Source organism: Hemiscyllium ocellatum, chromosome 13, assembly GCF_020745735.1.
Source record: "Hemiscyllium ocellatum isolate sHemOce1 chromosome 13, sHemOce1.pat.X.cur, whole genome shotgun sequence".
NCBI classification, from domain to species: domain Eukaryota; kingdom Metazoa; phylum Chordata; class Chondrichthyes; order Orectolobiformes; family Hemiscylliidae; genus Hemiscyllium; species Hemiscyllium ocellatum.
This window is the reverse complement of record NC_083413.1, coordinates 52,266,602-52,338,690: the sequence shown is the minus strand read 5'-3', so window position 1 is coordinate 52,338,690 and position 72,089 is coordinate 52,266,602.

Sequence of the window (72,089 nt, the reverse complement as noted above, 5' to 3'; positions counted from 1 at the left end):
CAAAGAAGAAATAGCCACAATTTTTTAGAAGTTAGAATAATTCCATCTGTGACCTATTTAAAAATATATTGATGATGGCATGAATGTCATTTGGGACTATTACGCATTTAGCATAGGATTCCAGTGATGGAAAATAAATATAAAGCCAGAAGAGATCTGTTGTCATTTAAAGTTACTGTTTATGTTGCTGAGCCAACAACAGCATATAACAAATTATTTAAAATATTGCTAAAACTATCTACTGCAAATTGAAAAAAAGAGTCTCCTCACTAATGTGAAAGAAGTAAAATTGCCCCATGATATATTTCTGCAGGTAAATGTTTTCAAAGTCAAAAATTCCAACTTCTCTGTTGCTTTTAGTATTCTACTAAATATTAATAGTATCATGTGTCATGGGAACAATGGAATAGAAATGAAAGCTAATCAAGAATGAGATATTGATTCTGAACACAGAAGGTAGACCAGTAGCTGTAGATCAATTATCATTGTATTCTACGTGGAAAAAGTGAGGAGAGCAGATGCTAAAGATCAGTGTCAAAAAGTGTGGTGCTGGAAAAGCACAGCCGGTCAGGCAGCATCCAAGGAGCAGGAGAGTCGATGTTTTGAGCATAAGCTCTTCATCAAGACAGCATTCCTGATAAAGAGCTTATGTTCAAAACATTGACTGTCCTACTCCTCAGATGCTGCCTGACCGGCTGTGTTTTTTCAGTACCAAAGTTTTTGACTCATTATATTCTATACCTCTATTAAAGCCAATAAAATGTAAAAATAGATGCAATTTGTAAAATTTTGCAAAGGTAACAAAGTAAAATTTATCCCAACCATTAATAAGTATGATGATTTTAGCAATAACCCCAGTTGAGTCAACAAGCTTTGTGATTTTCCTGGGATTTATCAGTGACCTATCTAACCAGAAGCATTCAGTATCACAATTGCATGTGCTTTTTTGAAGGCAAATCTGTGTATATTCATGGTAATCAAATGGGTGAAAGATTATCCAAGTAAGTGGGAATGTGTCTTTGGGGTTGATATCAGGTCCATGATGATCTTACGAAATGCAGAGCAAGCTTGACGAATGAATGGCTGGTCAACACATTCCACTTGTTCATATCTTAAAACATGGAGGTTTCATTCCTTTGCAACTCTCTGTAATGTTACATATGTGTATGAAGGCTTCAAGTGGAAAAACTGCACAATAGAATTTTCAATACTCTGCTGGTAGATGAGTGATGTGACAGGTTTGTAATTTCCCAGAATTTACATCATGCAGGCTTCATTAGAATATTCTAGATTGTTTCCCCACCTGATTCAGGAAATGGAATCTTGTTGTGATGCCAGTAGACTCACCTGATATCGAATCAGCTAAACATCCAGACTGCCTTTTCTCGGGAAGGTTGATTAAACAACATTGCAATGAGGAAGTGGCAAGGCCATGAGAGGGCCTTGGCTGTAAGGCCTGCCAACCAAGACCTGCTGGCCAATTAAAGAGTGCCATTCTTGCACTCAGTAAGCTGTGACTAGTGCCGGAAGCACACACCCACCTGGAGTCCCTAGATCATGGAGAAATAAAACCACGAGTGTATAATATTTTGGAATTGGGGGTAAATGGCTGCAGGATAAGTAGTGGCAGAGAGAGGGAAAAAGCAGGGCAAATCAAGAGATGAGATATTGGCTTCCAATGAGTCCCTGTGTTCATAATGTTCAGTACCCAGGGGACATCCCATTGAGGTGAAGAGATCTTCTCCACAGTTTGACTTGTTGTTCATGTCACATGGCCACAGACATGCTTGTAGCTGGATTAATCCCAGCAGTGGTGGTGATAGAAAGAGCTCCTGAAGTATTGACAATGGAACTTCCTACCCAGTGCTTAGCTCTGGTAGAGATGAGAAGGCATGGGGCTTCAGGGATAAACACCATTCCTCCAAATTAATTATTGTTCCTGCCTTCAAGGTCTCCAGTAGTGATGCTGCCCACTGATAGGATGGGAAATTCCCCCAATTTTACAGCTTCAAATGGCAGCAGAAAATATCCAGCAAGTGAAGATCAGAATAGTTTGGGATAGTCTACTGAAGCCCATTTGTTCAAGTCCCATGGGTTTGTTTCCAGGACATACGCTGTAAAGTGACAATGTCTTGCCTTTTGTGAGATTCTGTTGTTGAAGTGGTGAGGAAGAAATTAATTTGGTGCATGGCACAAGTCCTCAGCATCACTGATGTTTTTGTGGTGTTTTAGATGGAAGAGATAGTCCACTCTCCCACACATCAATGCAAGTAGTAAGTGCCAACTCATGCAAATTACTGTAGTCAAATGAGCCATCAGCCTTTCTAACAATTTCAGAGCATCCTGCTCTCTTATCATACCTCAAGCAATGCCAACTATGATGCCAGAAAGTTAGCTAAGTCAGACTGCAGCAGCAGTAGCCAAATTGCTGGTTCCACAGCCAGACCCTTGAGGCTCAAACTCAATGTAAATGTTAAATTTCCAACACACATTAAATGCTGACACAATGAAATTCCACAATTTTCAATGCCAGAACATTTTTCTGGCTTTTTTTTCAGAAGTTATCATGTCATTACTAAAGATAAATAGGCAGAATGGATCAGGCCTAACTTCCCATGGAGGGTTTAGTTGTCTTTACTGCCAGTACAGGAACTTCATGCCATTTAAAGCATTTGAATAAGAATTTAGATAATCCAACTGCATCCAAATTAGAGCAGACCATGCTTCTCACATATTACCTTCTGGATTTTCATGATTAACTACACATTTCCCCTTAACTTAGATAGTTGTCTGATTAGTGCATAAATAACACCAAATGCCTCATACCTCACTATTTTGTAATAAATTTTGGTCCTTTTTAAAAGACATATTTTAGCTATGGAATGAAACAAATGTTATGTTTAATTTGAAACAGAAACTTGAAAGGTTAGCAAACACATTTTCGGTTTTCAGGTCAATGATGAAGAAAATTCTTAGTGTCAAATTCACAGCCTTCACAGCCTGACATAGTCACCGATTCTGATAATGTTAATGATGGTCATCAACATTTAGAAGATGTTTTTAATTGTTTATTATTTCATTCCTGGGACATGGGCATCTCTGGTTGGCCACCATTTATTGCTCACCCGTGATTGCCCTTGAGAAGGTGATGATGAGTTGCCTTCTTGAATTGCTGTAGACTGTGTGTTGTATGTTGACCCACAATGCCATTAGGAGGGAATTTCAGGATTTTGACCCAGCAATAGTGAACGAATGGTGATTTTATTTCCAAGTTAGGATTGTGAGTTGCTTGGACAAGAGCTTGCAGGTGGTTATGCTACCATATGTCTGCTGCCCTTGTCCTTCTAGATAGGAGTGGGTTGTGGGTTTAAAGGTGCTGTTAAAAGTTTTTCGGTATATATCTGCGGTGTACCTTGTGGATGATGCATAAAGCTGCTACTGACTGTCAGAGTTGGAGAGAGTTGGTGCTTGTGGATGTTGTGCCTGGGCATGCCAAGCTCTTTGAGTGTTGGTGGAGCTGCACCCATCCAATAAAGTGGGAAATATTCCATCACACTCTTGACATGTGCCTAAATAGATTGGGCTTTGGGGAGTCAGGAGATGAGTTACTCACCACAGAATTCTGAGCCTCTGACTGCTCTTCTCACCACTCTTTGTATGTGGTGAATCCAATTGAATTTCTCGTCAATGGTAATATAGTGATTGTAACAAGGTCAGCCAGGTGAATCTTACAGAAGATGAGCTCCCTGACTGGGACTGTTGATCAGGTCCAGCCATAGAACCCAGAGTAGCAGATATAAACAGGGGTATCAAACATCCTGATCACTCTGAGAACTGGCTCTGAAGGAGCTGGATCAGTGTCAAGGACTTTCCATGTGTAAACAAAGGGTGATTTGGTGACCGGATACTGGCCCCTGTGGATTTATTTCAGGTAACCCCGAAGATATTGACAGTGAGGGATTCAGTGATGGCAACACCATTGAATGACAAGGGTCAGTGCTCATTTTGTATTTTATTGGTGATGGTCATTGCCTGGCATTTGTGTGATGTGGATATTACTTGCCACTTTTCAGCCCAAGTCTGATATTGTCAGGGTTTTGTTGCATTTGATCATGCGCTGCTTTAGTATTTGAAGAGTGCTGAATATTTTGCAATTATTGGTGAACAGCCCCACTTCTGACCTTATGATGGAGGGAAAGTCATTGATGAAGCAGTTGAAGGTGGTTGGGCCTATCATGCTAGCCTGGGGAACTCCTATTGAACTGAAATGACTGACTATTAACATCCACAACCATCTTCCTATGTGCCAGCTATGACTCCAGCCAGCAGAGAGTTTGTACCTTCATATTGATTAATTCCAGTTTTTTTAGGCTCCTTGGTGCCACACCTGGTTGAATGTGGCTTTGATGTCAGGGGTCATCACTTTCACCTCATCTCTGTAATTCAACTCTTTAAAACAAAATAACAGCAAAATGCAAGTGAAACATTGAAATAAATATCTAGTATCCTTTCCAGAATAATACAAACTAAACTGAAGGCAGGTATAGAGCACCAGTCCCCACTGGAGGCATATTCTCATTGCTGTGATAACATATTTAACAAGTTGTTGTGGTTCTGTTCGCCGAGCTGGGAATTTGTGTTGCAGTGCATGGGAGCCTCCTGTGAAGCGCTTCTGTGTTGTTTCCTCCGGCATTTATAATGGTTTGTCTCTGCCACTTCCGGTTGTCAGTTCCAGAATCACAACAACATTCTAATCTTCTCATTTTGGTCATTCTTCAGTCACAAGGTTGGTTTGTTTGCTTTCATTACAGTCAATGGTTTTTGTGATGGTTAAGAAACCCAGTAGGTGATCTGCAGATTCTGCCACATGTAGGGCAGTAGGCACTAAAGGTCTTGGTTGGATGGGTTTGGAGATCGGTTTACTCTCTGAGGTCTCTTGGTCCCTTGGTGTCTTCAATGTCTTCTCAAAATTTCCAAACAGTTAAAAGCCAGAATCTCTACATGCATCTGTTGAGGATGAAGGTGTTAAATATTCAATATAGGTATAATAGAATGTGTGTTTTGCTATCACTTAATTGACTTAAGAAAATGTATGCTGTTGCTGTTATGATGGCTGACATGTCTAAATTACACTTTCTTATTCAAAATGTACAGTTTGTGCAGTGATCCAGGAATTCTGCACCTCAGGCCAAAATTGTGGACTGATACAGCTGGTAAAGTAATCTCCTGATGCAGCTGAGTGCTCAAAATAAAATGCCACACTGGAATAGTCAAGTGTTTAATGATATCTATGGATTCAAAATCATTTGGCTCTTTCAATAACACAGATGAACATCAACAGTAATGAAATTTAAATCTGAAATCCTTTCAAAGAACACTGAATGATTCCTTCTCTTTGGCGTTATTTCCTGTTTTGGTTATGTAATAGCATTTGTATTTGTGTTTAGAAAGGAAAATGTACCTTTATTCCCATCAGTAACATACCAAGCAGATGTTTCTGTGTTTCCCAGTGGTTATGTTGACTTGCAGATTAGTACTTTCTAGTTTTGACTTTACAAGTATACATATTTTATAAGCCTTGCTCTGTAATCTCCTCTAGTCCCAAAACTCAGAGAATCTGAGTTCATTTACTTCTAAAATTTTTCAAGTATTGTATTTTAATCTTTTCTCCATTGTTTGCGAAGCTGTCAATTGCCATGATCCTCATCTCTAGAATTCCCTCAGTACATCTTTCCAACACTCTGCCTCACCTTTTTCATTAAGATACTCCTCAAAGTCAAGCTCTTTCTCCAAAGTTTTGCTGACTTGGTCTATTTCCCCTTTTGTGTCTTGGTGACACGCTTTATTTTATAATTCTCATGTGAAGACACTTAGGACCATTTCTTGGGCTAAGGTGTTAAATAATGATGTTGTTGTTCCATAATATAAAAAAGGGCATAGAGGAACTGGAGAAGATGCTAAAAGAGATTTACTACAATTATTTCAGAATAATAATATTTTGCATTCACTTAAACTTTATTGTAAGCCCTAAGTCAATGACAATTAAAGACTGCGTTTGAGAGAGCTGAGCTAAAAAAAAACACTTATCCTGTTTAGTTACAAGTGCCATTCCAGGTACAAATGTATTTTCCAAGTCTTGTTACAATAAATTTAATAGGTTTTCACAAGTCCGTAAGAAATGATGCTCAACAAAAGCAGCTCTACTTCAGGGCACCAGCTTGTGACACTTGCTAGCTGACTGTGCAAACAGCTCTGGTTCTTCTCTATTGATTGAGGTTCTCCTTCTGTCTTCAGTCTTCTCCTCTTCGGAATACAACATCTGAAAAGGGCACTTATTAAGCCTTCTGCCTGACTGCTCCAATGCATAATCAGAGATAGCCTGGTGTTGGAAAAGGTTTGTTGACACATGAACAGCATATGAGTAAAAAATGAGGTCTGCAGATGCTGGAGATCACAGCTGCAAATGTGTTGCTGGTCAAAGCACAGCAGGCCAGGCAGCATCTCAGGAATAGAGAATTCGACGTTTCGAGCATAAGCCCTTCATCAGGAATAAGAGAGAGAGAGCCAAGCAGGCTAAGATAAAAGGTAGGGAGGAGGGACTAGGGGGAGGGGCTATGGAGGTGGGATAGGTGGAAGGAGGTCAAGGTGAGGGTGATAGGCCGGAGTGGGGTGGGGGCGGAGAGGTCAGGAAGAGGATTGCAGGTTAGGAGGGCGGTGCTGAGTTGAGAGAACCGACTGAGACTGGCACTCCTCTTCCAGCCGTCGTGTAGTTGTGTTCTGCCGGTGGAGGAGTCCAAGGACCTGCATGTCCTCGGTGGAGTGGGAGGGGGAGTTAAAGTGTTGAGCCACGGGGTGATTGGGTTGGTTGGTTCGGGCGGCCCGGAGGTGTTCTCTGAAGCGTTCCGCAAGTAAGCGGCCTGTCTTTCTCTGAAGCGTTCCGCAAGTAAGCGGCCTGTCTCTGAAGCATTCCGCAAGTAAGCGGCCTGTCTCTGAAGCGTTCCGCAAGTAAGCGGCCTGCACCGCGGGAAATGTAAAACTTGCGCCCACACCTCCACACTCACTTCCCTCCAAGGCCCCAAGGGATCCTTCCATATCCGCCACAAGTTCACCTGTACCTCCACACACATCATCTATTGCATCCGCTGCACCCGATGTGGCCTCCTCTATATTGGTGAGACAGGCCGCTTACTTGTGGAATGCTTCAGAGAACACCTCCAGGCCGCCCGAACCAACCAACCCAATCACCCCGTGGCTCAACACTTTAACTCCCCCTCCCACTCCACCGAGGACATGCAGGTCCTTGGACTCCTCCACCGGCAGAACACAACTACACGACGGCTGGAGGAGGAGCGCCTCATCTTCCGCCTGGGAACCCTCCAACCACAAGGTATGAATTCAGATTTCTCCAGTTTCCTCATTTCCCCTCCCCCCACCTTGTCTCAGTCGGTTCCCTCAACTCAGCACCGCCCTCCTAACCTGCAATCCTCTTCCTGACCTCTCCGCCCCCACCCCACTCCGGCCTATCACCCTCACCTTGACCTCCTTCCACCTATCCCACCTCCATCGCCCCTCCCCCTAGTCCCTCCTCCCTACCTTTTATCTTAGCCTGCTTGGCTCTCTCTCTCTTATTCCTGATGAAGGGCTTATGCTCGAAACGTCGAATTCTCTATTCCTGAGATGCTGCCTGGCCTGCTGTGCTTTGACCAGCAACACATTTGCAGCCATGAACAGCATATGGCCAATCTCAGATTGGCAAAGCGATGTGCACCCAATTCATAACTAGGTTTTTAAAATATAATAATAATCTTAATGAAATCACTTGCTACTAAGTCCTAAATCATTCTTTGACAAAAAAGCAATCACTTTTTGAGTTCACCACTTTTGTTACAGCTTGACGGTATTGACCTGAAATCTTATTGATAGTATGGCACTATTAGAATAATTTGTGCATATACTTTGAGTATGTGGTGTCAACCCTGGTGATTAATATCATCCCAAGTGTCTCAACTGATGCATCAAATTATTCGCCAAAACCAATCAAGATCCTTCAATTATAAGAACCGTTGGTGACTCCACAATAATAGTTGCTGCCCAAAATAATTGAAAACTCAAAATAATCATTAAGAAAAGCAAATTGACCTGTTCCATGTAACTTCAAAAATTAATTATTTTAAAGTATGAAGAACTGTCTCCTCAATAAGTATCTTTTACTTGTAAGCATTTTCACTTTTGTTAACATAAATTTAAATTAGCTTAAGGCATGACCATTCTTTTGACCTAGGCTACATGTCAATTCTTCTTTACAGAAAGTGTTGACAACCAATCACAATAAAATAGAACACAATTTAATTCCTCACTTGCTTAATCAATTCATACAGATTACTTTTTGAAAAGGAACTCAAACCTATCAAACTACATATAATTTAAAGAACTATATCTTTTTTATGTTTCTTTATTTTGGACCAACATAAGAAGAAGATATTGCTTTAAATCAAGGACTATGGAAGGAGTTGCTGCACTTGTAAAAAAAATAGTGGAGCTTCTCATGATCTGTGTTTACATTGTTGTTTTGTTCAAGCAATGGATGAAGAAGTCTAAGAATCTACTGCACCATGGCATGTTGAGTGACCTTCATCCAGAAACAAATCGCTGATTGATTTGTGTAATCATGAACAGTTGAGGCTCCCCAATTTGACTCCTGGACAGATGGGGAGAGAGTGTGCGAATAATACAGGAGCAGAAACTTCCTGACTGCAACTAAAGGAAAGTCTCTTTCTGTTTCTCTCTCTGCTACACAGTAACATAAACTTGAAAGAGAGCTGGGATATTCTCTTCCACTATTTGTTATAAGTTGTAACCAGTGATTGAATGACTCAATAAATAGCACAACAATTGCCCCGTGTCTGCAAAGAACAGAAAAAAATTGGAAAGAATATGAAGCTTGGAAATCAGAAATATTTAGGAATACTGTGGACTAATACTATTGCCTTCAGTTTCTTGGGTATTTCTCTCTCAACAGATTTGTTTGTCCACGTCTTGTGTAGTGTTTAGGAAGGGGCTAAGAGTTTCAGCAGTTAGAGTTGCATGTTGATAAGTCATAGTTTTGTTCGTCTGTGGTCAGATTAATTTTTTTTTCATAATAATTAGTTTGCTGCTCAGTACAGAAATCTGGTCAATGTTTTCTATTAACCTCAAGTCCATCAGGCAGGTAAATTGAAGACTTTGAATGATTTGATTAAATCATTCACTTGTGCAATGCTTCTCAGTGTAGAATAGCGTATGTATCTGTGCATTTCTTTGTTTGAAGAATGTTGTGATGAGGTTGGGGCCTTATACAGGATAATATTGAATCAGAGATGAAGATTTGGATTTGACATTAGCAAATGATAAATGATTAAAGGAAAAAGTGAAAACTAAGATAGTAATGGGAAAGTTATCTCAGCTTTTATTTTTCACATTCTGACCAATCAACGAAGGTTCTAATTTATGTTTAAAGTTTTCTAGATCTCAGTAGCAGTTCGATAATAAAACAATTGAAGACAATTGTACATCATTTAAAAACACAGCTTTGGAGAGATGCCTTCAAACTCTCAAAACCATGATGAAGAAATTTGATCATAAATACATTCTGGATTGGGGCAAAGGATTAGATTTCTTATTATTTTCAAACAGATTTCCCAAATGGATCTATTGTATTTAGTCCATTTGAATTGATCTAATGCCATGAGATATGATGTCCATTAAAATCAATTGGGGAAAATCCTTAAGTCAAAAAGAATAATTCTCAATTTATGTCCATGTTTATAGAGATGTACAGTATGGAAACAGATTCTTTGGTTCAATCCCCCCATGCCAACCCGATATCCCAACCCAATCTAGTCCCACCTGCCAGCACCCGACCCATATCCCTCCAAACCCTTCCTATTCATATACCCATCCTTTTAAATGTTGCAATTGTACCAGCCTCCTTAGGTTTCTTTTAAATCTTTCCCCTCTCACCGTACACCTTTACCCTCTAGTTCTGGACTCCCCCACCCCAGGGAAAAGACCTTGTCTATTTACCCTATCCATGTTACTCATGATTTGATGAACCTCTATAAGGTCATCCTTCAGTCTTTGACACTTCAGAGAAAACAGCCTCAGCATTTTCAGCCTCTCCCTATAACTCAAACTCTCCAACCCTGGCAACATCCTTGTAAATATTTTCTGAATCTTTTCAAGTTTCACAATATCCTTCTTATAGGTGGGACACCAAAACTGCACACAATATTCCAAAAGTGATCTAATTAATGTGCTGTACAGCCACAACATGACCTCCCAGCTCCGGTACTCTATGCTCTGACCAATAATGGAAAGCCAAATGTCGTATCTGCTAACCAATCTACCTGCAACTCCACTTTCAAGGAATTATGTACCTGCACTCCAAGGTCTCTTTGTTCAGCAACATTCCCCAGGACCTTAAACATTTTTGCTGTCCACCACACCTCCAATTTTGGAGTCATCTGCAAATTTACTGATTATACCTGCTTTGTTCACATTCAAATCCCTTATATAAATGACAAAAAGTAGTGGACCGGCAAACCCACAGACAACCTCACAATGCTACACTTCTCCAGCTTCCACCCAAAACATATTAAAACAGCTATTCCCTATGGACAAGCCCTACACAAACACTGGATTTGCTCAGATGAGGAGGAACGTGACAGACACCTGGAAGTACTCAAGGATGCCCTCACAAGAACGGGGTACGATGCTCAACTCATCGACCGCCAGTTCCGACATGCCACACAAGGAACCGTAATGACCTCTTCAGGAGACAGACACGTGCTACAACTGACAGGGTACCCTTCGTTGTTCAGTACTTGCCAGGGGCTGAAAAATTATGCCATGTTCTTCTTGACCTTATCAATGGGGATGAGCACCTCACCAAGACCTTCCCCACACCTCAAACAACTGCCAAACCTCAAACAGATCATTGTTCATAGCAAACTGCCCGGCTCTCAGGACAACTCCATACATCCCTGTCACAGTGGACGTTGTAAGACGTGTCAGATTGTGGACATAGATACCACTATTATGCGTGGGAACACCTCCCACCTTGTACATGGCAGGTACTCATGTGACTCAGCCAATATTGTCTATCTTATACATTGCAGGCAGGGATGCCTGGAGACATGGTACATTGGGGAAACCGAGCAAAGGCTACGACAACGGATGAATGGGCACCGCACAACAATCAACAGACAGGAGGGTTCCCTCCCAGTTGGGGAACACTTCAGTGGTCCAGGACATTCAGCCTCGGACCTTCGGGTGACCATCCTCCAAGGTGGACTTCGGGACAGGCAGCAGAGGAAAGTGGCCAAGCAGAGGCTGATAGGTAAGTTCGGTACCCATAGGGAGGGCCTCAACAGGGACCTTGGGTTCATGTCACATTACAGGTGATCACCATTGCACTACACACACACTGTCACATATACAAGGACTCAGGTACACGCAGATGCGCACACAGACACCCACATACACCCTTATGGACACACACACTCCCACATTCACACATGCACCCCTCTCAGACTTAAGACACTCTGCACTCACTACACACACACACACACACACTTTCTCACACTCACAACCCCCACCCCAGACAGACACACATGCAAACAAAGACCCACATGCACACATATATTTTGTGTGGTGAATTTGTACTTGCAGAGTTACATTGCACTTTGCTCAAAAACCGCATACATTCATGTAGAATTCTGAGCTCAAAAACTGCATGAATTTATGTAAAACTCTGTTATCTCACTTTTTAGATGAGAATCAATCTAAACATCAGCTCATAGACAGAGAACACAGGAGGCTAACACCTTCAACATATTGTCTAGCTATCACCATTGTAAACAGCTAACCCAAGAATGCAACTTTTAAAAAAAAGGTTTTGTGATTTACACATGAAAGAAGTGAAACTATCACTGTATTCTAACAGATGAAAGGCTTAACAGACAATCAATTTTTCAATGTATAATTTCAGTTACATCACACTGAAAATTTTTGCTATAAATTCTGTGTTACGATCGAGCCCTCCACAATCACCTGATGAAGGAGCGTCGCTCCAAAAGCTAGTGTGCTTCCAATTAAACCTGTTGGACTAAAACCTGCTGTTGAGTGATTTTTAACTAGGTAAAAGGAAATCTATATAGATATCACAGGATGTCTTGTGTATTGACATAGAAGTGCCACAGTGATAAAACAGCATCCTTATCGTTTGAGCCCAGGAAAACAAGCTCAGGTAAAATAAAGCTTCAGTACGTACTGGAATGTTATTTGATTGAAAATAAAACCAAAAATGCTGGAGTTCACTGGTGCTGTTTGTTTCTAAACCAAATACCTCAACTCGATGGAATCTCAAAAAGAAATGTACACAATGCCTTCTTTTAGAGTATTGTTTTGACTGAGTTAACAGTGCCTCATTTCTAAGGATCAATTGAAAAGTTACTGACATTAGTATCAAGGGCTAAAGAGGCATCCATCTTGGTTGGACTAAAAGATTCATACTAATGTCGAGTCATACTATTTGGGTTAAAACACTGACCTGTCCATAATACAAAGACTTAGATACTTCAGCTATGACTTAATTCATAAATCTGTAGTTTAGTTAGATGGTAGTATACTCTGCAGTAACAGTTAGGAAGAGCACGTAAGGCAATTAGAAGATCTGTTTTAATCATTGTAGTTTGCTGGTTTAGCAATAAGTCTGTCAAAAAATGAATTGACAAAAGCAAGGGTAACATATTTTGGACACATTGTTGGACCAAGGGCAAGTGTTGCTGAGAATAGTGAAAATTAAGTGTCAAATACAAAGAGAAAAACATGAGATTTTTAGGAATATATGGATTTTACCAGAAACTTAAGTGTAACTTCAGCAGAATATACCTTTAATTAATTTGTTAAGGAAACAAGAAAAAGTGTTCTGGTCAGCAGAATGCCAAACAGCTTTTGAGAAGCTGCAAGCTATCCAAATAAGTGAACCAGTGTTTGCTACCCCTAATTTTTCCCAAAATTAAAAATTAGTCATTGGGGTTAGGTGCAAATTTGCTACAAAATGACAGGTTGGAATTATAGATACCAGTGAGGTAATTCTCTAAGAAACAAAATGAGTACCAGAGGAAGTTTTCTACAATTAAAAAGAAGACTATGATTATTGTTGACTTTTCAACACTTTGAAGTTGATGTCTGAAATGATAGCCAAAAAAAGTATGAATCTATACTGACCATAATCATTGGTAGTAATTGAAGAGTTTAAAACTCAAAATGCGACAATATTTAGAGAGAAAGATTATTCACATTGCAAATTAAGGTAACGGTGGCATGTGATAAACATTTCAGAAATGCTGAAAGATTGCATAAGATTATATGTGAGATAAACATTTGTATGTCTCTTTGTTTGTATCTAAACCAGAAATCAAAAGATTGAGCAAATAATGTGTTAGTTGCCTCATGTCTGCAGTAAATAACTGACGGAACCTGGAAAGAATAAGAAGCTCAGAGATCAGAAGGAAGTAAGGGATAGCTCATCAAATCCTGTGGACTGCTGCTACTGAATTGCGTTTCCCCAGTTCTTTTTTCTGTCATCCACAACACATTTTTGTTTTGTTTTGTTTATGTCTTTCTGTTATGTGTGTTTGTGTAGGGGTTTAAGAAGAATATGAAGCTAGTATACTTTAGTAATTCAACGTTCTGTTTGGCTGTGGTTGAATGGAGTTCTATGTAATTATTAGTAGTTTCTTGTTAAATAAGAAATGCTATCAGTGTTTTCTATTAACCTGAGAGTCCATCAGACAGGTAAATTGAGAACTTTGACTGGTTTGATTAATTCTTTAACTTTTGCCATGATTGCACAAGTATCAAAACATTTTCCCAGGAGACTCTTGACTTTGCTCAGGAAGATTGAAAAAGCTGGAACATTTCTCTCCAGAGAGAAATGGTTGAGGATAGTCCTGATGGGCAAACTCAAGGTAATGAAATGATTTGATAAGGTAGGGAACATAATTTTACTTGTAGGGTTAAAGTTAAGAGAATACACATAACGGTCATTAATAAATCCAATGAGGAATTGAGCAGAATTCATTTTTCTCAGACAATAGTCAGAATGTGGTACTTAATCCCCAACACAAGCTGGAGTAGAGGCAAATGATATTCTTGCATTTAACTGAACTTAGATACATGCATGAGGGAGAAGGGGACTGGATGTGTTGATAGGGTTATAAAAGAATGGGTGGGAGGGTATTAAGTAATGTGCCATGACCCTGGGAGGTAGAATGGCTGGTTTCTGTCCTGTAAATACTTCTAACACTTTGAAAGAAAATTACAAAATTCCTGAAATTCCTCAGTTGATCAAAAGATGACTTATAAATTACTAAAACAATTTCTATCAGACGTGAAACCTACTGCTTATGTTAAACTAAATGGATTATTCCTCGCCACTCAATCTACCCTCAAATCATAATAGGAGCCAATAATGTGGTGCTGAAAATTTGAATATTTGTTATTGTGCAGCTCCATTCTTACCTTGGGAAGTACATGTATTCTGCTGCACCCAAGTAGTATCACTCTAAAATTTGGAATTTTGTTTGCTTGAGTTGCAATAAGACTAACTATTAATATTCAATTTTAAATCTGAAGAAGTGAAAAGGATGGATAAAAACAGGACTTTTAATTTCTGCCAGAGTAAAACTTTCCTGGTCAGACAATTGTGGGCATCTTGAAGTAAATGTAACTAAGCAAAATTTATGAAAAACCACATCAGGTTGTCATGACATCTTCAATTTCAATGTTTTTCCATCCCTCACCCTTGCTAAATTGCTTCTCTCTAAATTTGGAGACAAATTGCTAATTGGCTGTATTATGACATAGATTCCAGATCAGATGGGCTTGTATATTTTAACAGTTTCATAATATCACAACATGTGATATTCTGGTATAAAGATGAACGTTTCACCTTCAATAATGCTATTTGTGTAATGGAGTCAATATAGTCAGCCTATGTTTATGTAATGTACAGTAAAGTTAGACAGCATAGACCCTAAACTAATATTTGTATACCTATATGATATATACCTGTGTTATTGTATCCTTACAAGTAATTAGTGCTGTAAATCAAGGTCATATGTTGAGGGGATATGTTACATGGGTCGAGAATGGGGTGCGGGAAAAATACAGCAGGTCAGCCAGTATCTGAAGAGCAGGAGAATCAACATTTTGGGCATAAGCCCTTCTCCTGCTCCTTGGATGCTGCCTGACTTGCTGTGCTTTACCAGCATCCCACTCTCGACTCTGATCTCCAGCATCTGCAGTCCTCACTTTCTCCCCGGATATGTTATATACCAACATATAATAATAAACCATGAATGACATCTTAGTTGCAGTGTGTGGGTACTTGTTAATGACACTAAGTGTACCCAAAAGGCCAGTGGCACTAAAAGCTAGGTAGAGGTCATGTGCAGGTGCTGAGTGCTGAAAAGGTAACAGAAGCATATCAGTTGTGAAAAGTTCTAATAGTCACCGTCAAGTTTATATTAAAAGCAAGGTGTGTACATTACCTTTCTCACTAAGAAAGCAAATAAACAAGCATTCAAGGCTGTTGATTGGATTTTAAAAAGAAAAAGGTTCTTAAATAATCCTGAAGGGATAGATTCAAAGCACTCCTAGAAGAAATTATGGCCTAAAAACAGAAAAGCAAAGCTGTTTCCTACATCTATAAAGGCTTACCTGTGTCCAGACATTAATTGGTTCTGACATCCAGTTGGGGCAAAAATAACTGTACCATTCCATTTTTAATACAAATACTACCCTTTGGCAAAAGCAAACCCAAATAGTTCAAGCCTGCAACTTTCAAATAGTTAGTACTTTATAATAGAAACAGAGCAGATATGTCCACAAAAACTCAGAACAATATCACAGTGCAATACAGATTCATTCACTGGCATTTTAGAGTCCACAAAATCACAGAATAAAGGTGGAAAGTAAACATTTAACCTTGGATTGACAAACCTTTAACATTCTGTAAAAATTTCAATTATTTAAAGAAAAAAATACATCTTTACAGATGAGCAGATACCTGACAGACAAACAAATTTCTCACCTTGGACATTGAATTGCTGAGATAATTAACAACTTCATTTGATATTTCTGATCATGACTGTAAAGATCCTGGTAAGATTTTTTGGATTTTAGAAAATCAACTTAAAACTTGAATCAATTTAAGGCTAGGAAAGGTGCAGCAGGTCAGGCAACATCCAAGGAACAGGAGATTCGACGTTTCAGGCATAAGCCCTTCTTCAGGAAGCCTGAAGAAGGGCTTATGCCCGAAATGTCGAATCTCCTGCTCCTTGGATGCTGCCTGATCTGCTGCGCTTTTCCAGCAACACATTTTCAGCTCTGATCTCCAGCATCTGCAGACCTCACTTTCTCCTCAATTTAAGGCTATACAGGTTTTAGTCCATTTCATTCCACCAACAGCCAGGCAACAATCAACCAGTTTAGGGAATAGAGGGATACAGATCCTGTAAGACAGTTTCAGTAGGGAAGGGCAAAATGTGTCAGCGCAGGCTTGGGGGGCTGAAGGGACTGTTCCTGTTCTGTATTGTTCTTTGTTATTTGTTCAATTTGTGATTAGTTATTAGTGCAAAGGTCCAGAATATGATTTTGGAGTTTAATGGACTTTATTCTGGAAATACTGTAAGAATTAAAACTATTCAGAGTTGTCCTACTTTATCTTAATGAATCATTGAAATAATTTTTATAGCATCTTATAATGTCCTTTTGGTCTCTGGGAGGAGGGCATGGCATGAGATAGAGGAGCAAACATACTGCATTAGAGAGGGAGGAAGGTGAGATGGATAGTTTTTCTGCTGCACATCTTTCTCTCTTTTGACTTTCTCATCAGTGTTTCCATGAGTCTGTTTGAGTCTGTGCACCCTTACACAGGTCTTGAGCCATCCTAAAATCTGTTAGCATGTATCAACCGATATTCTACACTTGGGATGGGGATTTAAGGCAGACATTTGAGGAGCAAGAGTGGAAGCTTAGATCTAGAGGCGAGGAATAGGGGGATAGAGGAGTTGGCTACAGGGATGGTGCAAGAGGGAGAGCTTTGAATACCTGGATAATTGAAGCTAATTCTGGAATAGGTGGGACCTCTACAGATAGGATGGTCTTCACCTTAACCAGAGGGGTACCAATTTACTTGGCGGAGAATTTGCTAATAGTCTTCGGAAGGGTTTAAACTAATTCAGCAGCAGGATGGGAATGTTAAATTGTAGTTCCAGTGTCCAGGAGGTTGAGAGTAGTGAGGTCAGAAATAACGTTTCAAGGTCACAAGAGTGCATTGGCAAGCAGGAAGGTGGTTTGAAATGTATCCACTTCAATGCCAGGAGCATATGGAATAAGGTGGGTGAACTTGCAGCATGGGTTGATACCTGGGACTTTGATGTTGTGGCCATTTCAGAGATATGAATAGGGCAGGTACAGGAATGGTTGTTGCAGGTTCTGGTATTTAAATATTTCAGTAAAAACAGGCAAAATGATAAAATAGGGGGAGGTGTGGCATTGTTAATCAAGTTTTTTGAGGACTCGTCTACTGAGGTAGTATGGGCTGAGGTTTGAAACAGGAAAAGTGAGGCCACCCTGTTGGTAATTTTCTATAGCCCTCTGAATAGTTCCAGAGATGTAGAGGAGAGAATTGCAAAGATGATTCTGGATAGGAGCAAGAGTAACAGGGTAGTTGTTATGGGGTCTTTAACTTTCCAAATATTGACTGGAAATACTATAGTTCGAGTGCTTTAGATGGATCAGTTTTTGTCCAATGGGTGCAGGAGGTTTTCCTGACACAGTATGTAGATAGACCAACAAGGGACGAGGCTACATTGGATTTGATACTGGATAATGAACCTGGCCAGGTGTTAGATTTGGAGTTAGGTAAGCACTCTGGTAATAGTGATCACAGTTTGGTTATGTTTACTTTAATGATGGAAAGGGATAGGTATATACTGCAGGGCGACAGTTATAGCTGGGGGAAAGGCAATTATGATGTGATTAGGTAAGATCTATGATGCATGGGATGGGTAAGGAAGCTGCAGGGGATGGGCAGAACGGAAATGTGGAGCTTATTCAAGGAATAACTTCTGTGGGTCTTTCATAAGTATGTACCTGTCAGGCAGGGAAGAAGTGGTCAGGCGAGGGAGCCATTGTTTAATAAAAATGTTGAATCTCTTGTCAAAAGGAAGAAGAAGGCTTATGTTAGGATGAGACGTGAAGGCTCAGTTAGGGCTCTTGTGAATTATAAGTTAGCCAGGAAAGACTGAAAGACAGAGCTAAGAAGAGCCAGGAGGGGACATGAGAAGTCGTTGGCAGATAGGATCAAGGAAAACACTAAAGCTTTCTATTGGTATATGAATGATTGGCCCTAACCTTACTCTAATCAAGGATAATAGTGGGAAGCTATATTTGGAGTCCAAGGACATAGGAAAACAAATATTTTTCATCAGTATTCACACTGGAAAAAAGAAAATTTGGTTGAGAAGAATACTGAGATATTGGCTACTAGACTAGGTAGGATTGAGGTTCACAAGGACGAGGTTTTAGCAATTCTGCCAAATGTGAGAATAGGTAAGTCCCCTGAGCCAGATGGGATTTATCCTCGGATTCTCTGGAAAGCCAGGGAGGAGATTGCAGACCCTTTGGCTTTGATCTTTATGTCATCATTGTCTACAGGAATAATGCCAGAAGATTGCAGGAGAGCAGATGTTGTTCCCTTGTTCAAGAAGGGGAGTAGAGACAACCCTGGTAATTATAGACCAGTGTGCCTTACTTCAGTTGTGGGTAAATTGTTGGAAAAGGTTATAAGAGATAGGATTTATAATCATCTAGAAAAGAATAAGTTGATTTGGGATAGTCAACACAGTTTTATGAAGGGTAAGTCGTGCCTGACAAACCTTATTGAATTCTTTGAGAAGGTGACTAAACAGGTGGATGATGGTAAAGCAGTTGATGTGGTGTATATCAATTTCAGTAAGACATTTGATAAGGTTCCCCATGATAAGCTATTGCTCAAAATACAGAGACATGGGATTGAGGGTGATTTAGCGGTTTGGATCAGAAATTGGCTAGCTGAAAGAAGACAGAGGGTGGGGGTTAATGGGAAATGTTCATCCGGGAATTCAGTTACTAGTTGTGTACCGAAGGATCTGTTTTGGGACTACTGCTGTTTGTTGTTTTTAGAAATGAACTGGATGAGGGCATTGAAGGATGGGTTAGTAAGTTTGTGGATGACACTAAGGTCAGTGAAATTGTGGAAAGTGCCGAAGGATGTTGCAAGTTACAGAGGGACATAGATAAGCTGCAGAGCTGAGCTGAGAGGTGCAAATTGAGTTTAATGTGGAAAAGAGGTAATTCATTTTGGAAGGAGCAACAGGAATAAAGTGTATTGGGCTAATGGTATGATTCCTAGTAGTGCAGATGAGCAGAGAGATCTTGGTGTCCATGTGCATAGATCCCTGAAAGTTGCCATCTAGGTTGACAGGGTTGGGAAGAATGCAGATGGTGTATTGATAGAAGGATTGAGTTTCAGAGCATTGAGATCATGTTGCAGCTGTACAAAACACTGGTGTGCCTGCACTTGGAGTATTGCGTACAGTTCTGGTCACTGCATTATAGGAAGGATGTGGAAGCTTTGGAAAGGGTTCAGAGGAGATTTACTGGGATGTTGCCTAGTATGGAGGGAAGATCTTTTGAGGAAAAGCTGAGGGATTTGAGGTTGTTTTCATGAGAGAGAAGATGGTTGAGAGGTGACTTAATTAAGACATACAAGATAATCAGAGTTAGATAGGGTGGACAATAAGAATCTTTTTCCTCAGATACTGATGGCTAGCATGAGGGGACATAGCTTTCAACTGAGGGGTGATAGATATAGGACAGATGTCAGAGATAGTTTCTTTACACAGAGTATGGCCGGGGCGTGGAACGCCCTGCCCACGACAGTAATAATGCCAATTTTAAGGGCATTTTCATGATCATTGGATCAACATATGGATGAAAATGGAATAATGTTGGATAGATGGACTTCAGATTGGTTTCACAGACTGGCACAACATCAAGGGCTGAAGTGTTTTATGTTCTATAGTCTAGAAATAGAGTCATGGACTTCAGTAAGGCGTTCGACAAGATTCCCCATCGGAGACTGATTAGCAAGGTTAGATCTCACGGAATACAGGGAGAACTAACCATTTTGATACAGAACTGGCGCAAAGGTAGAAGACAGACGGTGGTGGTGGAAGGTTGTTTTTCAGACTGGAGTCTGTGACTCGTGGAGTGCCACAAGAATTGATGCTGGGCCCTCTACATTTTGTCATTTACATAAATGATTTGGATTGGAGCGTAAGAGGTACAGTTAGTAAGTTTGCAGATGACACCAAAATTGGAGGTGTAGTGAACAGTGAAGAGGGTTACCTCAGATTACAACAGGATCTGGACCAGATGGGCCAATGGGCTGAGAAGTGACAGATGGAGTTTAATTCAGATAAATGTGAGGTGCTACATTTTGGGAAAGCCAATCTTGGCAGGACTTATTCACTTAATGGTCAGGTCCTAGGGAGTGTTGCTGAACAAAGAGACCTTGGAGTGCAGGTTCATAGCTCCTTAAAAGTGGAGTCACAGGTAGATAGGATAGTGAAGAAGGTGTTTGGTATGCTTTCCTTTATTGGTCAGAGTATTGAGTACAGGAGTTAGGAGGTCATGTTGCGGCTGTACAGGACATTGGTTAGGCCACTGTTGGAATATTGCGTGCAATTCTAGTCTCCTTCCTATCAGAAAGATGTTGTGAAATTTGAAAGGTTTCAGAAAAGATTTACAAGGATGTTGCCAGGGTTGGAGGATGTGAGCTACAGGGAGCATCTGAACAGGTTGGGGCTGTTTTCCCTGTAGCATCGGAGGCTGAGGGGTGACCTTATCAAGGTTTACAAAATTATGAGGGGCATGGATAGGATAAATAGACAAAGTCTTTTCCATGGGGTCAGGGAGTCCAGAACTAGAGGGCACAGGTTTAGGGTGAGAGGAGAAAGGTACAAAAGAGACCTAAGGGACAACTTTTTCACGCAGAGGGTAGTACGTGTATGGAATGAGCTGCCAGAGGATGTGATGGAGGCTGGTACAATTGCAACATTTAAGAGGCATTTGGATGGGTGTATGAATTGGAAGGGTTTGGAGGGATATGGGCTGGATGCTGGCAGGTGGGACTAGATTGGGTTGGGATATCTGGTCGGTATAGATGGGTCAGACCGAAGGGTCTGTTTCCATGCTGTACATCTCTATGACTCTACACAGACTTTACATCAAATCCCACCTTTGATACTAAATCTGTCAGTGATTGTTAAAATTTGATTTAGGATTTGAATGTAAATCGAATTAGCAAATTTTATCAAAAGTACTTCCCAAATTCAAACTTTTAAATAGACACGTGCTAGTTGGAAAATCTCCATCGAGTTCCTGTCTTCAAACTGTATTTATTCAATCCTGATTTTCTCCGCAGATGCTACGTGACCGTAGTATTTCTGGCATTTGTATTATTGAGTTACAATATTCAGGTCAGGTAAACTTGATTGCTCAACTGAATTTGAAAAATGTTTTGATAAACGTATGCATAAATGTTTATTCAATTGCAAACTAAAGTGAGATAACCAGTGTATCATGATCCTCATCACTTAATTCTTATCATGAACTAAACTGGTCCAAGAGGAAGACTTCTCAAGTTATCTGCACATTGACAATAAACAACATTAACCTATAAATAAATTCAAAGAATAGGATGAGGCATTGCTAAAGAGAAGTGTTTGAGAAAGCCAGAACCATTAAAATCACAATGAAGAGGCGCTGGTGTTGGACTGGGGTGGACAAAGTTAAAAATCTCACCACACCAGGTTATAGTTCAACAGGCTTATTTGGAAGTACTAGCTTTCAGAGCGCTGCTCCTTCATCAGGTAGATAGTGGGGCAGGATCACAAGAACAGAATTTTTAACAGAAGATCATAGTGTCATGCAATTAAAATGATATATTGAACAAACCAAGATTGCTGTTGTGTCTTTCATCTTTTAGAATGGGGTTGCAGGTATTGATTCCTTAATATGTAATTCCCAGAACTTTTTTCAAGTCACATTCCTGAAATAACTTAAGGTTTCATGAAGAAAAGTTGACATCTTAGCTGCATTTAAAGTGTGACGTTAGAGTCTATCTGTATTCCAGTTTTGAATCAGACTGGTTCTGTTTCCAAAGTAGGAATTTATAAAATGTTACATGGATTAACTGCCTGTAGATCAAAATAGAATGTGTGTGCAAATACAATTCTGCAACTTCACCCCATAGATTTATAGTGTATGTGTGTGCAGGTGAGGGGAGGGAGAGAGAGAGAGAGAAAGTGCATATTACATATTAATGAATCAAAACCTGCGACCCATTCTAAAAGATGCAAGACTTAACAGCAATATAGGTTTGTTCGATATATCATATCAGACACTGATCTTGTGTCCTGATCCTGCCCCTCTAGCTACCTGATGAAGGAACAATGCTCCAAAATCTAGTACTTCCAAATAAACCTGTTGGACATTAAAATCACAATAGAAAAGATGACAGCACATGGTGATGATGCTTTTTTTCATCATATTTTGTTGAATTAAGATACTTGCGCCATTGGTAGAAGGCTATAATACATAAGATTGGCCCATGTACTGGCCAACTAAAAGACTTGATGTGAAGTTGTCAGTGTTGGACTGGAGTGGGCAAGGTTAGAAGTCACACAGCACCAGGTTATAGTCCAACAGGTTTATTTGAAATCACAAGCTTTCTGAGCGCTACCTTTTCATCAGGTGAAGACTTTACCCGACAAAAGGATGGAGCTCCGAAAGCTTATGATTTCAAATAGACCTGTGTGACCTGGTGTCATGTGACTTCTGAATGAAAAAAACAGATCTCTACAGTGAGTCACTACTTTAAGTTCGCATCTATTTATAATATATTACCTAACAGTAATAATTAAAGGTATGAAAATACTTCATTTACAATTTTCCAGTCTTTTCAGTGGGTTTCCCATTTTCTTCTCAAACCTGACCTGATGTCAATGATCTTTCAGTGACACCATTGTGGGAATAAAGTGTGCAAATAGGAAAAAATCCAATTTTTGTACACATTTACAATTGTGAACAATACTCCGGTTGGTGTGGGTGCGTAGTTTCCACACTAGGCATTCCTGACCAAAAAAAAAAGCCAGCACAAAATGCAGTGGACTAAAAGATGTTGAATAAAATTGGATTTCTTCAAAGGACAAATAGACATGGTCACTCATGTACAAAGAGTTTTTTTCCCCAGAAAGAAAATTTAGGTTCTGCCATATCATTCCCTATTTTTAGACTTGTAACATTTATGAACAAAAAATACATTCAAACCAACAAAAACAATGGAGATATGTCATTCATCAATAGAGTTGAAGCATTCATTCAACTAATATTAAATAGTATTTTCAAAAAAAAATCCAGTTTGAAAATGCCAACACAAATGGAAAGTGTTAATTAACTACACTTCGCATTAAATTGACTGATGAAACTAAATTTAACATTGTACCAGGGTGATGTGCCACAGAAGTTCATTTATCTGAAAAGTACTTTAATTAAGCTTATTAAGTTCAGTCCATCTTGTGTGTATAAGAGTTGTTGACTGACATGTTCAACCAACTAGTTAATTCAGGTGGAAAGAAGTACAATCAAAGATTCCAGTCAATCAATAGTAACATGTGAAGCTATTAGGATGGTAACAATTAGTATTATGTGCCATGAATTTGTATGCTCTATAGTATAAAGTTCAAAGAATGGATGCAACATATCTTGCAAAAACATGTTGTTTATTAACATGATTTTATTGGTCCAAGCATGCATGATCTCATTGTAATGCTAAATTACATCATAAAAAATATGGTATTTAATAGAAAATTAAGAATAAACTGTTACTTTGTTAAAGCTAAACCTTCATTAGTCCATTATGAGCTAAATCTTGACGTGCCACTAAGCACTCAAGTTTAATTTAAAAGTAAAACTGCTAAATTAAATCAGCATGCTGATACAAACTTTTCATTTCATTTAGAGAGCTGTAATCCCATATATTCACATGTTGTGTCAGCAGAAAACCGTACTGAGAAAGTGGCACTATGCTTACAATTTTAAAAGCATTAGGTATCTCTTATCAAACTATGCAACCCATAGAACTAAAGATAAAATGAAATATTGGGCGAGGTATTAAGGTCTGCCATTAGATGTGCTTTTAATTGGTGGCAGTCACATCAAATCATCAATTCACTACCTCCATTGCACCTCACTGCTTCAACCTGTAATATGGAGGGTGTATGGATGTTTATTGATAGATCAATTTACCCTGATAATATGCTGCCCATGACAAAATACAACTGGTGTGGACAGTCTAATAATGGCAGGCTGGATTTAAATGCCCATAAGGACAAAGGGAGGGGACAATTTATTTGAAGGGAGGTGGGGAGGGGTGCGGTGTTTGCATTAAGAGAGTCCCAAAAATGTCACCCTATCCTTTCATTTATTCAACAGGATAAACCTCTGCCCCTCGCTAACCTCTAGGTTCCTTTTGCAGTATGAAACAGAACAACCTGCCTTCTTGTGGCAGCTATCCTCCTCTTTGGCTTCTTCCTACAGGACATGCAGTGTTGAATACTGAGCTCTGGTGCTGCTAGGAGTGCTGGAGCTGCTCACCAATCAGTTTGTTGGCAGCTCCTGAGAGCGAGAGCTCCTTGCCTGCAAAGGGACGGATGCCCCACCATTAGTCAATTTGAATTACTCATAGCATGATATGGCTGTGGAACATGCTAACAAAGTCAGTTTAGTTTTGGTACAGAAGTAAGTGAGGTTAAAACGTTTCCATCCTACTGCTATTTAGCACATATTTTAAACAATATGGGGGCTACCACATAGTTTGTTTTGGTCTGAATTTTAAATATTTTTGTTTCAGATCTTACATTCAAGATATGCAGTCATGCCTTCATGAAGCAATTATAGAATTGGGATGCAGTTTCTTTGACATCCCAATCTTTGGAGCACAATTCACAGAATGTCTTAATTTCCTTCATCAAATCACCCTGACAAGATTAATGAATGTAATGGTTTTGTTCTCAACACTTTTGTTTGATCTATTCAATAACATAGACACATCAGATGTTCTTTTGGAAGATCTAAAATAACACTGTTTCCAGAAGGATTTTCTTAGTTACAGGAAGTAAGTGATTGAGGAGAAAGTATGTCATGATTTTTAGTGCTGTGGAAGTGAAGGATATACTTTGATAGTTTCCACAGCATAATTATTTCCCTTCTTGAAAAATATTTACAGTCATCATGTTCCTGAATTTATGGGGAGACAGGAGAGTCTTTATGTGATTAAACATCTGCCACCTTTTTAGACCTAAGTTAAAATATCATCTTGCCACTGGCCTTGTTGTTTTTCATCTATTTGAATGTTTGTTGCACCTCTCCTTTTGTTGGTGGTTCTCTCAAGTTTCTACGGGACGGTTCTGGGAGATAACCTGGTAAATATCAGCTGTAACAGTGGATTCATGGCTAAGGAGATGCTGAAGATATTGTTTCTAATGGAGTTGGATGAAATAGTCATCCTAAAGAAGAAAAAAAAATCCTATGAGTGATATTTAGCTTATTTGATAATGGTCTGAGGATTTAATGCAATAGTGGTCAGCATACTGTTAGATCTTCCAATTGTATAAAATCTTGTTTTCAAATTACTAAGTATATTTTTTTTAACCAAGCTTTGAGTATGTTGAAAAGAAGAATGTAATATGAATGATTGATGATTTGTCTTCTACAGTTTTGGATCTTTTTTTTCTTGCAATGATGCTGCTCTTTTAATAAGGCTATGCTCTCTTTGGTTTTAGCTTCAAAGCAATTGTAAAAGTAACGATTCCAAAAAGTCTAGGTTTGAATGGTTTTAAGGCGAATTTAATTATAGCTAACAGATATTGCCTCAATCAAAAAGCTTTCACCTTTTAAAAAAAAACTTGTACAATGAAAGAGGAGTGACCAGTTCTCCCAGCTCAGCTTTTCTTTGGTTTGGTTTGATTTGATTTAGCTTTTAGCTGTCTGGCTGTTCACTGAAAGCAGTCACTTAGTTTGAGGCTGCTGGTCCAAGAAACAGCTACATGGAAGAAGCTGTTCCAAGCTGAATCCATCTGCTATCTCTCTCTCTCTCTCTCTCTCTCTCTCTCTCTCTCTCTCTCTCTCTACCTCCTGTACAACCCTGCGTTTGATTTAACCTTTTTTGCCAAGGGGTGCTTATGGGGATTATTGCAGGAATTTGAAACAGCATCATTAAGTTGAGATAATCTGTTGGGTTTTCGAATAGGTTAAATTATTCTCTATTCTGTCCTCTTTTGTTTGTGTTTCATTCTGTATTCTTGTAAATAAATTCTGTTTTGTTGAAAACTAAGTGATTGGGCCAGCGTCATCCCTCTTGGAATATCCACTCTACACCTGCTTAAACCACCTAGTAAAGTTAGGGTCCAGGTGACACTCTTGAAATGTTTTGAGGGGATCTGGCCTGGTCCATAACAATCTTTTATTGCTAAACGAATGTCATCCACTGACTGAACAAATTTATGATCTGTCCAGCAAGCAGTTTCCTTCAAGGACCAAGTGATATATACATCACTTTGAACTTTGACATGAACAATTACATAATTCAATGATTTTATCTTTAGTGCCTCCATGTACCTTGTATTTTTCCATTCAGGAAGAGAGTGTTTCTTATGATTAAACTATTACTAAACAATGCGAGGTGAACATCATCTGCATTGACTTTTCCCATTCTTTTATTTTTCCAAATCGTTTCGCTCCAGATATTGGAGTCAAAACAAACCCTGGCACTGAAGTCATCCAAAAGGTTTATTGTATCCTTTTTCAAATGGCACTGAGATTTTTATCAACATAAGAATAAATTGTTTCCTGAATATCTTGATCAGAGTTGAGGTTCAGGATATAATCACTGATGATGATGATGACATTTTAGTTGTGGTTGCATTTTCAGTGAAAAGATACGAGGTTTTGATTTGTACAGATTAGCTGGTTCAGCACTGCATTCAGAATTATATTCTAGGTGGCAAAAACTAACTCTGTGGACATGGAAATCACAGTCAGCAGTTGCTTACCAGTAGCTGTGTCTCTGCTCACTCCTTCAGCCATCCCTCGGAAGACAGGTCTCATTGAGAATCATAGAATCCCCACAGTGTGAAAACAGACCCTTCAGCCCAACGAGTCCACACTGGCCCTCCACCGAGTATCCCACCTAAAACCATTCCTCTACATTTTGCCCCTCACTAGTGAACCTAACCTAACCTGAACACTATGGGCAATTTAGCATGGCCAATTCACCTATCCTACACATCTTTGGATTTGGGGAGGAAATCCACACAGACACGGGGAGAACGTGCAAACTCTACACAGACAGTCATCCAAGGCTGGGCTTGAACGTGGGTCCCTGGGGCTGTGAGGCATCACTGCTAACCACTGAGCTACCATGCTGCTCCAGTGTTGTCAGTGTCAATATGGAGCCTTGACAGCACACATAGCTTCTCTGTATTTGAATGGTATATAATAGTATAAGGAACGTTTTCAGTTTTGCCACATTTTAGATTTAATAAATACAACATAGCCTTAATGTATTTTCAATTATAGTAACAACCAACCATTAATTAACATATGTTAACAGATATTTGATAAATATAGCATTAATATAGTAATGACTAAAATCAACACTTCTATGCCTGTGACATGATTCCTTTGTAATTCCTCTTTAGTGTTTTCTTCATCTTCCTAATATAATTCATATTCAAGACATCAACAAATACCTAGCATTTCTAGACATATAACTACAACCAACTTATTTATGAAATTCATTTAAAATGAATGAGTCTTAAATATTATCTAAGTGATTTAACAAACAAGAAAAGTAGCAGACTCAATTTAAAGAAATCATTACATATTGGGGAAGAAAAATAAAACTCCCAGTGATATCAGCTCATCAAAAACCTGCTGCTTGTACTTTATCCCTCAAAAAAGCCTATTCATATCTTCTTCCCTTATTGATTAACATTGTTCAAATTCCCCTTGGTGCCCACCTCCTAATTATCTCCAAGCCTAAAACTTCACAACTTTGCACTGGCCTCTTATGCATCTCTCTCCCTAACACTATCATTGGTGGCTGTGGATTCGGCGATTTAGAGTCATATTCTTTCAAACACTTCCTATTCATATATCCATCAAGGTGCCTTTTGAACGTTGCAATTATACTAGTCTCCACCACTTCCTCTGGTAGCTCATTCCATACATGTACCACCCTCTGCATGCAAAAGTTGCCCCTTAGATCTCTTTTATATGTTTCCCTTCTCACCCTAAATCTATGCCCTCTAGTTCTGGACTCCCCCACCCAAGGGAAAAGACTTTGTCTATTTATCCCATCTATGCCTCCCATGGTTTTATAGACCTCTATAAGGTCACCCCTCAGCCTCCGATGCTCCAGGGAAAGTAGCCTTAGCACATTCAACGTCTCCTGAAAGCTCAAATCCTCCAACCCTGGCAACATCCTTATTAATCTTTTCTGAACCCTTTCAAGTTTCACATCTTTCCAATAAGAAGGAGACCAGAGTTGCACGCAATATTGCAACAATGGCCTAACCAACGTCCTGTACAGCCGCAACATGACCTCCCAAGTCCTGTACTCAATATCCTGACCAATAAAGGAAAGCATACCAAATGCCTTCTTTACTATCCTATCTACCTGTGACCCTCCTTTCAAGGAGCTATCAACCTGCACTCCAACGTCTTTTTGTTCAGCAACACTCCCCAGGACCTTATCATGAAGTGTGTAAGTCCTGTGCTTTCCCAAAATGCAGCACTAAATTATCTAAGTTAAACTCTATCTGCCACTTCGCAGCCCATTGGCCCATCTGATCAAGATCCCATTGTAATCTGAGGTAACCCTCTTCGCTGTCCACTATCCCTCCAATTTTGGTGTTATCTGCAAACTTACTAACTGTATCTCTTATGCTCATATCCAAATCATTTATATAAATGACAAAAAAGTAGAGGACCCAGCACCAATCCTTGTGGCATTCCACTGGTCACAGGCCTCCTGTCTGATAAACAACCCTCCGCCACCACACTCAGTCTTCCACATTTGAGTCAGTTCTGTATCCAAATGGCTAGTTCTCCCTATATTCCATGAGATGTAACCTTGCTAACCAATCTCCCATGGGAACCTTGTCAAATGCCTTACTGAAGTCCATATAGATCACATCTACTGCTCTGTCCTCATCAATCTTCTTTGTTACTTCTTCAGAAAACTCAATCAAGTTTGTGAGGCATGATTTCCCATGCACAAAGCCATGTTGACTATTCCTAACTAGTCCTTGCCTTTCCAAATAAATGATCCTCAGGATTCCTTCCAACAACTTGCCAACCACCGATGTCAGGCTCACAGGTCTATAGTTCCCTGGCTTGTCCTTACCACCTTTCATCAACAGTGGCATCATGTTAGCCAACCTCCAGTCTTCAGGCACCTCACCTTTGACTATCAATGATACAAATATCACAGCAAGAGGCTCAGCAATCACTTCCCTAGCTTACCACATAGTTCTAGGTCATACCTGATCAGGTGCTGGGGATTTATCCATTTTTATGCATTTTAAGACATACAGCACGTTTCAAGATGTCACTATCTATTTCCTGAGATTCTATATCTTCCAGATCCTTTTACAAAGTAAACACTGATGTAAAATGCCCATTTAATATCTCCCCATCACCTGCAGCTCCACACAAAGGTCACCTTGCTAATCTTTGAGGGGCCCTATTCTCTCCCTAGTTACCCTTCTGTCTTTAATGTATTTATAAAAAGCCTTTGGATTCTCCATAATTCTATTTGCCAAAGCTATTTCATGCCTCCTTTTTGTCCTCCTGACTTCCCTCTTACTTATACTCCTACTGCATTTATACTCTTCTAAGAATTCACTCGATCTATCCTGTCTATACCGGACATATGCTTCCTTCTTTTTCTTAACCAAACCCTCAGTTTCTTTAGTTATCCAGCATTTCCTGTACCTACCGGCCTTTCTTTTCACCCTGTCAGGAATATACTTTCTCTAGATTCTTGTTATTTCATTTCTGAAGGCTCCCCATTTCTAGCCATCCCTTTACCTGCGAACATCTGCCCCCAATCAGCTTTTGAAATTTCTTGCCTCATACAAAATTAGACTTTCTTCAATTTAGAACTTCAACTTTTAGATCTGGTCTATCCTTTTCCAATACTATTTTAAAATTAGTAGAATTTTGGTCGCTGGCCTCAAAGTGCTCCCCCATTTAGTCACCTGCCCTGCCTTATTTCCCAAGAGTAAGTCAAGATTTGCACCTTCTCTAGTGGATACATCCACATAAAATGTTCTTCTACGCACAAATTCCTCTCCATCTGAACCCTTAACACTGTGGCAGTCCCAGTCTATATTTGGAAAGTTAAAATCCCTTACCATAACCACCTTTTTCTTCTTACAGGTAACTGAGATTCCTTACAAATGTGTTTCTCAATTTCCCTCTGACAATTGGGGGGGGTCTATAATACAATCAGGTCCAAACCAAAGGAGTAGCTATGGGCACTCGCATGGGCCCCAGCTAATGCCTGCCTCTTCGTCAGATATGTGGAACAGTCCATCTTCCGCAGCTACACTGGCACCACCCCCCACCTTTTCCTCCGCTAAATCGATGACTTTATCGGCGCTACCTCATGCTCCCACGAGGAGGTTGAACAGTTCATCCACTTTACTAACACCTTCCATCCCGACCTCAAATTTACCTGGACCATCTCAGACTCCTCCCTCCCTTCCTAGACCTCTCCATTTCTATCTCAGGTGACCGACTCTACACGGACATTTACTATAAACTGACTCCCACAGCTACCTAGATTACACCTCCTCCCACCCTGCCCCCTTTGCGCGACTCCCTGGTCAGGTCCACACCCCCACCAACCCAACCTCCACTCCCGGCACCTTCCCTTGCAACTGCAAGAAATGCAAAACTTGCGCCCACACCTCCCCCCTCACTTCCCTCTAAGGCCCCAAGGGATCCTTCCATATACATCACAAATTCACCTGCACCTCCACACACATCATTTACTGCATCCGCTGCACCCAATATGGCCTCCTCTACATTGGGGAAACAGACCGCCTACTTGCAGAACATTTCAGAGAACACCTCTGGGACACCCGCACCAACCAACCCAACCGCACCGTGGCTGAACACTTTAACTCCCCCTCCCACTCCGCCAAGGGCATGCAGGTCCTTGGCCTCCTCCATCACCAGACCATGGCAACAAAATGCCTGGAGGAAGAGTGCCTCATCTTCCGCCAAGGAACCCTCCAACCACAAGGGATGAATGCAGATTTCTCCAGCTTCCTCATTTCCCCTCCCCCCACCTTATCTCAGTCCCAACCCTCGGACTCAGCACCGCCTTCTTGACCTGCAATCTTCTTCCTGACCTCTCCGGCCCCACCCCTCTCCGGCCTATCACCCTCACCTTAACCTCCTTCCACCTATCGAATTCTCAATTCCCCTCCCCCAAGTCCCTTCTCCCTACTTTTATCTTAGCCTGCTTGGCACATCTTCCTCATTCCTTAAGAAGGGCTTATGCCTGAAACGTCGATTCTCCTGCTCCTTGGATGCTGCCTGACCTGCTGCGCTTTTCCAGCAACACATTTTTCAGCTCTATAATACAATCCCACAATCCCAATAAGGTGATCATTCTTTTCTTATTTCTCAGTTCCACCCAAATAACTTTGCTGATGTATGTCTGGGAATATCCTCCCTCACATATAGCTGTAATGCTGTCCCTTATCAAAAACACCATTCGCCCTCCTCTCTTTGCCTCCCTTTTTGTCCCTCCTGTAGTATTTATATCCTGGAACATTAAGCTGTCCATCCCTGAGCCATATTTCTGTAATTGCAATGAAACTCCAATCTCATGTTCCTAACCATGCCTTGAGTTCATCTGTCTTCCCTGTTAGGCCCCTTGCATTGAAATAAATGTAGTTTGATTTATCTGTGCTACCTTGTTCTCTGCTTTGTCCCTGCTTGCCCTGACTGTTTGACTTGCTTCTTTCTCAACTGTATCAGTCTCAGATTGATTTCTTTCCTCATTATCTCCCTAGGCATACCCCCCTCCCCCCACCCCACCCCACCTTACTTGTTTAAATCCTCCCAAGCAGCTCTACCAAATCTCCCTGCCACTATATTAGTCCCCCTCTAATTTAGGTGGAATCTGTCCTTCTTGTACTGGTCACTTCACCCCCAAAAGAGATTCCAATGATCGAAAAAGTAAATCCTTCTCCCACACACCAGCTCCTCAGCCATGCATTAATTGCTCTATTCTTCTATTCCTGCCCTCACTAGCTCGTAGCACTGGGACTAATCCAGATATTACTACACCTTTTTAAATTCCTGCCTAACTCTCTGCAATCTCCCTTCAGAATCTCAACCTTTTCCCTTCCTAAGTTCTTAGTTACAAAGTGTACATGACCTCCTGCTGGCCCCTCTCACCCTTGAGAACATTTTACATCCTCTTGATCCTGGCACCAGGTAAGCAACACACCATTCTGATTTTTCGCTGTTGGCCACAGAAACGTCTGTCTGTACCTCCGACTAGAGAGTCCCCTAACTCAATCGATCTCTTGGAACCCAACGTACCACTCATTACATTAGAGCCAATCTCAATACCAGAAACTTGGCTGATCGTGCTAAAATTCCCCTGAGAATCCGTCACCCCCTACATTTTCCAAAACAGCATACTTGTTTGATATGGGTTATTCTCAACATTTAGAATTTCTTCCTTGAAGTTCTTCCATCTCCACATCTTTTGTCACCTTTTAATCTTTGAGCAAGCTTTTGGTCATCCCTCCCATACCCCACTCCTAAATTCTCATGTTATAGCTCAATGTCCAATTTTGTTTCATAATATTTCTACACAATATCTGAGAATGCTTCCCATATGAAAAAAGTAATTATTTTGTGTTATCATGTTTCAACCATAATTATTAAAAAGTGAAAATGCACAACCTATTGCTTTTTAAAATTGAATCAGGGCAACTTCTACTGTGACACCCAGCCCTTTGAAATTATTTATTTTAATAATCTATCTTTCATCTTATGTTTATTTTATACTATTAGAAATATGAAACAACAATTAATTTTATGTGATAATTTTGAATTCTTGTGTACTTAAGCAAACCGATGAATCTATATTGCAGATATACATTTAACACAGAGTGTAAGGGAATATTTAAAATTAGTTTTGGAATTTATGTCAGGGGCAACTGCCCTCTACATACTATAATTTTGCATTATAGTCCATCTGCTGCCATGGCAGCCACTTATTTGAAAATGATACTGTGTTAGCACAAAGGTATAAATTTACTAAATAGGTTGTATTGAACTCGATAACATTTTGTGGTTTAATTCCTTCCAAGTCAAAAATTCATTTTTTAAAATCAATGAAATATATGCAACTGTTAGAATGCTACTAACTCATTGCATGCAATCCAGTCACTTGTAAACATTGCAAGATTTTTACAATTTGCTGTTCAGTTTATTTGAGAATAAATAATTTGATTTACTAACTGATCATACTCCATGAATTGCTTTCATATTCTGGAATATTTTTCTTTGCTTCATAAGCATTTCTAAGGATAAAATGTGAATGAATTAGCATCTGAATTGTTGTTATTCTTAATTTAGGATGAATTGATAAAGAATTACAAATACTTGGATTTGTCAAGGACAGCCAAATAGATTTGGTAAATGCAAGTAGAGAAAACAACCTGAATAGAGATTTTCACAAATGTTTAATTCTATAAAGAACAGAAATGAGAGGATTTGGGGATTCTTTTCCTTGATGATGCAATGTGATCAGAGGGGCAAGCAGTATATGGTGGCAAGCAGGAAACCTTGAACATAATTTTTGCGAACGAGTTGGGAATCGTGAATCAGGGAAGCTTGTGTTATCACAGACTCGTCTCCATTAAGAAGAGAAAAACTTGCCATATTTTTTTCCCCAGTAGAAAGGGAAGTAATGGGTTTGGACGAGCCAAATCCAGAGACAGCACCAAAGCAGCAACAGATGTAGATGAATAAATATTTTGATAGATTCATCTCTATTCACTAGCCCATCAGCTGAATTGGAATCATGACTGTCAAGCCCTCACCCGTACCTCCTCACTTTCCTTGGCCCCCTTCTTTTCCATAGTGCCTCATTGCTCCCATGTCTCATCATATTCCCCATGACCTCCGTGTTCAGGAGTAGTTTGGGATATCTATGGAAGCAGGAATGATCACAGACTTTGGTGTTATGTTCCCTAGAATGCCTGTGGCCAAACTGCCTGGCACTTACCTCTCAGCCACTGTCAAGCTCTGCCTCCTCAAGACGAGTCATTTCACGAGAATGTGTTCTTCATTTCCCCAGTCAGATCTTGCTAAAATCAGCTGTGTAGCATTGTGTCTGGAGAAAAGTAGCAGTGATTGACGATGAAAGCATTGGTAGGTATGTTTACCCATGATTGCATATACTGCAGAAAAGCTTTAAGATATGTCTGAAATGTGTTTACTACCTGTGAAAGATTCATCAGTGGTTTTACGAGAGTAATGGTTTATCATTAGATGGTGGTTGCAGTGTATAATGATGTGATTTAAATTATATTTTGTTTCTGTCATGTTTTAATTGTAATGCTCTTGTGAAATGTCTTGAGATGTCTCTTTGCATTGAAACTGCTATATAAATATAGTTGTAGATTTTGAGAAATATGTTTGTGACGGAGGATAATACATTAATTGCTTGAATCAAATAATATAACATGTTGCAGCACTGGAATAATGACCTGGAGCAATGCTTCTGGCTGTGATTTCCTTGACGATCTCCCACATCAGTCACAATATTTGCCTCTGTGACCTCCATTCTTCTTGCAGGTACAGCACATCTCTTCTCTGCTGTTCTTTCTTCACCAGGATCCCCAGAGTTACTTCCAAGGAACTATGAAAGGTTCCTTTCAGATCCTGAACCATTCTGCACATTCTTCCATCTTCCTGTCAACACAATGCAAGCCATCAGTCAAAGTGCATGTATGGAGATTACAAATACGCCCACAAGAATTGCTCCTAATTGTGCTCAAGTGTTAACTGGCATGCCTTTGTTTTTGTGCCTCTGGGCATCTCTGAGTCGTGACAATGAACAGCTCATCGCAAAATTGTGTACTAAAAGGAGGATTTTAAACTAGCTATATTATTAGCGCAGCGCCCACTTAGCACCTGTTTTCACCCTATTCCCAAAGTAAGTTATAAGTTATTTTTGAAATAACTCAGACATTTTTAAAAATTAACATGTATACTTTTCTTACTTGTTATAAAGTAAATGCTCTGCTTTCAAACAATTTTTACAAATCGAATACTATTAGTATTGTCCTGGCACTTTTAAAACTATTTTGTGCTTTAGAACATCAGAGAGCAGGAATTCAGACAACGGATATTCTGGGAGAAAGTGAGGACTGCAGATGCTAGAGATCAAAGTCGAGAGCGGGTTCTGGAAAAGCACAGCAGGTCAGGCAGTATCCGAGAAGCAGGCGAATCGATGTTTCGGGCAAGAGCCCTTCATCAGGAATGCTGGGATCCAGATCCAATTGGTGTCCAATATGTGAACAAAGTCAGTGGAGCAATCCTTGGTGTAACCAGTATAAGGATCAAACTAAATTCTCTTTGAGTACTTAATTAAACACTGGAAGTGTCAAATAGCTACCCCCACTACATCATTCTGGACGGGTTCTGAGATTTGCTAACTGTCATATGTAACCAGTAAATAGTTTGGCTTTGGAGACAAGGAAAGGTGATATCAAGGGATACTTGACCATTTCGAGGTTGGGTAGAATATTTTTTTGTGCAACTCACAATTGTTGCACATTTTACATGCCTCAGTGTCATGCAGAGTTAATATCAATTTCCATGTCTTTAACAGGTTTTATTCACGTTGCTTTGAAATTCTACTCAATGCCTCCAGCTTTAGCTTCTAGCAACCTGAGCAGTTCATTCACATTTCTCTGAGACCATGCCAAGGTTTATTCAATCAAACCTGGTCAATGTCAATAGTAAATGAATCAGCATATCAAAACTGCACAATTCAATACAAAGATGTGTACTCGTTCATTCTGGAAGTACATTGTGTTCAGAAGCAAGGATGTCTTACTGCAGTTATACAGGGCTTTGGTGAGACCACACCTGGAATTTAAGGTCCAGTTGTGATCTCCCCACCAAAGAAAGGATATACTTGCCATAGAGAGAGTGCAGTGAAGGTTCACTAGGATGATGCCAGGATGGCTGGACTGTTCAATGAGAAGCAATTGGTTTATGAGGGTTTGTATTCACTAGAATTTAGAAGGATGAGAGGAGATTTGATTAAAGTTCTAACAGTGCTGGTCAAATTGGAATACATTGGAATACTGCGAATGCTGGAAATATGAAACAGAGAATGATGGGAAAGCTCTGCAGATCTGGCAGAATCTGGGGAGAGAGAAAGAGTTAATGTTTCAAAATCAGTATGATTTTCCTTCAGAACCATTCCAGCATTCTCCATGTTTGTTGAAGCAGGGAGGGTGCATTCCCTAGTTGGAGAGTCAAGAACCAGGGAACATTGCCTCAGGATACAGGGTAGGCCCTTCAGTACTGAGATGAGAAAACCTTTCTTCAGTCAAAGGTTGATGAATTTGTAGAATTCTCTATCACATAAAGCTGTGGAAGCAAAATCAGGAAATATATTCATGAAAGAGATTGATAAAGTTTTAAATATTAAAGGCATCAGGGTTATGTGGAGAAAGTGAGAATGTGGCATTGACATAGAAGGTCCATAGGTAGATAAAATATAGGAGCACCATTGGGCCAATTGGCCCATCAAGTCTGCTCCGCCATTCAATCATAGTTGATATGTTTCTTAATTCCATTCTCCTGCCTTCTCCACGTAATCCCTGATACCTGTACTAATCAAGAACCTTTTGACCTCTATCTTAAATGCACTCAATATCTTGACCTCCACAACCTTCTATGGCAATCAGTTCCACAGATCATCCACCCTCTAACAGAAGAAATTCCTCTTGATCTCTGTTTTAAAGGACTGTCACTTCAGGTCATAATCATTCCTGCTTGTGGAGACATCTTCTCCACATCCACTCTGACCAAGCCTCTCAGTATTCTATAAGTTTCGATCAGACTTCCATTCATCTTTCTAGACTCCATTGCATACTGACCCAGATTACTCAACGGATACTCATATGACAAGATTGGGATCATTCTTGTAAACCTCCTCTTGACCCCTCCATTCTTCCCTAGTCACAACACTCAAAATTGTTTACAATATTCCAAATGCAGTCTGACCTGAGCCTTACACAGCCTCAGCAGTATATCTCTGCTCTTGTATTCTATCCCCCTTGAAATGAATGCTAACGTTGCTTTTGCTTTCCTAACTGGTAACTGGTGACTGAACCTGCATATTAACCTTAAGAGAAACCTGAACTGGGACTCCTGAAATGGACTAGTCTTCTATGCTTCTTACCAAAGTGCATAACCTCACACTGTCCTACATTGTATTTCATCTGCCACTTCTTTGCGCACTCTCCCAGTCCTTTTGTAGCCTCCCTGCTTTTCAATACTACCTTTCACTCCATCTATCTTTGTGTCATCTGTAAACTTTGTCCAGATTGTTCATGTATAACACAATAGTTGTGGTCCTAATACTCACCCTTACAGCATTCCACTAATCACTGGCTGCAATCCTGAGAAAGAGCCTTTTATCCCTTCTTTATGCCCTCTGCCAGTCAGCCAATCCTCTATCATTGCCAGTACCTTGTTCCTAATACCATAGCTTCTTAATTTTTGAACAGGTCCCTGAGTGGCACATGATCAAAGGCCTTCTGGAAATCCAAATAGATCACATCCACTGTCTCTCCTTTGTCTAACTTGCATGTTACCTCCTGAAAGAATTCCAACAGATTGTATGCCTCGCTCTTCCGAAGCATCCTGTGGTCTGTATATCCCTGTTTGTTATGATCTGACTGTATTGTACACAAAACAAAACTTTTCACTGTATTTGGTGAATGTGACAAGAATAAATCAAATCAAATCAGATTTGTCAAGTCTGATCATCCCTTGATGAAGCTGTGCTAACTCAGCTCTATTTTACCATGGATAAAAGCAAATTACTGCAGATGCTGGAATCTGAAACCAAAAGAGAAAATGCTGGAAAATCTCAGCAGGTCTGGCAGCATCTGTAAGGAGAGAAAAGAGCTGATGTCTCCAGTCTAACTGACCCTTTGTCAAAGCTTTGACAAAGGGTCAGTTTCACTCGAAACGTCAGCTCTTTTCTCTCCTTACAGATGCTGCCAGACCTGCTGAGATTTTCCAGCATTTTCTCTTTTGGTTTCTATTTTACCATGCACTTCATGGTACTCTGCAATGGAAAAGCAACCTATAGTTTCCTGTTTTCTGCCTCCCTCTCTTCTTAAACTAATTTACAGTTCCCTAGGACCCTCCCAGTTCCATTGATTCCTGAAAGATCTCCACCAATGCTTCTACAATCTCCTTCGCTATCTCCATCAGAACTTTCAGGTGTAGTCTGGGATGATTTATCCACCTTCAGATCTTTCATTTCCCTAGCACCTTTTCATTAGTGATGGCCATTACACTCACTTCTTCCCCCTGACTCTTTGAAGTTCTGGCATGCTACTGGTGTCTTCCATCATGAAAACTGATGCAAAGTACATACTCAGTTTCTCCTCCATTTCTTTATTCCCCATTACTGCTTCTCCAGCCTCAATTTCTAGCGGTTCGATATCCACTCTTGCCTCTCTCTCACCTGTTTGCATTTCAAAAAAAAACTTTTTGCAATCTTCTTTAATATTACTAATTAGCTTACCCCATATTTCAATATCTAACCGCTTAATACCCTGAGTGTTTTAATTAGTTGTCCTCTGCTAGTTTTTAAAAGCTTCCCAATACTCTGACTTTGCACTAATCTTCACCATATTGCATGCTTTCTCTTTTGCTTTTACGCTGTCTGATTTTCCTTGTCAGCTGTGGTTGCCTAGTCCTCCCCTCAGTATGTTCCTTCTTCTTCCTTGGGTTGAATTTCTGCTGTATCTCCTGAATAACCCACAGAAACTCCTCCCATTGCTGCTACACCTTCTTCTCTGCAATGCTCCCATTCTAAATAACTCTGGCCAGCTCCTCCCTCTTGTCTTTGTTGTTACTTTTATTCCATTGTAATACTGTCACATCTGATTCCAGCTTTGCCCTTTCAAACCACTGTGATTGTATGGAATAGCAGGAGCAGGCTTGAAGAAAAGAATAGGTAATAACAAGGACTGCAGATGCAGGAAATCAGAGTCTAGATTAGAGTGGTGCTGGAAAAACACAGCAAGTCAGGCAGCATCCGGGGAGCAGGAAAATTGAAAGCCCTACATCAGGAATAGAGGCAGGGAGCCTGCAGGGTGGAGAGATAAATGAGAGGGGGTGGGGTGGGGAGAAAGTAGAATAGAGTACAATAGGTGAATGAAGGTGAGGATGGAGGTGATAGGTCAGAGAGAAGTGTGGAGTGGATAGGTGGAAAGGAAGATAGGCAGATAGGACAGGTCATGAGGGCAGTGCTGAGCTGGAAGGCTGGAACTGGGGTGAGGTGGGGGAAGGGGAAATGGGGAAACTAGTGAAAACCGCATTGTTGCCATGAGTTTGAAGTGTTCCGAGGCGGAAGATGAGGCATTCTTCCTCCAGGCGTCCGGTGGTGAGGAACAGCGGTGGAGGAGGCCCAGGACCTGCATGTCCTCGGCAGAGTGGGAGGGGGAGTTGAAATGTTGGGCCACAGGGCGTGGGGTTGATTGGTACGAGTGTCCCTGCAGGATCCCTGCCTCTATTCCTGATGAAGGGCTTTTGCCCAAACATCGATTTTCCTGCTCCTTAGATGCTGCCTGACTTGCTGTGTTTTTGCAGCACCACTCTAATCTAGACTCTTGAAGAAAAGAATAGGCTACTCCTGTTACTTATTTCTAATTTGAACAATTTCAATCTATCTGAATATGACGAGGTCAAATATTATGACTATTATATGCAGCAAAGCAAGAAGTTTACATTGCTTTTAGTAGTTCACTAAAATTTGGAATGGAACAGACAGATATTTTGAATCAAGGTGTATGTTATCCAAATAAAATAACAACATGACAAAATGGAAGATAGTCTTCAAGCATTAAACTTCGAAAAATAATCTTCTAGATTGCTAAATGCAAAAAGAATTGCATGATGCCATTATGCATTCAGCAATATTCCAGGAATTACACACTCAATAAGTATTTGGCCAACAGTTTGCACAAGTTAAGAGTTTCATTGTTGAGAATCCTTCCCAAGGGGGAGGCCTCATTGTCATTCACAGTGTAAAATCTGAATATTTTACATTCAGCCATAATGTTCAAATTTAGACTACATCAAAACAGCTGGTGACTGCAAATTTAAAAACTAAACATTACTTTTTGAAATCCCCATTGAGCAAATGGTAATGATCGTAATGAACACAGTAGTCAGAAAAGACTAAAGACAAAGAAATAATAGCCCAGAGGTATGTTGTATCACCAAGTGTTCGTAATTTACTGAAACCTTGATGTCAGAATTAGAACATTCAAAAATAATTGTGTACATTTTTTTTGTCAGTTATATAAATGTCAGCATTTTGTTAACTTCAAACTTTATGAACATCTGCTGCAATTTTCTGCTGCTGTCAATCGTGTGAAATTCAATCCTTCAGGCCAGATGGTCCAGTTCAACTGTGAAGAGAAGAAAAGTATTAAGAATGACACCATCTTCATTATTGTAAAGCCTATGTACTTACACAAATTCAAAACCCAGTAGATGCTGCAAATCTGCAATATAAAGGAAGAAAAAAATTAGAAAAATTCAGCAGGTCAGAGAGCATTTGTGAAGAGAGATAGTTGACATTGCACTCATCAAAAATTGTACTTTTATATTGACGGAGCTTTGGGGAAAATTTATGACTGACATGCACATTACATGTTCTACTATTGTTACTTACAAAGTTTTAAATAGTATGACTTTAGTTTCTGCTTTTTTTTGAGTGCATACCTTTGGAAAATGTTGGTAAACATTTTCAGCACTTTATTGGCTTTACAAACTCCAGTGCTTCTTTTTTCAACACAATCAAAATTGGCATTTTTAATTTTGCTTAATATATATAACATTCTACTAATCTGAGGCATAGAAATCAGGATAGGGTTGGAGTTAACTAGTAAAAGAGCAACTGTACATTCATTTGTTTTTCCTCATTTCTTCATATGATGTGGGTTCCACTGGTAGGGCCAGCTTTTATTGCCAATTCCTACATGCTCTTAAACTGAGAGGCTTGCTGCTTGATTTCAAAGAGCAGTTAAGGGTCAGTCACATTGCTGTGGGTCTGGTGTTTTATATAGAATGGTGTATTTTAGTCCCTGAAATGCATTAATGAACCAAATGTGTCTTTGTGATAATGAATGATAGGGTTAAATTTTCAGGTCCTTAATATCGTGGGCAATGACATGAAAAGAAAATTGAGACGCAATATTGAGAAAAATAGTCTGTGCACTTAAGGTTTCAATAGATACAAATCTCTCCAATGAGCGATGAAGGGCCAATTAGTGTGCATTAACTTCTCATCATTATCTAATTTCACCTAATTTTTATCCGGGTTGTTATTTACCTGAGAAAAAAAACTAGATGGCAGTAGTTTTCAATGTGAAAGTCAGAGTGGTTGTAACTCACCAGCATCTTCATTGGGCATCTATCCTGGCCAGCAATCTCCAACATCTCAGAGCATGCTCCATGAGCAGCAATCACCTTCTGCCCACAGGGATGGCTTTGGCAAACCACCCGTCTCACTCCCTCATTTATAATACAAATCTGCATGTCAGTACTGCACTTTGGAGCTCACCAACTTCTCATTATAATCAATGCTGCTGCAGTCAAGATTAGAGTGGTGATAGAAATACACAGCAGGTCAGGCAGCATCCTAGGAGCAGGAAAATCGATGTTTTGGGCAGGAGCCCTTCATCAGTAGCCTTTCGCCTATTTCATGGGCAGGGACACACACCCAACTCTTGCATTAGAACATGTTGTATCTCTCGGCTCTGAGTTTGTTTTGTTAGCTGGTGCTGAATGGTTTTGCACCTTTTGGAATTCTCATAGCATTTGCGTCTTGCTTTGCCTTGCCTATTTGCTCATGGACCACTCATTTAAAATTTAAACGCTATTAGTATTCTGTATTTTAGCACAGGCACAAAGTCAGGCAATCTATCATTTCCACAGATGTTGTCAGATCTTCTGAGTTTCTCCAGCAATTTCTGTTTTTGTTTGAATCTGTCACTTGCCAGCAATGAATTGTTAAGGGGGTGGACATACTGATGATTGGCATTGTGCTATGTCAATGTGATACCTGCACTGTCTGCGTTCAGCTTCTGTGGCAATCACACTGAATGTTCTTCAATCAAATGCTAACTGCTTGCATCACTAAGGAGATGTTTTATTTCTAATGTCCCCCACATAGATTCATTGGAACAGTCAAGAATAGACCCAATATATCAGGTGTTATAGTCACTGCACAATAAAGGACAAAGAAATTGAGGAGTGAAGACATCAACAACCCTAGGACCAGCAATAACAACCAGCAGCTATTGAACAATCTCCACATGAAGTCACAACAGATGGTCCACTTAGAGTGCAGAGGACGGGCATGAGGCCCAGAGTCTATTGTACTCATTGCCATTTCTTCCAGATGAACATAGCATAGTATTGCTACAAAAGATGAATGTCCTGAGGCACCATCACAGAACTGTGTCATCTGCTGGAGCAGGACTATGGTCTGAAAAGGTGAGTGGGGACCATCCTGTGCCAGTGGCTTTCAAGGTGACAGCTGCAGTTACTTTTTGTGCAGCTGGCTGCTTCCAAAGATCCACTGGGGACCTGTGTGGGATTGCACAATCCTCAGCCCACAATGTGTCGACGTTCTTACCAAAACAATCTGCATCAGATCACACTGCTTCATCTTATTTTCTCGTAATGAGTTCAGCACTATAGCCCAGGCAGTGAGCTCTGCCAACATAGCTGCTTGCTCAGGTACAGGGCAATATAGAATACACATATCATACTGAGAGCGCCATATCATGACATCAGAGATAGAAAAGGCTACCATTCACTCATTGTCTAATTTGTTTGTGATCTTTGTGACCACATCTTAGAAGTCTGCATTGGGTGCCTGAATGTTGACATGATGAATTTTACCCTTGATAACACGAGTTCCTGTTTAATTTAAAGGGCTCAATGCCTTTGAAGGATGTCCAATGACCTAAGTCTATGCCCTCAACCCTGACTAAGGCCTAGCATAGATAAAATACAACCCTTTCTTCCACAAGGGACATTGTGGAGTAGATGTAGGCTTCGTCAAAATGAGGCTCCAGTTCATGGATCAGCCTGGAAAATTGTTATTTGACATTCTGTGCAGAGTGTGCTGTATCATCCTGCGCTCTGCACAACTGAGACAGACAAAGAGGAGATGTGATGCATACTGAAGATCTGGGAACATTGCAATAGTCTTCTTAGGATGAGGATAAGGACATTGTCTTCCGTCATGATAGAGCAGTGCAGCATCAGAGATAACAAGCCAGGAAAGATTTAATTTTTAAGTGATTCCAGTTATGGAGCTATACAGCATGAAATTAGGCCCTTCGGTCCAACTCATCCCCACTGACTAGATATCCTAAATTAATCTAGCCCTGTTTCCATGTCCCTCTAAACCTTTCCTATTCATGTACCCATCCAAATGCCTTGTAACTCTTGTAACTGTACCAGTCTCCACCACTCCCTCTGGCAGCTCATCCTATACACACACCATGCTCTGAGTGAAAACATCTCCCCTTTTTATATCTTACTCCTCCCATCTTAAACATCTGCCCTCTCGGTCTGGACTTGCCCACCTGGAGAAAAGACCTTTTCTATGCACCCTTTTCATGCCCCTCATGATTTTATAAACCTCTATAAGGTCACCCCTCAGCCTCTAATGCTCCTGGGAAAACAGCCCCAGTCAATTCAGCCTCTCCTTATAGCTCCAATTCTCCAACCTTAGCAACATCCTTGTAAATCTTTTCTGAATCCTTTCAAGTTTCACAACATCCTTCTGATAGGAAGGAGACCAGAACTGAATATAATATTCCATAAGTGGCCCAACTAATGTCCTGTACAGCTGCAAAATGACCAATTGATAAAGTCATCATTAATTGGCTGTAAATTTGTTGCTGTTCAAAATCCCGATTTAGTCTCTGAAGCAAATGTAAATGTCTTCTTTACTTTTCCTGCTGTTTAATAAAAGTTAATGTTAAGGAATGTTTAAAGGTGTATCGATAATTATTCAAGACTATTGCTACAATGAACATTAAGGAAAAATATTTTTTTCTTCAGTTTGGGTCCTAATGTTGTATGGTCCTAAGGAAGGGTAGATTCTGTAGGTTCATTCTTGTAACTGCAGCAAGAATGACAGTCATTCAGATAGGTAATAATTAAAAGTGCAAATATTTTTATAAATGTGCTATTCTATTTTCAATGAAGTGTTAACCGAGCCACATTTTTCTCCTCACCAGCTTTCTTTTTCCTTACACCCCCATTGTCTCTATTTGCAGTCCCAGGATTAGAACCAGGCACGAAGGAGATTTTTCTGCAGTGGAGACTGTTGGTCCCCACATTTTGGGTGGACAATCCTGGGCTCTATTTTTGAATAGAGAATCCAGAAATGAGAAACTGATGGCCAGATGCAGAGATACCCTGATTAGTTCAATCTTTACAAGGATGAGGGTGGTGAACATAGAAGGACCTCTGGAGATGCTCCTCTGGAGTGTCCTACGAAGAGGCTTCTGGTATCACTTTTTCTCCTTGTGAGGAAAGGTCACCAAGAGTGAGCTCTAGGTCCATTGTCCCACTGTCATCTTGCCTTTGGTTGCTAATGGTTGCAATACTGGAGTGCAGCTTCGCATAGAACCCTGGCAGCGAGTGAGCATTCTGCAGGGTTTGGTTCTCCATGGCAACTGCCATCTTATCCATGAAGTCAGCCAGGCACATGCATGTTGGAACCAATATTGTACTGATAATATCTAACCTTTGATCTTGTTTCCCAAGTGTGTGTTTGACAAAACTATCTGTTGCTCCAGTGTCTGTTGTGCATTTTCATCAGGTTATTGTAAATCTTTTCAGAACCCTTTTGAGCTTCACAACATCCTTTCTATAGGAGGAAGACCAGAATTGCACATAATATTCAAAAATTGGACAAAACTATTGTTGATAATCTTTCAACCTCTAGCTTAATAAAAACTTCTATCTAATTCTGCCTTAAAAATATTCAAGCGTGCTGCTTATATCACCTTTTCAGGAGCAAAATTTCAAAGATAAATTACTGTCATTGAGGAAAAATATTGCTTATCTCTGCTTTAAATAGGCCACTTCTGATTTTTAATGTTTAAATATATATACCTCACAATGTTCTTTTGGTGTGTTTTATTATATTTTTATGCTAAACCTCAAATTATAATCTCTAGAAAGGATTAGATCAATTAATCACTGCAGACATCTTCAAACAAGATCACACAATGACTGGGGGAATTGGAACTTACATGCTCCAAATAACTGTGGTGGCTCACTCAATTAAAAGTATCAAAACTGAGTCTTGTCGATTTTTGTTGACACTTGCAGATTTTGTTGACAGTTGTTAGACCTCATTTCTGGGCACTGCAAGATACAAAAGATGCAAATATATTGGAGAGAGTGCAGAAGCAATTTACAAGAATGCATCCTTTTTCCTGATATTAGATGAAGTGCACTTATTTCAAAATAACATTCAATTCCCTCATAGCCACCTTCTCAGGCCTTCCCACATTCAGGAGTATGACTGATTTTAGCTAATTTCAAAATCACTCTTTGTTTTTGTGCAATTTTCCAATCATTTTTTTGGTAAGAATAAATTGTAAGTTGTAACATTCAAAGGTGTTGTTTTGGAGCTATTATTTGTATAATCAATAGTCAATAGCACTGATTAGGACTAGTACTTAGTTGAACTCCAATTTATCCAACATTTGCATTATTCTTTGTTGAAGATGCCTTGAAATTAAACTGTTTCATCTGTATGTAAATGAAAATATAGGGAAGTATGGAAAGTCAAAGTTTGAGAACAGAGAGATAACAAACTTTAGAACAGAAGCAGAAACCTTAGCTGAAACAGCATGCAATATTATCAGAGTAGGAAGGAAGAAAGGTACTGTTGAGATAATAAGACAAGAGTGTAATTGTAGAGGGTTGAATAGATGTTAGAAAATTAAATGTAAAATCTAGGATAATTCTACTACCATTCTCAAGTACAATGATATTCTGGATGTTGCTTTAAGACAGAATCTTTTCAAGTAGATTTCAGAAATAAGGAGAGAAGTGATACAATTTAACAGTTGATACTCAGGTGTCATAAAGTGGATGGCAGTAGAGTTATACAGAATTCCATGAGATATATAGAAACATATTTGAAATAGGAAGGGGCCATTCAGCCCTTTGGCCTTCACCGGCCTTTAATGAGATCATGATTGATTAACAAATCAGTTCCATTTTCTAACCACATTCCTTGATGCATTTAACTTACAAACCATTATCTCAATCTTAAAAACATCTGCAGCCTTTCGGAGAAACACATTCAAATTTCTACTCCCTTTGTGTAAAAGATCCTTTCTGATTTGCCTCATGTGATTTCAAGATTGAGAGGCAATTTCCCAGGCGAGGAGACATGGTTTTCCACGTGTGTGGGGTTCAAATCCCTTGAAATTGGTGTTCAGGTAGAATCCCAACATTTTTCATTCTTTTCCAAGTTTCTATGGGATGGAATGTAATTCCCAAGCAAGGAACTTCCTTGGATCTTTCAGGTTGTATTGAAGTTTGTTAAGAAATTAGTTGAGAACTATTTACATCCTCAATTCTGACTATCTTAGCCAGGGCAGACAGCTATTTCCCAACTTGTCAGCAATTTGACAGGGTCACAGAGGTGATTGCACTTGAAGACCAGTTTTGACTTTCAGTGAAACTGATAAGCTGGGAAGGCTTTGATTATAGAAACTTGAGAGCTGCAGCCATGGCCAGACAGAAAGCTGCTTTTCAAAGCATTACTTCCATTAGGAAGTGCTCCCATTGCCTCACAGATCATTGTAGTTATCTATATCTCTGAATATACTCCACCTATCTGAAACTTAACGTACTTTCAACAATGGTTCTACCATTGCATGGAAGCACCTCAGGAGCAGTATTTCCACAAACTCTAACACTGATAACATCACCACTTGCCTAGTCCTCAGCCATATGGCCCTTCACAGGGCAGAATGGACAAACACGGAAATCAAGCTCAAAGGAGTGCAGATTCCAACACACCACCTATAAGAAGCTTTCTCAATACGCCTGAGCACCATGCTCTAGGAGGGTCAGGCTGTTGTAGTGGGTGGTTGGTGCAACCTGCAGCCTCTTGAAATTTAACCTCCTTTCGAGTTAAGTTGGGAAAAAAAGGTGGTCAATAATATGTCTCTTACTGGACAGCCATTCATTCTGACCCCACGATATCCCTTCCCTGGTTCTTTGCTCCCCACAAAGTTACGTGTTTTCTCCATGAAGAATGAAAAGAAATTTGTTTTAATTATGTCTGTGGAATGGAGGCATGGATGCCATTTGTGAGGTTGACAGTGAGGTATGGTTATGAGAAGGCAATATATTGAGAGTGAGTAAGATTTAGCTGCTCAGATGAAGATGTGAAGTGCCTGAAGTGTGAGGTCATGAATGGATGTGCAAAATATTATCGTGCAGGAAAGTCAAACTTTTCCTCTCCTTCTGCACACAACTTAATCTACTCCAGAGCTTGGAAATTCAGTTCACTATTAATATAGTATGCTAGAGTGTTTGTAATGCTACAATAGCTCTGTACACTGATGAATTGTCATGACTGGATGGTACAGACTAATAATTTCATCCATTAAGAGTCCTAATGAATACTGAAGTGAAGTAGCCATGTTCACTGCTGATTGCATGATATTCAGTACCATTCATAACTCCGCAGATACTGAAAAAATCCATGTATGTAATCAACAAGACATGCACAACGTTCAGGCTTGGTCTGATAAGATTATTCTTGCCCCATGAATGCCAGGTAATACAGAGGAACCTCGATTATCCAACATTCAATTAACCAAATTTCGGACTATCTGAACAAGATCGCAAGGTCCCGATGCTTGGCTAAAAATGTTATCCGGCATTCGATTAACCAAACAAAATATTCCCCGCCCGTGCCCTTTGTAATCAATTCCTAGAGGAGAGAATCTAACCATCTTTGTTTGACATTTAATGGTTTTATTATCATTGAATTCCTCTCCTGCCAGCAATTTATGGGTTACTTTGACAAGAAACTTAATTAGACCAGGCATAAAAACACTGAGTCTACAGAAAGGAAGATTGGAATTCTGCTTTGAATAACTGTCCACTGGACTTGCCCAAACTCGTCTACCATTTAAAGGGTACAAGTCTGGCATGTCATGGAATACTCCTCACTTACCTGGAAGAATCCAGCTCTAATAATGCTCAAGAAGCAAGAAATTATATAGGACAAAGTGCCCCACTTGCGAGCTGATACACAATAGCAGCAAGTATACGGTAGGAAATCTGTAAGGCACTTTTAACAGCATCTTCCAAACTCACAAAATCTACCTGAGAAGAGCAAGGACAACAGATGCTTGGGAACTCCAGCACCAACAAGTTCCTCTCCAAGTTACTCATCATTCTGATGTGGAACTATATTGCCATTTGCTGGATGAAACTTCTGAAGTCCCCTTCCTACCAACACAGTCAATATACATAGACCACATGAACAGCAGTACTTCAAGAAGGCAAATCACCTCCTAACAGTTAGGCATTAGTAGCCAACACAGGGGAGTTTTGCCAGTAATGCTTAAATCTCATGATAGAATATGTAATGTAAATGTTTGTTTTTAAAGTCCTCATTTTTAGAAAACTTTTGTTATCCTTATTTTTACTGTTTCTTCAACACCATGGCAGGTTCTGAACCATCAGCCTATCCAACTGGAATCTTCACTTCTGTCTTTGAACAATGCCACACCACTGCACATCAAACAGTAAGTAAATAATAAATGTTAGAGCCGAATGAAGGTTAAAAAAAAAAGTTGATGCCAGCTTACTGCAGATCAAAGTCATGTACTTACTGAATCTGTGACATGTATCATCTGCACACAACAACAAAAGAATTCATTCTGTGGTAGATGTGGTTACATTTGCAGAGATCGTTTGAGCTGGTCATTATAGGACTTTGTATTCATTGGCATTGTGGCTACAGATGAAAGTTTGTTTCATTTGTTATTTTCTCTAGTGAGTTGGTGCAAGGAAAATTGCTTGTAAGCATTCAAGTGTTAAGAATTTTATTATTTCCATACAAAGAATGAGAATAACTTTCCAAAATAAACTTTTGTTTTGGAGTTCTGTTATGATATAAAGGGTGTCGAGGTATTAAAGCTGCTATAGCAGTTGTGCAGCAACATTCTGGAATAAAGATAAATATGTCAATTTCTGCTTCACCAGGATTATTGATGTTATTTTTCAGGTGATCAAAGATTATCATAATTTCTTTATCTTTTAGTCAATACTGCTAGCTGTATATGGAGATAGTCCAGACTACTATCTTCAGGCTATGGGATTCCCTAAGTGCCTTGAGAAGATGGCGATGAGCTGAGCTCTTGAACTACTGCAATCTATTAGGTGTAAACACACACACAATGCCATTAGAATTGGGTAGGGAGTTCCAGGATTTTGACTCAGTGACATTGAAGGAATGGCGTTATATTTCAAAGTCAATATGTGAGTGGTTTGGAGGAAAACTTGCAGGAAGTGGTGTTCTCCTATATCCTTCTAGGTGGCAGTGGACATTGGCTTTGGAAGGTGTAGATTAAGAAGCCTTGGTAAGTTTCTGCAGTGCATTTTCCCACCTTATGGAGGGAAGGTCAATTATGAAGCAGCTTAGGATAGTTGGGCTTATGACAATACCCTGAGGATTACCTGCAGAGATGTCCTGGAGCTAAGATGACTGACCGTCAACCATTTCAAACACCTTTTTTGGTGCTCTGTCTAACTCCGACTCTTGGAGAGTTTGCCCTTATAGCCATTGATTCCAGTTTTTCTGGGTGTTCTTGATGCCACACTTGGTCAAAATTAACCTTAATGTCAAGGTTTATCTCTATTCAATCCTTTATCTATATTTGGACCAAGGCCCTAATAACATCAGGATCAGAGTGTTCCTGGCAAAACCTGAACTGAGCACCAGTGAGCCCATCATTGCTAAGCAATTGCTACTTGATGGCATCATTTATTACACCTTCAATCACTTTACTAATGATCGCGAGTAGACTGATAGGATGATAATTGGCTGAGTTGGATGTGTTTTGCCTTTTGTGTACAGGACCCACCTGAGCACTTTTCCAGAGTTCAGTGCTGCCAGTGTTATAATTGTACTGGAAAAGCTTGGCTTAGGGAAGCAGCAAGTTCGGGATCACAGGTTTTCACTACCATTCCCCTGATGTTGTCAGGGCCCATAGCCTTTGCAGTGTCCAGTGCTTCCAACTGTTTCTTGATATGTGGAGTGAACCAAATTTCTGAAGACTGGCTTCTGTGATATTGTAGCCTGTGGAAGAGGCCAAGTTGGATCATTCAGTCAGCACTTCTGGCTGAATATTGTTGCAAATACTTCAACCTTTTCCTTTGTACTGATCTTCTTGCTCCTCCATTAATGGGGTTAGTGATATTTACAGAGCTTCCTCTTCCAATTATTTATTTAATTGTCCACTACCATTCATTACTAGATATGGCAGGACTGCAGAGCCTAAAGCTAATCTGTTGGGTGTGGAATCACTTGGTTCCATCTTTCATTGGCTGCTCCACTCTTTGGCAAGCAAACAATTCTGTTTTGGAACTGACATCTCCATTTTAGGTATGTGAGGTACTGCTCCTGGAATGGTTTCCTTCACTCTTCATTTTACCGGTACTTATCCTCTGGCTTGATAGTAATGGTAGATTGGGGGCTAAGTGTGATAATCGGCAGAAGTTTTCCTTGCCCATACTTAACCTGGTGCCATCAGACTTCATGGGATTGGGAATCAGCGTTGAGGACTCCTAAGTCAACTCCTTCATGACTTTTGTGTCACCACCTCTGCTGGGTCTATCCCACTGGTGGGCCAGGATATACTCTGGTATGGTGATGATGTTAACTGGGACATTGTGTGTAAGATACGATTTTTTCAATATAAATATGTCAGGCTGTTATTTGACTCATCTGTGAGACATCTCTCCCAATTTTGGCACTTGCCCCCAGAGTTATGTAAGAAAAACATTGCTGAATCTACTATTCGTTTTCTGATTGATACAGGGTAGACTATCCAGTTTACCTCTTTTTTTTCTTACTTTTGTTTTGATTGATACAAGGTAGACCATCCAGTTTCACTCTTTTTGTTTTTCTTTTCTAGTAGCCTCTTTCCTTATTTGAGGACACATTTGGCCAAATCAGGTTAAGGATGGCAGTTTCCTTCCCTGAATGACATTAGTGAACTAGATGGTTTTTTTTCTGGCAATCAACAATGGTTTCATGGTCATCATTAGAATTTTAATTCCAAATTTCTTATTGAATTCAAATTCCACTGTCTGCCATAATTGCGTTCAAACCCAGTATCCCAGAATATTAGCTGGATCTCGAGAGTATTAGTCCAAAGACCAAATCACTAGCCTACTACCTACCCCTGTTTATGTTTGCAAATGCACTGTCCTTGACTTGTTTGCTTCTTATCTCTAAATAAGGCTCCTCAATTTATTATGCATAACACTCCTTCATTTGCACCTGGACACAGCAAGTTTTCAGATACAGCTTTCTAGTTTAATTCCTACAATTTTTCTCTCTCTCACATGCATTGTAGACTGGTATCTTCTCTCTTATTGATGTCAGTCATGTGATCAGTTACATCAGCATGATTTGCATGAATCTCATAATACCACAATAATGTCATTTGCTTTCCCAAATTGGAACAAAACTTCCTCTGATCATTTCTTTGCAACAGCATAAATGTCTTTGCATAGCATGAGCTAGAAACAAGTCATTCAGTGCAATCTTTTCTCTGCTGGTCTTAATGACGCTCTCTGTGCACCACTTCTATAAGAATCTACTTATAATTCAGTATGAAGTGTTCTCCAAACATTTTCAAATCTTTATGTTAGATCAGTAGCCAGTGAAGAGCTATTAAGTTGATATTGCACGTTTTTTTTATTCATTCATGAGATTGGGACATCACTGGCTAGACCATCCATAATTGCCCGCATTGCTGTGAGTCTTGAGCCAGACCAGGTAATATGGCATTTCTTTCCCTAAATAACATTAGTGAACCATATTGATATTTTTTGACAATTGACAATGGCTTTATGATAATCATTAAACTTTTAATTCCAAATTTTTATTGAATTCAAATTCCTCTATCTGTCGTAGTGGGATTTGAGCTCGAGTCTCAGGGTTAATAGTCCAGCAATAATACCACTAGGCCATAACTTCCCAAAATTACATGGGACAGATAAAGCAGACAGCAATGGTCAGATGGGCATGGGATGGGGAACAAACGTCAATCGTTATAGGGAGTCCGTTTTTTTCCTAGTTACCCTTCAATGCATTTGACAAAAAGGTACTATATGCCCAGTTGAGAAGAAAATTGGAAGTCTATTGAATTTTGTGCTCAGTTTGCAGACAGGTTCTAGGTTCCTTTTGTCCTCAACACCTATCCTAGACATGTTTGATCATTCAGTCACATAGTTGGTGCCAGGTCTTTGCACTTAATAGTATGGGAAACAGACAAGCAATTCTTTTGAGTGGATTGAAAACCAATCATTGTTTTATCTGCCCCATTATATTTTGCAGATTTGTTATTCTCTTATTAATTATGGAACATAAAGTGCATATTTCTTCATATCAGTTACATTCACTTCAAAACATCAATTCTTTTTCTCTCTCTGTCAGTATTGAGTCATAGAGTCATAGAGATGTACAGCATGGAAACAGACACTTTGGTCCAACCCGTCCATGCCGACCAGATATCCCAACCCAATTTAGTCCTACCCGCCAGCACCCGGCCCATATCCCTCCAAACCCTTCCTATTCATATACCCATCCAATGCCTCTTAAATGTTGCAATTGTACCAGCCTCCACCACATCCTCTGGCAACTCATTCCATACAAGCTTGTTGCTTTTGAATAGTTCCAACACTTTTGTTTTTATCTAAATTGCTTGCTGTGTCTGTACATTAACTTGCTCTGCTTCCTTTACAAGTAAACCTTATCTCTCTCAACATCAACCTTTATTTGTTTCACACTTATTAACTTCTGAGGTACTTTGTTGAATGCCTTATGAAACTTAGGTAGATGGTTCCCTTTTATTCACCAACCAAGCTGCACCCTCAAAAAACTCAACTCAATTTTTCTGAAGTCATATGCTTTGGTGATTGTTCTAAATACACTATTAAGATTGCTAAAAATCACAAAACACCAGTTTATAGTCAGCGGGTTTACTTGGAAGCACTAGTTTTCGGAGCGCTGCTCCGTCATCACCTAAAGAGCAGCGCTCCAAAAGCTAGTGCTTCCAAATAAACCTGTTGATGTTGTGTGATTTTTAACTTTGTACACCCCACTCCAACACCAGAACCTCCAAATTAATATTAAGACTGTCTATTTCTCAAAGATTGATGTCAAGCTAACTGGACCTGAAATTCTTAATTTCTCTCTCCCTACTTTCTTGAATAGAGGTGTTTTCAAATGAAATAATATCATAATATACCTTGCTGATTTATGATCATCAATTCACGACTCCTAAGTATTCAACTCTAATTACTACTTAAATTATTTCCTGAGTATTGTTGTCCTTAAAACAAAAAAAAATCCTGAATTTCAAATCTATTAATTTCGCGTTTGCATATGTATACTTTATTTTGGTTTATATCTGTCAACAATATGATACATTTATTTTTTTATAATTAAAGGACCAAATTTATACCATATTTTAATGAAATTCTGCTTTGCATAAAATGCTAATAATACAGTTGCATTCTGTGTAATTACTTATAATGTCATTAGAATCAACACATCTCATTTGAAATTAATTTTCAGCTTTTGGTAGAGATTTATTGTCTAATGCAGAGTTACAGAAGAGAAAACAAAGTGGAAGAAAGTTCCTTTGCATAAAATGTCATTGTGAAACAGTGTGCAGCTACTATGAACTGGTAAGTTGCTTTATAACATTTGGACTTACAGTCTTGAGCGACAATGAAAGTTTCATTTAAAATTTGCCGTTAGGAGGAAACGTATTAAATATGCTTAACCTTGATTTTCAAAAATATATTTCTCAGCTTGCCTTTTCAATTGAGAATTTAAGGTCATCAACCTCCAATAAAGAGTCCTGAAAATGATTATTGTCTGTTCCTGCCAGGAATTAAACTGTCAGACACAGAGTAATTACTTCATATTGTACTTTAATGGAGTGATTGTGACTATTTGTTGCTCACTATTATATGAGAAGTGATACTTGAGCCTGTGTCTATGGTAAATCAGCAGAAAATTGTGTTTCTTATCTGCTAACAATTTAATAGGTTTTTGTCTATTTATAGCATATCCTTTTGCAATACTTATTCTGTGGTTCTTTAAAGTCAAGAAGGTTCATGTGAGGGCTTATTATATAATCAGAATGCCCAATTACAGTAATAAAATTTTCTTTGTGATCCCTAGGCACACTGTAATTAAGCTAGATATTGGGTGAAAACGTGCTGCAGGCTGGAGGGAAGCACATTCCTGTGAAGGAGTGCTCTGAGGTGTTGAATCTAGAAAAGAAATTCACAAAAACAAAAAACATCTACGCATCAGTACTTTTAGTAAATGGGAGAAAAGGAAAGGTCTTTGAAAATGGTAAAAGTTCTCTTGCAAAAACCAAAATTAATTCCATTTATGTCATTCTGAAATTATTCTCTGTTCCATCAGTGTCATCTCTGCTGCTGTCGTAAATATCTGATTTGTTAAGCCAAAAAAGGAATTACATCAGCAGGAACACTTCAACCAGGATGGAAGTGAAACGTTAACACAAGGCCTTTAAAAACCAAAATGGCACATTTCCATTCTGTACGGTGACTGAATTCTAACTTTAAAGGAATTACTTTGAAAAATGTGTATTTTGATTAAGTTCTGGAAGTAAAAAAGAGATGATTTAATCCCTGTTGTTTCTCTTTATCATAAATTGAAGCAGTTATGATACCAGATTAATAGTCTAGAGTTCATGAGTTCATCCAATTGTGAAAATTGAATTCAATAAATCAAGTCATTTATGGACAAGAAAAAGAAAGCATGAAAGCTGCCAAATTATTATAAAAATTCAACTAGTTCATTAATGTCCATCAGATAGAAAACTTCTGTCCTTGGCTGTTGTAGTCAATTCTGATTCTAAATTCAAACAATGTGGAGGATGCTTAATATCCTCCAGAGTTACCGACATACCTGACAGCAGTAAAAACAATTGCATCAAAGTCGCAGCATGACTCTTTCACAGGAACTGGAAAAAACTAATAAATATATTCTTACTTGTGTTTTCCACTTATTAAAAAATGCTTTGGGAAAAAGAAGATGCAACTGCAACAATCAAATACTGGTTAAGATTCCCCAAGTTGTTACAGTTCCAGATGATATACCACAAATTATTAAGTCCATAAGTAAGGACGGATGAATTGGTTCCCCTTTTCGTATTCACCCACCACCTTATTTGGTTATGACAAGGTGAATTTATAAAGGATCTCTCTCTTATCAATGCTCTCCCAGAGCAAAGGATTATGTTTTAAAAGGAGCCAAATTAACCACACTTTCTTGAATTAACTGATGAGTGAGCTTATTAGTTACCAATTGCTTAAAGGAATATTAGTATAAAACAATGATGAGTCACTGAGGTAATTGGCTGGAAATCAAAGCCAGCTGTTTCCAGGGTCATCACAAAAGTTAAAAATTTTAAAAGCAATACACAAAATATTTACACTTATTGATGTTCAATCCCAGGTTGACATAAACACAATCCAGGCTTCTCTACTTAACAAGAAATCACATTATTATTACAGGATATTAGATTCAACCTACAGCTAAACATAAATAAAATGCTGAAATTCACAAATTGAAAATCTAAACCCCATTTTAACTCCCCTACACACAGACAGGCAAACATAAACAGAGAGAACGAAACATGGGTTGGATGGAAATCTGTGAACACAATTCTCTGACACCTATTCACAAGATTTGTTGGATTAGTTCTCGCTGACCTTCCTTTTTCCATATGTTTCCACTGGTTTGTACGAGGCACCGGGTGACTGTTTCACTTTGTGAAAGTTTTCTGACCTATCGAATTTCAAGTCACAACTTGCAGCATCTGCTGAAGGAACAATAAGCTGGTTATTTTAAGATTTAAAACAGCTTTGCTGGAGGGAATGTGAAGAGTTTTTGTTTGGCTGCTACTCTCCTACTTTCGCTTCTGGACAAACGAAGCTTATCTGTCTCTTGCTCTCAACCCAATCTATTTAGATAACTGACAACCATTCACACGATTGTTGGCAGATTGAGGACCTTTGTGATTGATGATAAGTCCCTGATCCACAAACAAGTCAGCTTTACTTTGTAAATCGCCCTTCAGCTCCATTGATTTGCACATTGCTGGTATCCATAGCAACATAAAAATAATTGAAGCGAGGCAGCCATTTCTTTACTTCCAAAGCATGCAGCCATCTTGCTAAATCCTTGGGTTTCAAAACAGCTCTTTCTCATTTCAGTTTCTGTTTTAAAAGCAGAAATATGATAAAAACATGATCTATATAACATCCATGCACATAAATCATAAATGCGAAGCAATGTTAATGGATATATGGATCAGTCACTGTGAGGTTTGTGAAGAATAGATGTGGAAAATTGATAGATAAGGAAACAAGTTTTAGATTCGTAGATTTGTGGTCTGATTAAAATATTTTGTCCTGTTTTCTTTTGATTGGCTTGCTAGTTAGCTGACTTCTAACATCCATAGAAAAAGAATACTTTACCTGTAATGCAGGATGACCATCAGCACACACATACTCAAACCCAAGTTAGTACACAGAAGTATTGCAGCCCATTGGCACATACAAGTCCTTCAGCACACTCTAAAATCATCTTTCACTGGCACACATAAACCAGAATTGAACTTGCTTTTAACATCAGTTCTTGTGCATGCTTTAAAGGGGAAGATATAAAGCATGTTTCCTGACCAGGATGTTGACTTTTCTGTTATCCTGGTTTCAGTCTGTACTACCTCCCTGTACATTATGGTTCACTCTTTTGTGCATTTCTCCCTTTTAAAGTCAATTCATTTGAAAATTCCTTGACATCTCATCATAAATTCTCTCTCTGTGTCTCTCTGTCTTGATCATTCCCATTATGTGAAGGGATATCAATTGAGCTACATTAGAAAGCCAGCTGACTGTAATTTGAATTGAATTCAATTTATTGTCACATGTACCAAAGCACAGTGAAAAGCTTTGTCTTGCAAGCAATACAGGCAGATCACAGAGTTAAGTAGCATAGATAGTCAATAATAGGTAAAAAGCGGCAGAAACAAAAACACAGGTACAGGCGAATGTTGAGAGTTTGTGAGTCCATTCAATATTCCAACAACAGTAGTGTAGAAACTGTTGCAAAACTGGCTGGTGAATGTGTTCAGGCTTCTGTACCTTCTCCCCGATGGTAGAGGCTGTAAAAAAAATTGCCAGGGTGGGATGGATCTTGGAGAATGCTGGCGACCTTTCCTTGACAGTGGGCCTGGTAGATGGGTTCTGTAGATGGGAGGTTGGCCTTTGTGATTCTCCGGGCAGAGTTCGTCATTCTTTGTAACCATCTCCGATCTTGAGTGGTACAGTTGCCTTACCAGGTAGTGATACATCCAGACAGAATGTTCTCAATGGCGTACCTATAAAAATTTACAAGGGCATTCACCGTCATGCCAAATTTCCTCGGCTGTCTGAGGAAGAAGAGACGCTGTTAGGCCTTTGTAACCAGTGTGTCCACATGAAGAGTCCATGAAAGCTTGTTGTGGATAACCACTCTCAGGAGCTTGACACCCTCCACTCATTCCACCTCTGTGCTGTTAATGTGTAGGAGGGGAGGGGTAACATCCCCCCCCCGAAAGTCAATAATGAGTTCTTTGGTTTTGCCAACATTGAGAGCAAGATTATTCTCAGGGCACCATTTTTCCAGGTCTTCCACCTTCTGTCTATAGTCTGTTTCATCACCATCTGAGATTCAACCGAATCTGGTGGTGTCATCAGCGAACTTGTAAATAGCACTAGTCTGGTATTTGGCGACGCAGTCATGGTATGCAGTGAGTACAGTAGGGGGCTGAGTACGCACCCTTGGGGGCTCCAATGTTGAGTGTTAGTGAGGATGAAATTTTGTCCCCAATCTTCACTGATTGTGGCCTGTGGGTCAGGAAACTGAGGATCCAGTTGCAGAGAGTGGGGCTTAGTCCAAGATCACTAAGTTTAGTAATCAGTCTCAAGAGGATAATGCTTCATGGTATATTTTATGAATGACACAGAGGATTTATGGGCCAGAAATATGACCCACCCAAGTTCAGCTTAGGTGATGCCTCTGCCAATCAGCCTTTCTGTAAGATGACATGCACTGGAATCGGAGAGTTGACAATGGAAGCCTTTGCCTACCAATGCCACAGGGCCTGTGAGGGACTATCAGTAATAGGCAGGAGGTGTATAAAAGTGCCAAAACCAATGGGTAGAGGTGTGATGAGTTAAGGTGCAAGCAGTAACATGTGGAGCGTGTTTTGTAACAGTGACATTTACTCAAAATGGAGAAGCTGCTGAATAAGATGGATTGCACTGAAAGTGCAAAAGAGGGAGAAAGAGCACCAGTCATGAGCCTGATCTATTTGGTCTTATGTAGCCCACACACCTCCAAGGATGAGGAGCAGTGCAGAGAGAGAGAGAGAGAGAGACACCGACCACCATTTCTCTGTAGGGAAAGATGTGAAGGAGTTTGCTGAACAGAAAATACAGAATAAAGAACCCAGTCTATCAGAGTTGAGAGGAAATCAGGTACAAACCTTAGAATAATTTCATACACCAAATATTTATGAGCTTGCATGGGGGCTGGAATCTTAAATTCCTGTCCAGGAAGGTGGAATCTTCAATTCTAGTCAAGAATGTAAGGATCTTCGATTCTGGTCGAGGACTGTAAGGATCTTCAATTCCAATCCAAGAATTTTCATTTACAGTCCCTGAGCATTGGTTTCTTCAATTGAGTCTTCCATTCCAGCCCAGACCTTTCAAATCCAGTCAAGGGATCCTCAACACTGTTGATGATCCACCATTAACAGCAAATGGTACTGGCAATCATTTAAACATGTGTCAGGGCCAGTGTGGAATAAGTTAATAACGCAAATAACATCTCCTTGTCCACACTTACTCATTAATTGGACACGGCTTGTGCCTCCAGGTGAATATGTCCTTCAAATAAACTCCAGCCCTTTTTGAGTGAGATTTTTCTTAAGCTGATAGATGAAGGGCAATTCTAGCTAACAGCAATTAACATTAGTTGTCCTGGTACACTAAAATATGGTTTTTATCTTGGACTTAAATAGCCTGAAGACTTTATCTTTCTTCATCTCTACTTCAATGATTTCAACAGGATAGCTGCAGAGGAAGCAAGAGGTGAATATTAAAATCATTAACCCATTAATGATTCAAACTGGCACTTCTGTTTTGATAATGGGAAAGCTGACCCAACTATAGCCATACATACTTAGTGTCCTGTAGCCTAGTCATATCTTCCAGACAAGGGACAGAATTTTAACTGTAGCGTGCCATTCCCAGCAGAACGGGACCAGGGCACCATTGTGATTCTCTCGTTTTCCGCTATTTTACTCATGAATGCACTTCAGATATAAAGTGCTGGTGAAGTACACAGACTTATGTGTGAACATGCAGCAGGGGCAGCTTCTCAGTGACCAGTGTACCCTTGTTGAGACTGAGCTCTCACACAAGCTGCCATTTTACTGCTCCCCTCTCCTATGACACAGAGTTTAACAAGGAAACCATTGTCATCAGTCATAGCTGCTAAAAGCCAACTGGTGTATGTTATGTTGAAATGCATATAATCCAAAATCGCAAGAATCCCATGTATCACTGATTTGATCATGAAGTTGAACAGATTACAAAATGTTTGACATAATTAGTATTCATGGGATGCAAATGTGCTACAATTTGAAACTCACCATAGGACAATGTGGAGTCCGACACATTGCTGAGTTAATCTCTAAATTTGAACTCACATCAGGATAACAAAATTTCAGCTCCTATCTAATTATTCTCCTGGTCAATAACATTCCCCACTCTTATAGGCCTAATAAAATTCTCCCCATTTTAAAATAGTCTTGCAAGCACAGTACTGCAGCTGTCGCTCTGCCTGTAAGAAACAAGATACAAAGAAAAAAATGCAATATTTTGTTTAGTGAAAAACGATATTTTGTTCCTTTATTCACTTTTTACAATTGTGCAAGATAAAAATTCCCTTATGTGCCTTCATGGATTCAGGTTTCACCTGACAACCCTCTCTAGTGGAAAGCTGTTTATCCACATTAATATCTTTTTTGAGTATACATTATTTCAACTAATTAGTGAGGGGGGGTGTGGGGAAACGGGGTGGTTCAATTGAAAGGATCTTTAAAGAACCGAAATGAAACAGCAGAATGCAGGTGTGTGATAAGCAAAGCGTAACAACAAGGGATAGGAAATGTACACAGATATTAGAATCAGTGTAAATAATAATGGCTAAAAGTCAAAGCTTAAAACTTTCTTATCTGAATGGATGTAGCATGGTTTTATTATTTGTTCATAGGATGTGGGCGTTGCTGGCTGGCCAACATTTAACGCTCGTCACAAGGTACTTGAATTGGCAGCACAAATGGAAATAAATGAATATTACTTGAGAGCTTTCAAATAGCTGTAGTTGTTTTGTGACAAAGATTTGGAACTCAAAACTCAAGGATATTCACACAAAAGAAGAACAGACCACAAGGAAAAAGAAATGGGGTAAAGTCCCATTCCAGAGACTTGAATATGGTGCTGCAGTATTTGAAATGCTGAAATCATATTGGCCCACAACGTGGTCATGAAACATTCCATGATATTATTCAAAGAAGAACTAGAAATGATTTCATACATCTGCACAACATTTAACATCAATTAACATCACCAAACGATGATTTCTGTTTCTTTGCAACTGATTGTGGTTGCTTGCATTGGCTTCAATATGACCATGTCTGCATATCAAAATGCTTCATGAGATGTGAATGAGAGTATGTGAGATCGCTACAAAGGATACAAGTTCTCTCATTTTGAGTTGATAACTTTCTATTAAAATATTCAATTCCTGACTGTTGATGGAGAAGGCAAAAATGCGGAATTTTAAATTTGAGTGCTTGTTACCTGTGATAGTGTAATTTGGGGGTTTCTTGAAGGCTGTGAGTTGTGATTCATGAATTCAGTTGAGCAAAGAAATTGCGCAATCTTCCATCACGTAAGATACATTTCTTATTTGGTAGCAGGACAGCTTATGAATTTGGTTCTAACATCCAAATTGTCAAAATGGTACATTTTTTTTTGCTATAACGTTTGGTCTCTTGATAAAGATTATTTTCTGCATATCAAGATTGATTTTCATTGCAATGTTAGACAGAGAGCTGATGGGTTTCACCAACCTAATTAGGGTAGCACAGTACCCAAGCCATTTCAGCAAGTGGACATCACTAACGTGCAAATTACTAGTAGGAATAAGCATTAGGCCCATCTAGCTTGCTCTTCCAAAGTCGTAGCCCATCTGAATCTAGCCTCAAATCCACATGCTGACCTAACCCCAATCACCATTTGTTAATCAAGAACCTATCTATCACTGCTTTAAAATATTCAATGACTTTGCTCTGGGAAATAGAGCTCTAAAAACTCAACCCTCTGAGAGAAAGAAAAGTTCTTCTGATTCCAGTCTTGAATAAGAGAACCCTGATTTTTAAACTGAACCCTTGAGCTCTCATCTTACCCATAAGAGGAAGGATCTTTTCAGCATTCAACCTGTTAGAGTACTCAGGATCTTCTCTACCTCAGTAAGATGACATTTCTTTTTTTTTTCTGAACTCCAATGTAATGCAGGTCCAACGTATCCATATTCTTTCTCATAAGCTATCTCCAACTCAGTTGCCAGTTCACTGAAGCTTCTCTGACTGTGTTGTATGCATTCAGAAACTTTCCTAACTATGTAAACTAAAACTGTGCACCATTCTCCAAGTGTGGCCTCACAAATTCTTTATACAATTGTTGCAAATCTTCCCTATTTTTGTATTATATCCTCTTTGCAATAAGCAACAATATTTCACTTGCCTTCCTTATCACATGCTGTATCTGCAAACTAACCTCTTCGAAATGTCCAATGAATCACCAGTGTAAATAGGTTTCCCTATAGGTTGTCATGCTATCTGCAGGTGAGAATTTCAGTGATTGTTTGATTTTGGTGGCCTGTAGTAGTGTCTTGAATGGAGAGTGATAGGGAGCAGTAGTTTATAATAGCAAGGAGCTTTTTTTATTGCAATTAAGACAGCAATGTGATGAATATGAGAAGACTTTATGGGCTCAAAACATGTGATTTCAAGGAAGGGTTTGCATACCTACTTCTGTCTGTCTTTGAGACTAAACAGGCATTTTATGTGCATTCCAAGTGGTTGTCATCAGTAGTCAGCATGGAATTTTGGTTGTGGAGTGGTGAAGAGGTGGTTTGCAGACTAGAATTTGAATATATTTTGGACTGGGATGAAAAAGGCACTGGACCTCATTACATTCTTCATTTAACACAAATTTGTTTTCTTTCACTCATGAAGTTTGGATCTGTTTCCAGTGTAAAGATACAATACCTGCTTAAAAAATACAGAATTGATGATGGTAAGTCAGTTTTTCAGATCCCCATGCAATTTGAGTCTCCGTCGTGCCTCATTTTGTAGGAATAAATGAATCAGTCAGAATTGTGTCCTGAATATGATTAAAGTAGATGTTCCATGCTGATTTTTAAAAACTTCATTGGCAAATTGTATAAATAAAGTCAAAAGTAATGGAATAATAATAAGGCTGTGCTTGCTGCCACCCAAGAGCATGCACACTAGCAAGGATAGCAGGATAGTTCTCATTCAAACAAAAGGCTCAGTGGTTAGTACTGCGCCTCACAGTGCCAGGGACCCGAATTTGATTCCAGCCTCGGGTGAATGCCTGTATGGAGTTTGTACATTCTCACCGTGTCTGCGTGAGTTTCCTCCAGGTGGCCCGGTTTCCTTCCACAATCCAAAGATGTGTAGGTTAGGTGTGTTGGTCAGGGATAAATTTAGAGTATAGGGTAGGGGAATGGGTTTGGGTGGGATACTCTTCGAAGGGTTGGTGTGGACCTGTTTCCACACTGTAGGGACTCTATGATTCTATATTAGATAAGAAAAATAATATGTTAAAATAAAATTTTTATTTTAATCTTTAAAAATCAGCTAAATCTTGCATATGCTCGTGCAGAAATGTAAGTAATTGGCAGTGAGCATGAATTAGATTAGATTAGATTAGATTCCCTACAGTGTGGAAACAGGCCCTTTGGCCCAACAAGTCCACACCGACCCGCAACCCACCCAGACCCATTCTCCTACATTTACCTCTTCACCTATCACTACGGGCAATTTAGCATGGCCAATTCACCTGGCCTGCACATTTTTGGATTGTGGGAGGAAACCGGAGCAAACCCACACAGAGAGTCGCCTGAGGCAGGAATTGAACACGGGTCTCTGGTGCTGTGAGGCAGCAGTGCTAACCACTGTGCCACCGTGCCGCCCAAAATTGTTGTTTAATCATTTATGTTAGCAAACATGCTACCTTTAAACAAGATAGAAGCTTACAGCATGGTCCTCAAATGGTTAATGAATGGATCAGAGTTTACTGAAAGTACTTTAAGTTTTCTAATCCAATTAAAATTTGAATGTAGACTTTCATAGATTAAAACGACTCACTTAACTGGTAATAAGATTGATTAATTAAAAACAAGGTTGATCCTAATTAATTTAAAATCACTAAATGTATTGGGACCTGTAAAGGTGATGGATTGAATTTTTTGAAGCATTTTGACTTCCACCATTTATGAGTATGTAAATAGGAGTCGACTGTTTGACCCCCAAGCATTCAAATCAATCTATTTGGTCTTCTGCCTCAACTCCAACTTTTCACTCACACCCCAAATCCTTGACACCTGAAACATTAAAAAAATCTCACTTCCAGTCCTGAATATATTCAACTGTGAAGTATCTAAATCCTCTAGGTTTGAGAATCCTAGAATCTCTATGAATGAAATCATTTCTTCTTCTCTCAGTCCACAATGATTAGCTCCTTAGCTTGAGAGTGTGCCATGTTCTAGATTCTCTTGCTACAAGAGAGGATTTCTGTGCCAACTTTCTCAAGAGCCCTCAAAATTTTCTGTGCTTCAAAGAAGTTACCTTCTGTCATTTTACAAACCTCCACAGTGCCTCATCATAAGACAATACACTCATCCTTGGAAACAATCTAATAAACATTCACCACTCTACTTCTAAAGCAAGCATATCCTTCTTTAGATACAGAGATCAAGACTGTGTATAATAATTGCAGTTATGGTCTTCTCTTAGCTCTAACAAACTACAGCAAGACTTCCTTATTCATTTACATTATGAAATAAAGGCCTTAACGTTCCATTTTCCTAATGGTTTCCCGTACTTGAATGCTAATTTTCTGTGTTTTTTGTACAGATACACTCAAACCTCTAAACAAAGTATTCTGCTTTTCCATTTTGAGCACAAACCTGATTATCCTCATAATTCCCACACCCTGAAAGCTTAATATGGCCCTGTTTATCCCTATTATCTGCTTCCAATCCATTAAACAATCCTTCATCATACTAATATATTGCCCACAATTCCATAAGTCATTAATTTGCTATTACCATTTTGAGTGACAACGTAATTAATGTATCTTGGAAATCTGGCTCTATTATTGGTGTACATTTTGTTTCACAAATCTGGACGACACATGTTTCTGTACAATGGTAGATGCTTTGTTATTGGACAGCTGGTGAGAGATTCAAAGTGTCCCCAGAGTAGCTGTGTGTCTACTTGTGCTGACACTTCTCCATGAACCTCTGGCCTACATACAGAGACAGTATATTTTGTTGAAATTAAACAAAAGGTTTATCAGTCACATGGTGGATTGTCATCACATAGTTTAAAGTCGGTAATTACGAATTTACAAAACCCGATGAATGCCGATGTCCTGTGATAATGTGTGAATGGATTACAGAAACTGAATATCACATTTTTCATGATTATGTGTTGATGGGAAGAGATTAAGGCAGAGGGTTTTGCCTGCTGTAAATGGGGGATTCAATATCTAGGCTAATATGGAGGGGAAGTAAGACAATGGGAGCAGGAGGCAGTTTAACAGGCTTGTGGCCAAGGCTATCAGTCTTGACTGGAAAGGGGAAATCCCTCTGTCTGAGGTTCCAGGGGAATCACATGTGTGGCTCCACTAGGCTCTATTTCTGAGATACAGTCAGCCTCCCCACTACGAAGGTGTTCTGTCTGTATTGACTTGGAGATGCCGGTATTGGACTGGGGTGTACAAAATTAAAAATCACACAATACCAGGTTATAGTCCAACAGGTTTAATTGGAAGCACTAGCTTTTGGAGCACTGCTGTTTCATCAGGTGAGTTTCATGGAGAGTTTCTCTCTGTGAGCTCTAGCGAGTTTTCTCGCACAATTTTCCATTGTTCACCTCATTGGGTATGCACTATAATTCTATGGCTCCCCAGGCATTTAATGGAAGAAGTACTCTCTATTGCCCAGAACCCTGGCAGTTCTTCTGCTACTGTCATAATTAAAGTCCAGTTGTACATCAAGTCAACTAAAATGAGGACTAAATAGCCCATCACAGTAAACACAGTGGAAGCTGGCTGGCAGTTGGCTGAATGGCTGTTTTGAGATACAGATTCATGCCAGCATTATGGGTTCAGTTTCCACACTGGCTGATGTTATCATGAAGGACTCTTCTGCTCAACCTTGCCCCTCACCTGAGGAGCTGTGATCCTCAAGTTAAACCGTCATCTGTCACTCTCTCCAATGACAGAGCAGCTCCAAGATCTGGCAAGTCTTTGATAACTTTACTTTTAGTCATCATACCAACTTCCAGGGCTCTTGGTGCAGAAATCTAAATGCGATAATGATGTTCACATGTGACCTATACATTGCTGGAATGGAAAATGTTTCTGTTAATGTTGTTTAGATGCTTTAGTTTTTGAATGGATACTCTTCTGGGCCTCCTTTGTTAAATAAATGTAGTTCATCCTTCTCACGGCTGGGTGTCATAAAATATCTATTTAAATATCTGCCACAGCTCTTCTATTAGATTTTGCCTTAGTTTATTTCTCTATTTCACTTTGGACAAATCATTTTTTCATACCTTTGTAACTGCTCTTATTCTAGTTGAAGACATTGGTTGGACATCCAGGGTTTCTCTCCCTTACATGGAATTTAAAATTTTACTATGTTGTGATCACTACACCTTGTGGATCCTTAACTGCAAATTTCTTTTTAATGTTACCTCATCACACATTACTAGATAGAAACAAATCTGTTCCTGGGGAGGATCTTCCATCAACTGATCAAATAAACTATTACTGATGCACTCTACAAATTCACCTTCCATGTAACAACTGCCCAATTCCTGTAGCCATTCAGTTTGAAAATTAAAGTCACACTCAACAATTGTAGTGTACTTTACTCCTCCATTATTTCCAAATTTGCACTTTATCCAACCATGCAGTAATTCCTTTTGTGGCCTATAGACAGTTTCTAACCATAACACCTTTCCCCTGCTTCTTTTTATTTCAATGTAAACTATTCTACATATTGATTGAATGCATTCATAACATTACTCACCACCTCAACAATACCTTCCTTTATTAACCAGGCTAAAACGTCTCCTTTATTTTTTGTCTGTTTTCTTCCAAACATTGAATATCCTTGATTATTGAATTTCCAGTCTTCTCTGCCCAATCACAGCTGCATAAAAGTTATCGAGTCATGTTAATTTCTATTTGTGCCATTAACTCTTCTGCCGTGTTAGAGAAACCTTGATTATTTCAAATGTATGACGGAAAATGCAAAGGCCCTGACTAAACCTAAACCATTCTAAACTAATTTAATTCTGATTTTGAAAATGAACTTACTCTAGAGCCAGAAAAAAAAAGTGAATTGTATTTAAGTGAAGTATCAGCGGGCACAGCAATAAATTCACAGCCAAAGCTCATAATAAGTTGAGAAACTGATCAACAATCTGATAGGAATGGTATGATTCAATCTGCTTAACAGCTGGGACCCGACTGAAGCAGACAGCAGAAGGCCAGGCAAGATCTTTGAAAGATTCAGCACCCATCTCCAGCCAAAATTGAGTGATTAGATCAACCAGCATGAATTTTAAGAACTCAGAAAGGAATTAAGTGACTTAATTGTTAACTTTGCAGCAGGACTGAATAATTCTGCCAGAAAATGAAATTTTAAGGACAGAGATGAAAGGCTGATGTTAATTGTGTTGAGTTTTGCACACCCTAAAGTACAGAACGTGCTCATTGGAAAGGACAAGCTCACAACGTTGCATACTGTACACACTGCCAGATCACACAAGGCCACAAGCAGACAGATTAAGACACTAACTACCCAAATGACTAGCCTTCTGTTGAGTCAACAGAAAAGCAGCAAGGCTGATGCAGTGAGACAGTAAAAAATTAATGTACTCCAAACAGTGAGGATGATGTGCAGGAATTGTGGACAACTCAGACGGAATGAATTGTACTGTATATGGATTGATCAGCCGAGTTTGTGGAAAGGCCAATCATTGGGAAAAAATATGAAGAATAAAGGAAAAAGAGACGCACCACTGGAGTGGGAGAAGCAAGGCAAATAAACAAGAAAAGAAACCAAATCCCCAATAACCTAGAATATGATGGTAAGTTTGGGAACATAATGGACATAGGAACTGCTCTGATTGTCCCAGAAGATCTTTTATGAAAAGTTGGAAGAAACTGTTTGTCCAAGGAAATGTATTCTGGATACACCTATGGGAGCTAAAATTCAGCTGCTAGGAATAATTCAAGTCAGAAGGACACACAAAGGAAAATATGTTAACTGTGTGTTCCATGTCATTGAAATAGATGGGTTCTGCTATTCAGGGGTTAAGCAGTTGTGAAGAGCTGCAGATTATCTCAGTGAAGCATGAGGTGAAGAAGGCGACACTGTGGTATAAAGATAATACATCCAATGGAGATCATATGCATAAAGAAGATCTGAAACAAATCTACCCAGGGTGTTTTGATGAAACAATTCAATGCTATGAAGATTTGAAGTATCATGTCACTATTGACTCAGTGATCCAACCTTCACAGAAGGTAACAATAAATCTAAATGAAAAGCTTGGAAGAACACTCCAAAAGATGGGCTCATCAGAGTCACAGAGCCAGGATCCCAAAGATCTTAAGCAAGGAAAAAGAGAGATCACTATCCCAATTGAACAGTAAGTGCTACTGAAATGTAAAACTAGACTTTGACTCATCACTGTTACTGAAGGAGGATAGTAAAAGCTTTTTTTAAGTATGTGCAAGACAAAAAAATAGTTAGGACTAAAATTGGGCCCTTGAAGACAGAAACAGGGGAATATATTACGGGGAACAAAGAAATGGCAGAAGAATTAAATGGGTACTTCAGATCTGTGTTCACTGGGAAGTCACAAGCAATCTCCCTGAGGTAACAGTGGCTGAAGGACCTGAACTTAAGGGAATCTATATTTGCCATGATTTGGTGTTGGAGAGACTGTTAGGTCTGAAGGTTGATAAGTCTCCGGGGCCTGATGGTTTACATCCCAGGGTACTGAAGGAGGTGGCTCGGGAAATCGTGGATGCGTTGGTGATTATTTTCCAGAGTTCGATAGATTCGGGGTCAGTTCCTGAGGATTGGAGGGTGGCTAATGTTATACCACTTTTTAAGAAAGGTGGGAGAGTGAAAGCAGGAAATTATAGACCAGTTAGTCTGACCTCAGTGGTGGGAAAGATGCTGCAGTCTATTATAAAGGATGAAATTACGGCACATCTGGATAGTAGTAACAGGATAGGACAGAGTCAGCATGGATTTATGAAGGGGAAATCATGCTTGACTCATCTTCTTGAATTTTTTGAGGATGTAACTCTGAAGATGGACGAGGGAGATCCAGTAGATGTAGTGTACCTGGACTTTCAGAAAGCTTTTGATAAAGTCCCACACAGGAGGTTAGTGAGTACTCTTAGGGCGCATGGTATTGGGGGAAACATACTAGATTGGATTGAAAATTGGTTGGCTGATAGGAAACAAAGGGTAGTGAAAAACAGCTCCATTTCGGAATGGCAGGCAGTGACCAGTGGGGTACCGCAGGGATCCGTGCTGGGACCACAGCTTTTTACAATATATGTTAATGATATAGAAGATGGTATCAGCAATAACATTAGCAAATTTGCTGAAGATACAAAGCTGGGTGGCAGGGTGAAATGTGATGAGGATGTTAGGAGATTACAGGGTGACCTGGACAAGTTAGGTGAGTGGGCAGATGCATGGCAGATGCAGTTTAATGTGGATAAATGTATGGTTATCCACTTTGATGGGAAGAACTGGAAGGCAGATTACTACCTCAATGGAATTAATTTAGGTAAAGGGGCAGTACAGAGAGATCTGGGTGTTCTTGTACAACAGTTAATGAAGAGTAAAAAGTGAGGTCTGTAGATGCTGGAGATCACAGCTGAAAATGTGTTGCTGGTTAAAGCACAGCAGGTCAGGCAGCATCCAAGGAACAGGAAATTCGACTTTTTGGGCCAGAGCCCTTCATCAGGAATGAGGAGAGGGTGTCAGGCAGGCTAAGATAAAAGGTAGGGAGGAGGGACTTGGGGGAGAGGCGATGGAGGTGTGATAGGTGGAAGGAGGTCAAGGTGAGGGTGATAGGCCGGAGTGGGGTGGGGGCGGAGAGGTCAGGAAGAAGATTGCAGGTTAGGAGGGCAGTGCTGAGTTCAAGGGAATCGACTGAGACAAGGTGGGGGGAGGGGAAATGAGGAAACTGGAGAAATCTGAGTTCATCCCTTGTGGTTGGAGGGTTCCCAGGTGGAAGATGAGGCGCTCTTCCTCCAACCATCATGTTGTTATGTTCTGGCGATGGAGGAGTCCAAGGAGTTAATGAAGGCAAGCAAGCAGGTACAGCAGGTAGTGAAGAAGGCTAATCGCATGCTGGCCATCATAACAAGAGGAATTGAGTATAGAAGCAAAGAGGTGCTTCTGCAGCAGTACAGGGCCCTGGTGAGACCACACCTGGAGTACTGTGTGCAGTTCTGGTCTCCAAATTTGAGGAAAGACATTCTGGCTATTGAGGGAGTGCAGCGTAGGTTCATGAGGTCAATTCCTGGAATGGAGGGATTACCTTACACTGAAAGACTGAAGCGACTGGGCTTGTATATCCTTGAGTTTAGAAGACTGAGAGGGGATCTGATTGAGACATATAAGATTATGAAAGGATTGGACACTCTGGCAGCAGGAAACATGTTTCTGCTGATGGGTGAGTGCTGAACCAGAGGACACAGCTTAAAAATACAGGGTAGACCATTAAGGACAGAGATGAGGAGAAACTTCTTCACCCAGAGAGTGGTGGCTATGTGGAATGCTCTGCCCCAGAGGGCAGTGGAGGCCCAGTCTCTGGATTCATTTAAGAAAGTGTTGGATAGAGCTCTCAAAGATAGTGGAATCAAAGGTTATGGAGATAAGGCAGGAAGCAGATACTGATTAGGAATGATCAGCCATGATCATATTGAATGGCGGGGCAGGCTCGAAGGGCTGAATGGCCTACTCCTGCACCAATTGACCATTGTCTATTGTCTATAATATTCAATACACCCTTTGTTGATGAAAATTCCTGCAACTACCTTCTGGTCTTCAAGTGGTCAAGGATGTGTTCAAACAACAAGTGTATTCTAATGGTCAGACTCACAGGATGGAGGTTTCAAAAAAGTCATATGATTAATATACAAGGAGACAAACCTGTCACACTATAACATCATTCTGCAAGTAGGTGCGTCTACTAAAAGGCTAGGAGCAGCTCTGCAACAAGTGCAAAAGCTTATAGCATCCACATCTGAAGCTCTAAAGAGCTGAGACCCGATATACCAACATGGAAAGAGAATTTTCAGTGTCATGTAAATACTTGAGGCATTCTGCACTTTTCTCTTTGGATAAAAGTTCATAGTCTATTCCTGATGAAGGGCTTTTGCCCGAAACGTTGATTTTCCTGCTCCTTGAATGCTGCCTGACCTGCTGTGCTTTTCCAGCATCACTCTAATCTAGACTCTGGTTTCCAGCATCTGCAGTCCTTGTTTTTACCTAGATAAAAGTTCATAGTGAAGAGTCATGATTGTCCACTAATGTAAATCACAAGAGGAATCTGTGTAAAATACCATCTGTACTACATGAGTTACTCTTGAGGCTTCAGAATTATGATTGCAGCCTGAAATGCAAGCCTGGAAGAAAACAAAAGCTGGCAGATACTCTAACTTCATTG